The 67,596-nt window shown below is 58.6% G+C and overlaps 2 protein-coding genes across 4 annotated transcripts; both read right to left on the reverse strand.

Annotated features, from left to right (window-relative positions):
• Nucleotides 1-1,568: 1,568 nt before the first annotated feature.
• On the reverse strand, nucleotides 1,569-4,615 carry PIN4 (peptidylprolyl cis/trans isomerase, NIMA-interacting 4). 3 transcript variants are annotated; one of them, XM_054388674.1, is made up of 5 exons: nucleotides 4,572-4,615; nucleotides 4,367-4,437; nucleotides 4,117-4,236; nucleotides 3,390-3,551; nucleotides 1,569-2,254 (listed from the first exon to the last, which is right to left on the reverse strand). In XM_054388674.1, the coding sequence occupies exons 1-4, from the start codon at nucleotides 4,609-4,611 to the stop codon at nucleotides 3,393-3,395; spliced, it is 390 nt and encodes a 129-aa protein (XP_054244649.1). In that variant the 5' UTR covers nucleotides 4,612-4,615; the 3' UTR covers nucleotides 1,569-2,254; nucleotides 3,390-3,392. The 3 variants fall into 3 exon arrangements, with proteins under 3 accessions (XP_054244649.1, XP_054244648.1, XP_054244650.1); XM_054388673.1 differs by lacking the exon at nucleotides 1,569-2,254 and having other exon boundaries at nucleotides 3,307-3,551; XM_054388675.1 differs by lacking the exon at nucleotides 1,569-2,254 and having other exon boundaries at nucleotides 3,307-3,551; nucleotides 4,367-4,421; nucleotides 4,568-4,615.
• A 2,992-nt stretch (nucleotides 4,616-7,607) lies between these two features.
• On the reverse strand, nucleotides 7,608-37,862 carry NHSL2 (NHS like 2). Its single transcript, XM_054388570.1, has 9 exons — nucleotides 37,622-37,862; nucleotides 29,340-29,366; nucleotides 14,473-14,625; nucleotides 13,563-13,699; nucleotides 13,218-13,422; nucleotides 11,971-12,102; nucleotides 9,034-11,226; nucleotides 8,338-8,470; nucleotides 7,608-7,945 (listed from the first exon to the last, which is right to left on the reverse strand). The coding sequence occupies exons 1-9, from the start codon at nucleotides 37,860-37,862 to the stop codon at nucleotides 7,633-7,635; spliced, it is 3,534 nt and encodes a 1,177-aa protein (XP_054244545.1). The 3' UTR covers nucleotides 7,608-7,632.
• Between the last annotated feature and the right edge of the window lie 29,734 nt (nucleotides 37,863-67,596).

The following is a 67,596-nucleotide window of genomic DNA, read 5'->3' on the forward strand; positions in this document are numbered from 1 at the left end:
ATGCATGGGGAAGCAGCAGGGGAACGTGAGGCTGGGAGTGAAAGGGAAGGAACAGACAGAAGAGAGGTGGAGAGTGCTGCATACAGCAGCACAGTCTCACCAGAGGCTTGGCTCACTCATGCACGTGGCTGCTCACTCTGCTGGGGGAAGCTGCCAGGCCACATGGACCCAGGGCAGGCAAAGCTCCTTTACCTGTGACTGAACTTCGTGCTTGGAAGGAAGTGTTAGGAGGTTACAGGGTAAATCCTCAGGCAATGGATAGGATTGCTGAGAGTATAATATCAAAGGGATGCCTTATTAGATAAGTAGGGGAAAACAGATAATGATGACCATGGCCTGGTGAGGAGTTGAGGCCTTGTTAGCATCAGGGCACCTACAGGGAACGTTAGACACCAAATTCCCTCTGGCAGAGCCCTGGTGGGACCCAAATAATCAAAACCAGTGAGAAGCTCTAAGGAGATACCAGAAGTATATACAGGGTCAGGTATACTATGCCTCGAGGCACTGGAACATTTTGAAATCTATGAGACATGCCAAGAGCTTCAGGAGCCTCCCCCAAGTCTTTTTGGAGAGGCTCAAGGCAGCTATTGCCCAGTACAGCAGGCTCGACACGGACCGGCCAGAAAATAGAGCACTGGTGGCATTGAGGTTTATGGAGCAATCAGCACCAGATATCCAGCAGGAATTACTAAAGCTGCAGGGGGAGGATTCTAGGAATCTAAGCAAATTGCTGGAGGTGATGTGGATTGTCTTTAGGAAGCAGGAGAAAGGCCAAAATGAACTCAGAGAGGGATGAGACCTCGGGCTACACTCACTCAGGCCCCAAAGCAGAGGGTGCAGGGGAAAAATGAACTTCAAGAGAAGGGTCAGGCCCCACTGCTCTGAAACAAACCCCTGGCACAGGGCCAGGGCACACTCTGCAAGAAGAAGGGACACTGGAAAAGCTCTGGTCTTCACTTAGCATATAAGATAAACACAGATAAGAGAGGAACTTATGGCTGTAAGCCTGAGAGAGTGGCCTTGGAGGAGGGAGCCAGATGCTCCTCCTCCTGAGGACCCCAGTGACAGCAGTGGCCCTGTCATGCCATTCCTCACCAGGGAGAAGACTTTGAGCTGTGGGTGTACTTGCCACCAGTGCAGGAAGACATCTACAGGAGATGATGAAAACAACAAAGTTACTGACCTCACAGAGGAGGAGCTCACTTCCAAAATGAGCACTCTGACTGTTGATGACTTGGACAAGGAGAAAACCCCACAACACAAGGAGACACTTTATGGTGGGGGCCACAGAGCACTGGAATGGGCTGCCCAGAGAAGTTGTGGAGTCTCCTTCTCTGGAGACTTTCAAAATCTGCCTGGATGCATTCCTGTGTGGCCTGGCCTGGGTGATCCTGCTTTGGAATCAATGTCTAGAGGTCCCTTCCGACACCTAACATTCTGTGGCTCTGAGGAACTGGAACCAGGTGTGTCCAGGATGGACACAGAGCTGATGAACAGCAGAAAGATAGTGAACCAATCCAACATCCAAGAATCTGAGCAAATTCTTTACTCAACCATTACACCATCATCACCTGGCCTTCATCCCCTTGACCAAGAGAATCAGAACCTCCAACAGAAGCATCTGCATTCACAGAGAGCCTGGCTGAGGCAAGCCACAGCCTGCCTGGGCACCACCAGCAGTCCTCTGATGACTCAGGTATGGCTGATGATCCCCAAAGAGATGCAGAAAGGCTTGACCCACAGGCTGCCCTGCAGATGGAGGAAGATGAGAGGCAGAACCTGCTGGAGAAATGCTTGACACAGCAGGAGAGTCCTTCCACCTGGACACCCTGGCCTCTGAGCAGTCTGGAGAAGAAGAGACAGAGTCCTCTCAGGAGGAGTCCACTGGTGCTGCTCAGCTGCAGTCTGGTGAGTAGGTAGATTACCTCATCCAGGAAAGTATCTCTGAGAAGCAGGTTGATCAGGGCTTCATGCAAGCTCTGGACATCACTGGCCATCTTCTGCATGGTCTTTCCTTGCAGCAACAGGGCACTGAATTTTGCTGCTTCCTCCTGCCCTGGGCACGTTTATTGCCCAACAAGTTGCCTCCTTGTATCACAACATGATCCCAAGGGACACTTCCACACCTGGGGGAGGAAACCAGTCTGCTGCATCTGAATCCTTTGTACCAAGGGACGTGACAAACAACAGGCCTGTGGGTACTGGAGATGTGCCAGTGTGCTTCTGCTAGTAGGCAGAACAAAGCTCTGGTAGCCTGGAAACAAGAAGTTTATTAATAGAGCATCCCTTAAACAAGGCCACATCTGCTCTGGTAGTGTGGAAGGGCCTGGCTGCCTTTCCTAACATGATGTTAAGGAGCTAGGTCTTTGCAGTCCTTTGCTTCTGAGCTTACCAAAACAAACACCCCTGAAGGAGAGGGAGGAGAAACACCTGCCCTGCTTTTGGTGTCCCCTCTTCCTTGGGAATCATCTTAGGAAAGGCTGTTTGTTCCTTTGATTGGTGTTTTCTCCTCCTTCCTGAGCCCTCTGACAGCACTCAGGGCCTGTGCTAGAGAACCCTCTGAAACCCTCCTGGTTTCAGCAGGAAGGGGCTGGCTGCAGTGGGGAGTTTGCTGCCAGGAGCCAAGGCTCCAAGAGGCAGGAGATGGGAGGTGCTGTCTCATCCCATCCATCATGCTGCCCTTCAGCACAGCCTGCTGGGGTGCAGCCACACACAGAGCTCTGAGCAGCAGGACACACAGGAGGCCACAGCTGTTGAGAGGCTTTTCTCTCTTTCAGGCCCAAGTTAAACAATTTTTATCTCTCAGCTTCGAGGGGGTAAGCTTCAGGTACCTCTGTATGTAGGATTCCTTCTCCAACTCCCCCTTCCCCACCACTGCCCAGCCTGGTCCCCACAGCCTCACCCTGACCCCCACTCAGGTCTAAAAGCTCAGTCCCTCACCCGCCTTCCAGCAAAGGGACTCTCCTGCCAGCTCCAGGCTGAGCTCTGGAGCACAAACTGTCACTTAGGAATTGTCTTCATCCTCTTGCTGGACAGAGGGATAAAGGTCAAAGCTAGTGAACCCCTCCTTTCCTTGCCAGACCATCACACCTGCAGATAAAAACTTTATTCAGGTGGCCAGAGTAGTGCCTCCACAAGGCAAACCAGGAGGCCAACCTGCTAACAGCAGTGAGAAGCTCATTTCACCTCTTCAGGGGACACTTTACCTCCCTAGGGGACCTTTTACCTCTCCAGGCAGGGCCCTGCTCACTGCCAGCTGTGCTCTGTGTCCTGCCACAACAGCAGGGACAGCTGCTGTCTCCAGGTACACTGCTGGTCAGCACTGACCTGCTCCAAAGCCAAGATGTCCGGGAAGCTCTTGGGATTCAAGCATTCAACAAGTCACTCACACTTTATTTTCTGCCTTCCACCATGATAATGTGGTACCCAAACTTTGTTTTGACAGGAGGGTCTGTGTACACTGGCTTGTCCATGCTGCTCACGGGCAGGGCGAATGCTGCTTCCTGGAAAGGTCCCACCATGGAGCCTCTGGTCATCCAGCCCAAGTCTCCCTGGAAAGAGGCACCATCAGGGTTAAGCTGTGGGAATCTCACTGCAATGAGGCTTCACCAGCAATAGAAGGTGGGCAAGGTGGCTGAGGGACAGCAAACCTGTCCCAGCAGCATCTCACTCTGCTGTGAGGGAGGACAGTGCGGGGAAGAGGCCCTCACACTGGGCTCCCCTCAGCAAGCACTGAGATGAAGCCACACCAACAGTAGGCTCTGCTCTGCCCGAGTGCTGCCCACAGTGGTGTGGGGCTTGTGTGCCTCAACCCTGCAGTACAGAGCTTGGCAGTGCCAAGCTAACTCAATCCTAACCAAAACATTCTGTGATTCTCTGTATTCCTACTGCCACTACTTGTGCCTTTACCCCACAGTTAAGGCTGGCCCCCAACCACTGTTTGCCCGTCTCACACTGTGCCTGAAACCATTGACAGGAGACTTTTTAAAGGCATACTGGAAGGACTCCCTAAGGTCAGTGTCCTTCCAGCGTGGGACCAACTTCTCCTGAAGACCACTGCACCCCCTTGCTCCCCTCCCTGAGAAGACCCCTCGGGGTGGTAGGTGCAGCACGTACCCCTTGCCTGGCTTTGTCCTCGCTGTACTGCGAGGCAACCTCACTGAAGCGCTGGCCGGACTTCAGCTTCTCCATGGCCTCCATAGCCTTGCCGTGCTTTTCGCACAAGATGTGCCGGACCTAGGAGAAGGAAGCGAAGCAGAGCCGTGGCTAACTTGCCGGGCCGGGCCAGGCTGGCCGCTGACTGGCCATGTACCGATGAAAGAACGGGGACTGCCCCCAGGGACCCCTGCCAGCCCCCTGAGCTCACCTTCACAGCGTTGCCACCTCCCTTCGGGCCCTGGGCTTTGCCCTCGCTGCTGCCGCTGTCATCGCCGCCGCCTGTGAACGCAGCGCCCTGAGATCAGCCTAGCCCTCGCCACCCCCAGACCACCCATCCGGGCCGGGCCGGGCCGGGCCGGGCCGGGTCGCCCCAGACCCTGCTGCGCACAACCCTTCCGCCTCTCCCTACTCACTCTTTCCCCCTTTTCCGCCGCCTTTCTTTTTGGGCGCCATCTTGCCGTCGTCAGGCCCCGCCGAGGTTCCCGGGCTGCCCGCGGCGCGCCGGGCTCAAGCTGTCACGGGCGCTGTCTCCACTCCCCCACCCTTCCGCCCGGCACTCTCGTGGACACCCCAATCCCGCCCTCCCGGCTCAGGACCCCGCGGCCCGGAACAGACACCGGCTGCGCCTGCGGACACCTTCCATGGTTCCGTATCGGCTGTGGTCTGCCGCAGCCTGGGCTGGTCTGTCGCCGCAACCTGTCCAGGAGATCCGACCCGGCTGTGCCGAGCGCCCAGTCGGCACACACGGCTGTCCCCAGCGCCCACCATGGGCTGTTCTCGGCACCCTGGGCTGCGCCCGGCATCCATCCCACCTGCCCCCTGGACCACAAATCCAACCACAGCCCCCCCCCACCCCGATGCCACCATGCCGTCCCCAGCACCCACCCTGTCCGTGCGCTCACCCAGAGCCGACGCTATGAGGCCCCAGTTAATGCGGCTGTGGGTTCCCTCGAGCCACCCGGGGGCTGTCAGGGTGTACTCTTCCCCCCCATCCCCATCCTCGCCCCCCAGGGAAGCCGCAAGAAGCAGGACGCGGAGACGGCTTCAGCAGGGAGCAGTTTTTACCAAGCCGGCGAGATCAGCAAGGACAACACTCAGCAGCTCCGCAGGGCCAGGGCTGGCACCGGCCGGGCGCTGCCCAGAGACCGAGAGCTGCTGCCCCACAGCCGCGGGAGCGGTTCTGCATCCACGGCCGGAGGGAGGGAAAAGCAAAGGGTCGGGGTCGAGCTCTCAGCCCGGAAAAAGCGCATTCCTCCGGCCAGGGTCTCCATCCCTCATCTCAACCCCGCCTGGGCAGCCAGGATCCACCCGAACGCCCCAGACATTGCCCATCCGGTGTCCCCACCCCGTGCTTGTCCCCAGTTGCCCACTGGTGCCCACCTCTTCCACCACCACCAGTTTCCTGAGCAGTCATGTGCAAAACGTACCCGTCCCCAGAGCTTGTTCCCAGGCCCTGTCCTGCCCCACCAGCACCCCGCCATCGGGTCCTGGTGCAGCAGGAATGCAATGGGATGGGGGTGAAGCATGGAAATTCCTTAGGGTTTTTGTGTGGTTTGTTTTTTTCCTGAGTTTCTCAACCTGGGTCTTAATTACAGGTTTAAATCTGCAGCCCCGGGAGAGAAAAGGGAGCAATGTGCAAGTAATGGGAGGGAAGAGAGGGGGAACCAGCCGTGGAGCCTCCTTTAGGGGCAAGTCCCCCATGGGTGTGAGGATGGTGGGTGAGCACAGAAAGCTGTGCTCCCTGGGCAAAGCTCCTGGGGGTGCAGGGACCACCTAGTCCAGCTCTGGCCCCTTGGAGAGGCTGCTGTGGTTTCCAGACCCAGCCACATCACTCTGCCCCATGCACAGTAGGGCTGGAGCTCACAGAAATAATATGGAAGTTGTCCTAAACACCACATTTCTTCTTCAGCTGTGGGCTGGCCCCTTCTCTCTAGCTGCAGGCTGGGGCTGGTAGTTCCTCCCAGTCCTGCCCCAGCTCTGCCATGGTCCTGGCAGCTGCCCCTGCCTCACTGCCCCTTGTCATGGCCTCTGTCACCAACATGCCAAGCCAGGAGGAAGCAGCCAGAGGTGAAGGGGACAAATCCCAACCTGCACCTTCCATTGTGCCCCAAAAAAGGCAGGCAGGCATCTGGGGATGTGCAAACCCCCATGTGGCAGGGCTGGGCAAGGCAGTTGTGCCAGCATTTCATCCCCCAGTGCCACTGTGGCACATGCCACCTCCTTGTGGCACCCACCCAGGAAGCCTCATGGGCAGGCACATACCATGGGACACACCTTGGCAGTATGTTCCAGTCCATGAGATGCTCAGGGTAACAGGGACCTTGTGTGTGCCAGGGGGTGGTGGCACTGCCAACAGCACTCTGGCAGCAGTGTGGTGCAGCTTTGCTGATTGTGCTGACACTCATCCTCCTCCACCTCACACAGCTCCCTGGCAGCCAGCAGGCACAGGTGGGTGGTGGGCAACCATGGAGGGACCCTGGGAGTCACCAGGATGTGGCTCAGGTGACACCTCTCTGGGTTTGGCCAACAGCTTGGCAGTAACTCAGGCCTTCCAGTGGGTGACGTGGCAGATGTTGATAGATGCTGTCGCAGGGCACTTGTGCAGAGCTGGGGAAGTGCTGCCCTGAGCACAGCCCTCATCCCACACCCCACGTCACTCACAGTCAACAGCCTGGGGGGCTGCAGAGAGCAGGGGGCTGGTGGACCCCTGTGTGTGGTGCAGCTGGCAGGATGAGGCTCCCTGGGGCTGGCAGTGGAGGTGACCCTGGGTTATGCTTTTGGACTAAGAGCTGAGGAGCTCTGAAATGCAGCATTTTGGGGGCTTTCAAGGGGCCGGGTTTTGGCTTGAGGCCAGGGCACTGGGTGTGGATGCTGGGGTGCCAGCTCCCCACGCAGTGGGAAGGGCGCTTAGGACGATGAGGGGGCACCACTTGTGGCTCTTCCAATTGCAACCTCAATGCCAGCTGACCCCTCATGGTCTTCCCAAAGTGCATCCAGCCAGGCTCAATCCTGGGGGCTCTGCCTGGGCAACTCAAGGTACAAGGTCAGAGGAGAGGGAAGAGAAGAGCATCACCACTGTGCATCAGGAAAGCCGTTTACAGCACCACATGCTGAGGGACCAGACAGGTTCAAGCGAGCGGTGCTGTGGGTGCTGAGCTGGCCGGGAGCTGCGGCCCTGCTCTGCTTCCCCAGCAGGCACCACTGGTCCTGGGAGCCGGCTCAGGACCCCTGGGAGCTGGGGGTGATCCCAGCCAAAGGACCACTCCTCCTATCCCAGGAAGGGCCCAACTCCTACTGCAGGCACGAGGCCTCGGCCTCCAAACGCTGCCTCTCTGCCGGCGTCTCCAAGGAAGAAACAAAAGCAGAAGAAAAGGCCCAGCAGGACACAGGGACCCAGCCAGGACACCCCTTCCGCAGCAGCACTCCCTCCGCAGCCTTCTCCAGCCCTTCACAGCTGGCTGGGACCGTGTGAGGTCAGGGCTGGCTTTTGGGGCTGTTGGCACTGTCCAGCTCGGGGGCGAACTCGGTGATCACCCTCCGAGCCAGGGGGTTTGTGGTCTTGAGCAGTTCGGCGGCAGACGGCCGGGTCCCGGGGCTGGCTTTGCTGCCCTTCTTCTGGAGCAGGGCTTTGAAGTCTTCGTTCCTGCTGGAAGACTTCCCGGCGCTGCCCACCGGTGCCGGGGACTCGCTGGTCGGGGACCCCGAAGTCTTTACAGGTGAGTGGGAGTTGGGTCGGCTGCTAAAGGTGTCACCAGGCTCCTTCCTCCCCAAGACCTTCCTCTTTGACCTGGGCACCAAAGAGATGTGTGGTGAGAGCAGCAGGAGCCTGGACAGGGCAAGATACTACAGCAAGGGGCAGGATGTCAGCCCAGCTGTGGCTGTGCCTGCTATGCCAAGAGCAAGACAACCCAAGCACAGGCCTAGCTACTGGCAAACGCTGTCCTGGCAGCAAGGTCTGGCTTGCCCCACGGCTGATGGAGCTGTGGCCCAATCCCTGCAAGCTGGTGGTGGCCCATCCTGGCTGCAGACCCCAGGGTGCTAAACCCCAAAGTGCTTGAGGAAGCCACAGCAAGGTTGTCCCCAGGTGTGAGCACTGGCCCCAGCGTGGCAATTTCAAGGTGTGGTGGCAGGGAGGACACTGTGCCCAGCCCTATGACCCCTGCTACAGCCCAGCCCTACCTGTGGATCACGGTAAAGAGGTCTTCAGTGGTGCGGGACGTCACAAACACATCATCGTCCTCCTCCGCGATGGAGTCGGCTGTCTTGGCACTGGCGAAACTCTTCTCCTCTGTGCTAGCCTCTGCGGAGCTGCCTGTGGGCGGGGAGGAGAGGGCAGCTGTGAGCCACCCTGTGTGGTGGGCACAGGGGGGACCCCAGTCATAGAATCATAGAATTGTTTTGGTTGGAAAAGATCATTGAGGTAAACTATCAACCCAACATCGCCATTAAAGCGTGTCCCCCAGGTGCCATGGCCACATGTTTCTTGAACACCTTCGGGATGGTGACTCCACCACCACCCTGGGGCAGCCTGTTCCAATGCCTGACCTCTCTTGCAGGAAAGAAATGTTTCCTAATCTTTAACCTGAACCTCCCCTGGTGCAATTTTAGGCCGTTTCCTCTTGTCCTGTCACCTTGATACTAAGGAGAAGAGACAGACCCCCACCTCACTCCAACCTCCTTTCGGGGAGTTGTAGAGAGAAATGAGGTCTTCCCTCAGCTTCCTTTTCTCCAGACTAAAATACCCCAGTCCCTTCAGCTGCTTCTCACCAGACCTACTCTCTAGACCATTCACCAGCTTGGTTGCCCTTCTCTGGACACTACCGCAACTCGATGGCCCCGGGGTAAAGTGCTCTGCAGGGGTGGGGAGACCCTCACCTTGCTCTGAGGTGGGGTCAGCAGCTTGTGTTGTGCCCAGGGCTGCAGGGGATGATGGCTCCTCGGCATCGGGGTCACAGCAGCTGGGGTCGGCATCCAGTGTGATGATAGGGCTGGGAGTGGGTGGCTGATCCCCCAGGCTGGCTCCCAGCTGTGCTGGGGCCAGGGCAAGAGGCAGGTAGAGCACGCTGGGCTTTTTGGGCACCGGTGGTGGCACCTTGGCCTTCCTCCGCTCTCCCCTGCCAGCACCCCTCCGCTCTGTCTGCAGCTCATCCTCCAGGCTGCCCTGAGAGAGCCGACGGTATCCCAGCGGGGCCTGGGGTTCCCCCAGACCTCTCCTCAGCTCCCCTTTCCGCAGCACCACAAAGCCTTCATGTGGTGACCTCTTCTCCTTAGTTGTGGCACCTGTTGGGGACGTGGGGGACAGGGGACCCTCCTCCCTCAGCACTGCGGGCTTGGGCAGGATGCTTGGGGGCCGCTTGGCCAGCGGTGGCTTCTCGGCCACGGGTGGCTTCACTTTCCTCTCTGGCGCCGGGCAGGGAGCTTGCGGTGGTTCCTCGGCGTGCTCTGGGCCATCGGTGTTGTCCTCCGGCTCCGAGCGGCTGATGGAGCGCAGGCGGACAGAGCGCAGGTCAGACTGAGTGACCACTGGCATGAGGGGCGTGATGGGGCTGGCCTTCTGCGCCAGCTTGGTGCCAAAGGTGGAGTCAGAGTGGTGCCGGCTGACCTTGGTCTTCCCCTTCAGGGAGATCTTCAGCCCTGAGAGGTCGAGGTGAGCCGGGGGCGTGAGTGGCAGGTCGAAGGACAGCCTGGACTTGGGGCTCCTCTCCATGGGGGATGTGGGTGGCAGCGAGGACTTCCTCTCGGGGACCAGCGGCCTCACCCGCACCTGGTGCGGTGAGTGCCCAAGGATGGCAGAGGTGGGGACGGTGGGGGTGGGGGTCTCTGACTGACTGGAGTAGCCGCTGGATGGGGACATCAGCCCCGTGGGCCTGCCGGGGGATGAGGTCTTGAGGTCTGCCTCGGTGGAAAGCTGGGAGGGTGTCGTGGTCCTGGAGGTGGAGGGGGATGTGAGGGACTCAGAGCTGCCCCGAGCCTTGGCACACTCGATGGCTGTGGTCCCTGTGGCTGTGCTCGAGCTGGAGAGGGACCGGTAGGGATCGGTGGCCTTCCAGTCTGCCAGGTGCCACTGGTGTGGTGCAGCTGTGCCCTCAGGCTCCCTGGCTACATCGCCCTGCGGGTCAGAGTGCACCAGTCGGTGGCCCTGCAGCTCCGGCGCGATGCACAGGCTCTTGGGGCGCTGATCCTTGGGCAGTACCAAGCTGGGCCCCACGGTGGCATCTGGCCCCTCTTTGATGAGGGAGACGCTGCGTGTGGGCGGCGAGGGCTTCTTCTTCGCCTTCTTAAGGGAGATGCTCTTGGAGCGCCGCCGGCGCTGCCCCTCTGGCTCCAGCCCAAGTGAGATGTTGTCAGTGCTGGTGCTGCCCTCGGAGCTGGCGCTGGGGTAGCCCAGGGCGTAGTTGGCGCTGCCCCGCCGGGTCTCAGCATAGGCGATGTCCATGGAGCAGAGGGACCCCGAGTCAGTGGGCACTGAGAGCGAGCGCTCACGGAACCGGCACCCTGCCCGCTCCACCCCAAGCCGTGATGGCTCTGCCGGCTCTGGCTCCTCTGGGCTTCCCGGCATGAGGCTCCCCTTGGATTCACGGCCCTCGCACCTCTGGCCAAGCCCGGAGCTGGAAGGGGACTCGGGCACCGTGCCCGAGAAGGAGCTGGGCCCATTGCTGCCCCCACGCTCCTCCATAGAGATGAAGAAGGAGGTGGTGGTGGGTGAGCCCGGGCCGGGCGATGGGCTGGAGCCACCTGGGGAGGTGCAGATGGGCCCCTTGCCCTCGCTGGTGGCAGGGCTGGGGGGGCTCACATAGCCCAGAGCGCTCCATGGTGGGGGGAACGGAGTGCCCTGTGGCCCATTGCAGGTGCCAGCGCAGGGGGTGGCTGCGGTGTCCATGGTGGTGGGTGGCTGGCAGCAGCGGGCACCAAGGTCGCTGAAAGTCTTCCTCAGCGGGGCAGAGAGGGGCGGGCGGGAGCTGACCTCCTGGGGAGCCTTCACCCCGCTTGTGGTCTCGGGCACGAAGCTGCAGGAGAGGGACTCAGAGATGGGCGTGTGTGAGGTGACTGTGGGGCCGTTGGCACTGCCTGTGAAGAGAGGCAAAACCTGGTGAGCACCACCCTGCTTCCTCCTCTGCTGGAGGGTCTGTGGCATGGCCCTGCCCCATGTGCCATGGAGCCATTACAGGTCCCAACCCTGTGGCCCATCTCCAGGCCTGCTTCTCTGCCCAGGCATGAAATGTGCCAGGCAGACTGGAGGGGACAAGTTGGCACCCCTTTACCAGATGCTCTCCTACTCCTCCTGTTGGCAGGACTACAACCCAGGTCAGGACAATGTTAACCCTCCAGCCTGGCATCTGTGACTGGGATGTACCATGGGCAACTTAGCAGCCACAGGAGTACTGTCCCCATAGTGACCTTCTACAGGGGATGGCTGCTGCCCCCATGGGGTCCAGCACCGGTCTGTGGCCATGCCAGGAGAGCTGCAGGCACCCCCGGCCCTTGGCATGCTAGCATGGGCCAGCTCACCAGCCCCAGCAAAGATGGGGTCTACCCACAGCCAGGCAGGGTGGGCTCAAGGCTGGGTGACTAGTGTCACTGGGAGAAATATTGGTGGCCTTCACCCCCCATCAGTGTGCCAGGCCCCACCTCAGGGTGAAGGGGCTGTCCCTGTCCACGCTGGCTTGGTGGCTTTGACCTCCCCAGGGAGGAGCTCATCTGTGCCTGGGCTGGCTGCCAGTCTCTGGGGTGGCTCTGCCCACGTTCAGGGGAGCTCTGGCAGGTGGCAGCCCTGCCAGGGCAGGAAAGCAGCTGCATGGTTCTTGCTGTCACCTGGGTCTCGCAGGGCCAAGTTGGGGAAGCCGATCACGGTCCGTCTGCGGCGCAGGGTGGCCTTGGGGTTGATGGCGCTCTCCGTGTTAAAGAGGGAGTGACGGCCACTCGCCAGCCTGGCAAAGTGCTGCCCTGTAGCCAAAACAGACAGGCAGTGCCAGGGGCTGCCTGAGTGGGTGCTCGGTGCCCTCCATCGCTGTATGTCCCTGGGGTGTCCCCTAGCCTGGGATGGTGGCTGAGGGCAGGAGGGTGGTGAGCTGTATGGTGTGAGCCCTGGGGAGATGGGGCCATGGAAATGGACATGCTGGGGATGGAGGTGGAATGGAGGAAAAGCTGTGGAGACCACCCCAGCTCTGTGCCCAGGCTCCAGTCCGTGCTGGGCAAGCCAGGCCCATGCCTCTGGGCTTCATTGTTAACTGCAGACTCATGGAATCATGGAATGGTTTGGGTTGAAGGGACCTTTAAAGCTCATCCAGTTCAACCCCCTTACAGGCAGCAGGGACATCTCAGAGGCCAAACAACCTGACCTGCAATGGTGCCAGGGATGGGGCATCTCCCACCTGTCTGGGCAACCTGGGCAAGGCTCTCACCACCCTCAGTGTCAAATATTTCTTCCTTCTCTCTCTGAATCTTCCTCTTTTGGTGCAAACCATCACCCCTTGTCCTGTCACAACTGGGGCATTAATGGGGCCAGAACTCCTGAGCCACACTGGGGACATGGGCATGAGGATAACCAGGGCAGTAAGAAGGACCAGTGTGGGCCTGATATGTCTCTCCATCTTTGGCCTTCATAAGGTGCCACTGGCACTGGACTCCAATCTGGTGGCAGAGCATGGCACTCCTGTCTGCAAGGGCTGGGTATGACTTGAGAGCTGCAGCCCTGAGAGGGTGGTTGGTTGGATGGATGGATGGATGGATGGATGGAGAGATGGACAGTTGGGACAGGCTGGCCGTGGAGCACAGAGAGAGCCAAGGTGACAACAGAACCACAACCAAAACAAGAGCCCAGATGGCAGTGTGGCTGGTGGGTCAGACACACAAAGCTACAGATGGCAGGAGATGGAGATAGATACCAGCATGGCCCAGCTGTCCCCTGCTCTGCCCCCTCACCCATCTGGCCTCTGGGGACACAGGTTCACTGCCCCAGGTCCCCCAGCCTACCCTGATACTGGGGCACCTCCTCACCCACTCCCTGCACCCTCCCCAGTTCTGGGGCTTCCCCTGGCACCATAGGGGTGCCACCCTACCCGAGACATTGATGGGGACGATGTTGGCTTGGATGGAGCAGGACTGGTGCCACTGCTTCTCTTCCACTGTTGGCAGGGGGAAGGCCCTGGGCCAGGCTGGCTGCTTGTCCGGGCTGGTGGGGAGGCTCAGGGGGGTGTCTGGTGACCCTGGACCCAGCGTTGTCGTGCCTGTGGTCTCCTCTTCGGTGTCTCGCTGGCTCGGGGGCTGTGGGGGAAAAGGTTTGTCACCCACCATGGGGACAAGGCTGGGACACAAACTCCCTCTCCTGGCACTGCTACCTAACCAGCCTCTTCCCTAGGCAATGTGAGGTCTGTGCCACACCACCCTGCCCCCCCAGCACTCACCATAAGCACAAACTCGAGGCGCTTGGCAGGAGGGGGTCGGGGTGATGGCTCGGGGGGGGTGTCTGGGGACGGGTGACCGGTGCCACGGAAGGTCTGCCCGGTGACTCTGCTCTCAGTGTACTGCTCCTCATATTCCTCTGCAAGAGAAACAGAGCTGGAACCCTGCTCCAGCCACACCCAGGAGCAACAGCTCTGCTCCTGGGCAGTAGGAACACCATGGCATAGGTGGCTGTTCCCAAGCTGCTTCACCATCCCTACTCCACACAGGTGGGAGAGCAAACCCCAAGGAGGGAATGCCAGGGCTGGGTGGCAGGGTGGGGTGGGTTGAGGCAGCACTGAGACCTCAGCAACACCTCCTGCTCCCCTATTCCTGGGGACACTTTGGGTTCTGCGGGGACAGACAGGAGGGAACTCAGTGTCTCCCCATCCTGTGATTGTTGAGCTTGTTGGTGCTGTGGCTGTGGCAGAAGTTGGGGGGGACTGGGTCTGATTTAATGAGGTCCCAAGGTGGGGGGGCCAAGCTCGTGATGCCTGCAATGCACCCCAGCCGTGGTCATGCGACCGTCTGGGCCAGAGCCTGCAAGGAAACCACATCCACGACCAGGCCAAGTGGGTTGGATATAACTGCAGCCATGGCCCCATGGCACCTTGTGGGCAGAACTGTGCCAGCGTGGCGCTGGCAGCCAGGCTTGGCCCCTGTTGCTTTGCCGCTTGCAGCAGGGATGGGGAGCAGAGCTAAGAGGGGCTGCTGGAGGCTTGGAACCTCCAGGGACTTGTAGAGCTTGGAGAGGTCTGAGAAGCAGCTTGGCCACGTGCACATGGGAGACAATCTTGCTGCTGCCATGTTGGTCATGTGCCCAGGGCAGCACATACCCCTGCCACCCTCACCCAGCCCCTCCTGCCCTGTTACCTTGCAGTAAGCTCTGGAGGTTGTGCTGAGCCTCCTGGTGCAGTTGCTCCATGCCCGGCGGGCGCCCGGCTGTGAGGAAGACATTCACTGGCTGCTGCCATGACAGCTTGGCATGGGTGGGTTTCTTGCTCTCCAAGTCCAGGTTAGAGGTGGCTGCAAGTGGAGGGAGAAGAGTGAGAGGATGGTGTGGCCAGGGCTGGAATCTTGCTCTTGTACTGGGCACTGGTGAGGCCACACCTTGACTACAGGGTTCAGTTTTGGGCCCCTACTCCATTAAGGACATTGAGGTGCTGGTAGAGGTTGGTCTCTTCTCCCAAGGAATAAGTGACAGGACAAGAGGAAACAGCCTCAAGTTGCCCCAGTGGAAGTTTAGGTTGGACATGAGGAACGATTTCCTTCACTTCAGGGTTGTCCAGGCCTGGCCCAGGCTGCCCAGAGCAGTGGTTGAGTCCCCATCCATAAAGGGGTTTCAAAGCTGTGGAGACATGGTGCTGAGGGACATGGTTTAGTGGTGCCCTGGCAGTGCTGGGTTGATGGTTGGACTTGATGAGCTTAAAGGTCTCCTCCAACCCAAATGTTCTGTGATTCCATGAAGGCAACACAGCTCATATTGAGATCTCTCCAGGAACACAGCGATGGGGATGTGTCAGTGTCCCACTCCAGCAAAGCCACCCAACCCTGAGACTGTCACCACCACCACTGCTGCTCCAGGCACTGCCAGCACAGGATGGGGAGGCAGGGGGTGAAATTGGGGAAGGAAGGAAGCCAGGCAGCCCAGTTGCCCTGGGTGATTGCCCGCAGGAAACGCCCTCACACGCTGGTGAAGAAACCTCCTGCTGCACAAGAGCAGAAGTTGCAACCAAAAAGGAAGGAGTGAAAGGGATGTGAGGCCTTGCTCCACGCTGGTTTCACCTTGCTCAGAGAGGTTAACTTGCCCTACCCTGGCCATGAACACCTCAAAAAAGCTCTCCTGGGAAGGGAAGCCCAGTGGAGTCAGGCCAGGCACTTGCCCAGACCCTCTGAAAGCCTTGGATGGGTGGAAATGTCCCTGGGAGAAGGTTTCGGTCTCTCTAGGGAGCTGGGCATGCTGCAGCTTAGCAGACCCTGCCGTGGCAGCCCACAGCCCCAGCCCCTCGTTCCAAAGCTGTCCTCAGCAGATGTGGTTTGCCACCCAGCATGGCTGTGCCAGAGCCCAGGCAATGCCACTGCCCACACACTGCCCACTGAGCCCCAACCTGGGGGTGAGGGCACAAAGTGGGTTTGGGAGCTTCAAATAGGGGCTCATGGGTGACCCAGTGCTCATTCCTGGGGAGCTGGGGCTAATCTGTCTCCAGATGCCCCATCGTGGGCAGAGAGATGGCTGCTGCCAGCACCAGGCACTGTGCAATGTCCTGTGATACCCACTGGGGTGGGTGTCACTCCTGGGGACCAGGGTGTGACATCCCTGTGCCCTGTCTGGCAGCGGGTCATTCCCACCCATCAGTCAGCACCAGTGCCAGGCACAGCCCCCGCTGGGCCCACGTTCCAGAGGGAAGAGTGGGGAGCAGGAGGCTTCCAGATGGCACTGGGGTGTGGGTAGGCTGTGGGCATGGATGGGACCATCCCTGGTGCTTGTTACCAGCATGACAAACACTTCCCCTGTGCCACCTGCAAAGTGCCCATCCCTGAAGAACACCTCATCTGCCAAAAGGCAGCCACCTGTGCCATGGCATCCTGCTTGGTGCCAGACCCTAACCAGGGGAGCCACTGCCACCCCTTTGCCTGGGTGAGGGGTAGCAGCCCCAAAATGGAGCTGGGCTCCCTGGCACAAGACACGTCTGCCTCTGCCAGTGATGCTTGATGAGCTGTGCCCCGGCTCACCTGGCACTGCAGCCCTAGCATCATCCCTGCTACCCACTGGTGCCATGCTGCCCATGGATGCCATGCTGCCCACCTTCCCCCAGAGCCCACACACCGCCCAGCACCCAGCGCGCGGTGCCAGGTCCCCAGCCTAGTTACTTTTCTGATGTGAGTTGCCATGGCGATGTGCCTCAACGCCAGCCTGCTTTCTGCCTTTGCCTTTCTCCCTTCACTAATTTGCCTGGTTTCCATACCAACCCAGAGGTGTCGGGGCGGGCGTGTGTGTGAACCACGCTGAGGCTTCGCCCGGCTGCCGAGCCCCTGCCCGCGGGCACTGCCAGGCAGCCTGCGGATGGAGCCCTGCCTGCGGTGGGTGAACGCAGCCCCTGTGCCCACCTGGGGACGTGGCTTTTCCTCTTGTCACCTCCCAGCTGGCAATGACTGGGGGTCCTGGCAGAAGGAGCCACATGCCCTGGCCTCTGACTCACCCCATGTGCCCAGTTTCCCCCTGGGCACAGGGGAAGGTTGAGCTATCTTGACCCACAAGAGATAGGGGCATCAGGGGTCCAGGGGTAACATTCACTTCTTCAGCCCCCAGACCCCCAACTTGCTCTTTTTGGTGAGGTGGGTGGCCCACTGCGGCCCCCTCCGCTTCCAAGCACACCACTGCAACCTTCTGCCCACCTGGCACAGACCCAGCCTTCAACCTCACGGTGCCCATGCTCCTTGCTTTCTGCCCACACATTCCCTGGCAGCCACCCCCTGCAGACTCCCCACTGTACCCCTCCAGGACTTTGGGCCCCCTAAAGCAGAGCCCCCCCTCCCACCTCCCCGAGCACAGCTTACCTCCGTGCCTCAGCCGCTGGGGCACCCTCAGGCACCCACCCTGCGGGCTCCAACCACGTGGGCAAACCGCAGCACTGAAAGTGGGGCCGCCCTGGGGTGCGGCGGAAGCTGCCCTGGCAGCGGGTGAGGGGAGCCCAGCACTCTGCCCTGCCTAAGCTGCTGGCAAAGAGAAGAGGGTGGCATGGCTGGGCACACAAGGAAAGGACACTGGGGGGGTCCCTGCCTTACAAGCCTGCAAGCTGGCACCATCCTGAGTGATGCCCGCACTGGTGTGGGCATCGCTGAGGTGCTAGTGGGGCTGGTTTCATCATGCCAGCAGAAGCAGGAGCTGAGGAGGAGATGGGATGGGAAAGGGTGGAGCAACCAAGCACCCCTTTGGCAGCCCAGGTACCCCAAACTGGTGTCCCTTGGGTCTGCACCATGCACACAAGCGCCAGAGTGCCACCAAGGGTTTGGCTATGCAGCTGCTCAGAGGGTTTGGCACAGCCCAGGCAGCTGCTCATGGCCGGGCATCATGAAGCAGCTCTCACCATGGTGAGAGGAGCCAGAGCCTGGCCCATGGCAGGGGTGAGGGGACAGAGCTGCTGCCAGCTGCCCAGGGACAGGCTGTGATGGGAAGCAGCCTCAGATCAGGGGTGGCACAAGGGCAGGTTTGGGATGTCCATGCAAGCCACGGCTGCCATTCACACCCATGGGTCTTGGGATGCCCCAGCAGGATGCAGCAGGAGGGTACAGCAGCCGGAGGAGTGGGGTGAGCAGAACAGAGCCTGCTGCCCTTGGCCCTGACCCTCCGCCATGCTTATCAGGGACAGGCTCAAAATACAGCGTGCCCGTGAGGGGCCCCTGCCCCATGACAAACACTTGAGGGAGGTGGAGGGTGATGGGGGACAGCGGGGCTGGAGGGCTGGCTCCATCCCACACACACCCAAACACAGCCTTGCTGAGGGGAGAAAATTGAGGCACAGCTGTAGGAGGCTCACCCCACACACAGCTGGCAACCAGGAGAGCTGGCAGCAGCCCCAGCTCTGCCTGCAAGCATGAGTATAGGTATCAACAACAGGCCAGGGCTGCTGGAGGCTGCTCCCTTCCTGTGTCTCCCAAGTGCTCTGTACCCTCTCAGAGGTGAAGGCTGGCACAGTGAGCTCTGCTCCTTGCCCTGGGCAGGGTCACAGCAGCAGGATGCCCAGACAGGGGTGGGTGCCAGCACCCTCAGCCACAGCGGGTACTGCTGCCCTGGTGATGGGACTTTGAGGTCTCACTGCCTGCAAGTGAGTGGGCAGCCTCAGAACACCACAGGGTGAGGAGTAGGGCCAGGTTTGCTCCCGAGGGAGCTGAGCTTCCCACTCTCCTGGTGGAAGAGCATCCCTGCAGGACCTCCAGCTGCCCTCTATGGGCATCCCAAAGTGATCCCGCTCCGCGCCAGCACCCCCTGTTACCTCCAGCCCAGGCATTCCGGATCCACAGAGAGAGGTTGGACAGAGCCATTGTGGCTCCTGCCAGCTCAGGCCACAGCTCCGTGGAACGACACCTTGAGCTCCAGCTCACCGTCAAACTTTCTCCTCTCAGGTGAGCGCTGGTGATGCAGACAGTGCCAGCCGGGCCCTCGCTGCCACCACTGCAGAGGTGCCACCGGAGCGATGCAATGGCAGCGGCGGGCGATGCTCCAGCAGCGGAGCAGCCATGGCAACCGGCACAGCGGCAGGCCAGCTGCCAGCCCCGGCACACCGGAGGGCAAGGACAGAGGGCTCAGAGCCAGAGACAGATCACCACCGTGGCCCCACTGCCGCCAGTACGCCGCACTGCCGGTACTGTGCGCGGACGGCTCCGAGCGGTGCCCGGCCTGCTGCCGGCACTGCCACTGCGGCTCGGTGCCGGCCCTGGTGGGACGGAGCCAAGGCGCACGCTGCTCTGTGAGGCGTGGAGAGGAAGAGAGAAGAGCACCCAGCAGGAGCTGGCATGGCCAAGGAACGTGCCTCCTGTCCCAAGCTCACTCCCACTGAGCTCAGGCATGACCGGTCTGGCTGCCCACCGGGACTTGGCATGGTGCCGAATGCCCGGCGGGGTCTGAAGGATGTCCCAGCGTGACGCCAGTGCCATGGGGAGCCTTGCTCAGCGGGCAGAGCTGCCTGTCGTGGCGCAGGCACTCGCTGTGTGCAGGCTTAAGTGTGCCCAAGGTGAAGTCTTGTTGGGACAGACACGCTGTGCCCTGGTGGAATCCAGACCCTCCTAGGGCACCATCCCCTGTGACGTGCCTCGTGGGCACGACTCCAAGTCTTCAGCAAGGCACCACCACCACCTTCAGCCATTTGACCTGCTGGTGGCTGAGCCTGGAGGAGTCTGAGGCTTTTTAGGGGGTGCCCACACCCCCTGAGACCCCAGTGCTGCCCTGCACAGCACAGCAAGTCTGTGTGCTCTCACACAGGTGCCCAGCAGGCCCGTGGGGCACTGCAGAAGAACCTCCCTGCTACACTGAGCCTGCTGGAGGCTCCCAGCTCTCCTCACTCTTCATTTCACACCCAGTCAGCTGACTTTTGTACTGACAGGAGATAAGGGCGCTGCAGAAGCTGCTGGCAAGGGTGGGTTTGCTGTGGCAGCTGTGAGGGTCTTTCAGCTCCTGGGCAGAACCCCTGGGTTATGTGAGAGGCTCCTGTCAAAGCCACCAGCAGCTGGACAGTTGATAGCATCACTGCCCATCAGCAGGGCTCAGAGTCAACCCTGTGCTAGGGAGTCTGCCTGCCTGTCCCTGTGACAGATCCATAAACCAGACAAAATTCCTTTCTCCACCCAGATGCCAAGTGATCCATCAGCCCTGCCTCATGCCTCACACAGGGTAGGGGCAGAGGGCACACGTGTGCTGCCCACAGAGGGTGGCAGCCCAGACCCCACGCAGACAGGCCAGGGGAGCCAAGGACATTTGGCTCTGGCAACACAAGCTGGGACCCTGTCAGGAGCTCTGGCAGGCAGAGCTGGTGCATGTGCCGCAGGGAGGATTTGGCCAGCAAGCCTGGCACAGGAGGAGCCTGGCACAGAGTCCACCTGTGCCACAGGGATGGGAACTGCCTGCAGCCATGCTCACCATGGGGCCTCACCAGGCCAAGATGAACTCAGGCTGCTCCCTGACGAGGGGCTAAGATAAAATGCCCTGGGGATGGGGCATGAGTGTGAGGGTTGGCCCTGGTGCTCCCATTACCCTGCCTCTGCCCTCCTGGCACCTGGCCAGAGCCGGGTCCCTGCAGCCGACAGCCACAGCTGGCAGGATGAGACCCTGAGAGCCCTTGTCCCCAGCAGCTCAGCCTACCCCTCAGGTCACAGCCCTCACTCCCATGCACTTCCCAGCCACAACCTTTCCCCGAAAACCTGAGGAAACCCAGCATGGCATCCTGCCAGCCCCAGTCCCAGCCAGTCCCTAGCACCCTGGCACAACATCACCACACACCACGGCCAAAAGCACTCCTGGGACAAGGTAGTCAAGGCCAGCTGCTTGCCAACCCTGCCCTGGCACTGTCCCCAGCCTAGCCAGGACTGCACAGTGGTGCACGGGCCCCCAGGGCCAGGCTCATGGCTCTCCCTGGCACGTGGGCTGCCCATGGCAGAGGCTGCAGCCCCTCAGTGTGGGCAGGGGTGCTTCCAGGAAGGGGCCATTTCCCCTGTGCCCGGCTGGTTTTACACTCTGTAGAGCTGGGACAATGCAAGGAAGTGGCCTGAGAGGGGAACGCGGCCAGGCCCCGGGACAAAGGGGCCCGAGACGTGAAATCAGCCCCGGCAAGGGCCACGGCTGGCTGCCATGTGTCCCCACTCTTGCCACCACCAGCAAGCTGGGCCTGCCAGAAGGGTACACCATGGGACCAGGCAGGATCTGTCCCATCAGGGCTAAGCAGCAGCCCCAGGAGTGGACAGTGGGACACGTGGATGGGGGTCTCTGCTTTCCTGGCAGTGCAAGGACACTCCAAGGGGCTGGGGAATGGCGGCAAGGATTTGAAGGGATGGGGACACCCCATATCTGGGGACAGGAAGGACAAGACCTTTGCTGCCAGGCAGCACCAACCCTGCAGCTCTTGCACAGCCTTCAGAGACGAGAGCCCATGGCCACGGCTTACCCCAACCCAACGGCTTGCCCTGCAGAGCAAGAACTGCCTGCAGCCCTCTCCACCCTTGCTGCCTGCTGCCAGCCCCTGCCCATGCTGCCCACACTGCCCACCTTACCTCCCCGCTGCCAGGGTGCCAGCAGCCACTCCACCTTGGCCATGGCGACGGGCGCAGGAGCGGGAGCTCACTGTTTGCTTCCAAAGCAGGCGGAGAGCAGAGAGCTCCCAGCTCCAGCCCGCGGGAAGAGGAAGCGACCAGGAACTGGCTGCTGGAGCCAGCGCCACAGCCCATTGTCCAGCCACAGCCCCTCTTCCTTCCCTGCCACCGGCCTGGCGTGCTGCAGGGGTCTGCATGGCCCAACCTCTGCCCGCCCACCCTGCAGGTATTCACCCAGGATCCTGCAAAGGTGACGGGTCCGAGGGGGCTCATCCCTCCCACTGGACTCCCCTCCCTCCAAAAGGGAATGGGGTCCTTGAGGCAAGGGCAGGCTGGGCTGTTCCTGGCTGCCATGGGACCAAAACGTCCCCCAGCCATGGCTGGAGCAGCAACTGGCACCACCTGAACGCCGCAGGTTATACAGGGGGACACCAGCAAGTGGTGGCTTGTCCCTGCCAGCAAGGTGTGGCTGTCCCTGAGTGTCCCAGCTGGAGCAACTGGCGGTGTCCTCACCTGGAAGCCAGTACCCCAGAGCCTGGCACTGCTCCCGGCTGGACCCAGCCACCCCCTCCCCAGCCCCCCAGCACCTATTGGCTAAAAGCAGCTGGAAAGCTCTCTGGGGACTCAGCTGACCGTGCCCTGGGAGCCGCAAGAGCTCCCAGAGCCTCGTCCCGAAGGAAGCCAGAACTCCAGGCTGTGTTCCCATCTCTGTTGTTGTCAGCTCCCAGGAGCCTCCATCCTCTGGGAGAAGCAGCTCAGCTCTACAAAACCCCGGGGCACTGGGAAAGTGGTCCCTGAGGAGCTACTGCTGGTGGCTTTTGGAAGGGGCCAAAGCGGGAGGTGAGCCACATGCCTCACCAGGGCTGGTACCATCCACCCCCGTGCCAGGCACCCAGCACCACCACAGACCAACAGAATGGGATGGGAAAGGCTGGCAGACACCAGCAGAGCTCATCTGCCCAGGCAGCACTTGCAGGTGGGGACAAGTAGACCTGTCCCAAAGGACAGAGACAAGGAGACCTTTCCCGTTTGCTTCTTCTGGGACCCCATCCTGTGCTTCCAGCCCTGACACAGTAACTGAGGAGCTGCTGCCCAGCCCCACCAGAGCACTGGGCACAGAGACCTGAGAACTCATCTCGTCAGTTCCAGCAGCCTGTGAGCACGCTTCCTTCTCCAGCAAGACCCTCTGTGAAGCCACCACACACACAAGGTCCTGTCCTGGGCTTTGGGAGTGGCCTGCTCAGCAATTCTGACGCATGAGGATGGCATGCGGGGGTCTCCAAGCACCCATGAGCCTCAGAGGACCACCAAAGCTGCTGTTGGCTGAGTGGGCAGAGCTAAGGTTCACCTCCCCCCAGACTCACACAGCTGTGTGACTTTCCAGCTGTGGGGACACATGGAAGGCTGGAGTTTACCCATCAGAGATGTCACATAAAGACCCCTCCACGTGCTGCCTGTGCCTGGGGCAGAACGATCCTGGCTGAGATGAGTAGACACCTGGTACTGCAGATCCCTGCTCTCCTCTCCCAGCCCCACCAGCGGCCCAGCCCCACCGCAGGGCTGCTGCTTATCAAGTTTCAGCTCCCTCCCCTCGCAGATAAGCTCCAGCCTGGACCTGCCGGAGCCTCTCCACAAGAACGCCTGCATGTGGCTGCTCAGGAATGCCTGAGCCACTGAGGTCCCAGCAGCTCCAAGGCCAAACAGCCTGGGAGCACCCAAATGCTTGCCCCAGCTTTGTGCCCAAGATGAGCTTGGGGCTGTCTAGTGCCAGACCTCGCTCCTGCCCAATCCCAGCTGCCAGGTGCAGCACTGTGTCTCCCTGGAGGAGGCCAGGCACTAGCAGATCTGCTGGAGATCTCCAGTGCTCCAGGACAGAGAGGAACCAGAGGACAGAGCTGAACCAGTCCTTTCCAGCAGTGCCAGGGAGGTGACCTGCAGCTCCCTTTGGCGACGCAGAATAATGATGAGCTCCTGTCCCTCTGTGAGCTGCACCAGACACAGCTTCAGGGGTGGACGAGGCAGGCAGGAGCAGGCCAACATCCCATAGCCACCTTGGAGTACAGACACTGCCACCTCCAGTGCCCCACGAGACAGAAGCAAAGGGCAATGCACTGGGTACTGACCAGCACAGCATCCTGCATATCACAGACTGATTTGGGTTGAAAGGGACCTTCAAGACCATCTAGTTCCAACCCCCCTGCCATGGGCAGGGGCACCTTCCACTAGAGCAGGTTGCTTAAGGCCCTATCCATCCTGGCCTTGAACACCCTCAGAGAGAGAAAATCTATCCCTCTGGATCCACCAGAGCTGTGTCCTCCCTGATTCCTGAGCACCCCAAAGCTCCTCTGCCCCATCGCAGTGGTCGCTGTGGTGGAGGCAGCACAATTCACAGCGACAGGCTGTACCCCCACCCCCTCTGCCTGCTTACTGCTGAGCTCTGACAGTCACTTGGGCTGTGACAATCACTCCCCATTTTCGTGCAGCTTCCAAGTGCTTTTCCTGAGGTCTCTCTCAGGGCTGGCAGCTCCTGTTGCTGCCCTGGGTCCAGGAGCAGAGCTGAAGCCCTGGGTGTCTGGAAAAGGGTTGCTGAACTGCCCAGGCCAGACAGGGGACAAAGGAGTGACCAGACAGGTCCTGCTTGTTCCACTTGGTCTTTTCAGAGGGCACCTGCCCTGGGCTGTCCACTCCCAGCTCAGAGCGAGCCCTCTATCTGTCCTGCTGCCCACAAATGTCCTGTGGGTCTGCAGGGCTGCCTGCCTGCCCTGGGTCACTCGAGGTATAAGGGCCCTCAGACACCCACCACCCTCCCCACAGGTGGGAGAAGGGAGCTGGGGGTCTGCAGGCACACAGGTCCCTGCCAAGGCAGGACCTGCTGCAGGCCAGCCAGTGCCAGGGTTGTCCAAGGATGGCATCCCATGGTTGGAGCTGGCTCCCCACAGCCCAGGACTGGCTCCCCATGGTTTGAGCTTGATCTCCACACCTTAGAACTGGCTCCCCACTACCTGGAGATGACTCCCTATGGCTGGAACTGTCTCTACACACTTTGAGCCTGGTTCTTCATGGTTGAAGCTGGCTCTCTACAGCCGAGGACTGGCTCCCCATGTTTGGTGCTGGCTCCCCAGAGCTCAGAGCTGCCTCCCCACACTATGAGGCAGGCTCCCCACTGCCTGGAGCTGGTTCCCCATACCAGAATCTCGTCCCCCATAGCAGAATCTGGTCCCCCCCCAGCTTGCAGCTGGCTCCCCACAGCCAGGGGGTGGCTCCCCATGGCCAAGGCAGGCTCCCCACGGTGGGAGCTGGCCCCCCGCAGTCCAGGTGGGGGTCAGCACCCATCCCACGCACCAGAGGATCGCGCCGGCCCCCATCGCCAGCCCCATTCCCGTCCGTCCCCGCCAAGCCCCTGCCGGAGGTGACCTCTTCCAGTGTCCTCCAAGCGACCCAACGGGGCCGGGTAGCCCGGGGGATGGGGAGGAGGGGAACCGCGGCAGAGCCTCGGCGGGGGCGGTGCAGGGGAAGCGCCGGGAGCGGGTCCGGTCCCGTCCCGCCCCGTCCCGGTGCCCGGTACCTGTTGCTGAGCGCATCCTGCCCCGCCGCTGGCTGCGCGGCCCCTTCCGCTGCGCGTTGCCCATCCTCCGCCGCTCGCCCGGCCCCGGTGGTCACCGCGCCGCCGCCCCCGGGCCGCTCCCCGCCGGCTCCATCCCGGCCCCGCCACCGGGCCCGCCGCGCCGAGCCGGGAGGAGGAGGAGTCGCCGGGCCGGGCCGGGCCGAGCCCAGCCGGGCCGCATCGCATCGCACCGCACCGGGCGGCCCCCGCCCCGCCGCACCGGCCCCCGACCGCCCCCTCGGAGCCGCCCGCCTGCCGCGCCGGAGCCAACGAGCCTGAGCCCAATGGCGGCGGCGGGGAGGGAACCGGGCTGGGGGCGGCGAGGGGCTGGGCAATCCCTGGGGCCGGGGGTGGATGGAGGGTACCGGGAATGGAGGTGGATGTGGGGGCACTGGGACTGGATGGGGGGAACCGGGAATGAATGAGGGGATATCGGGAATGGGAATGGATGGCGGGGCACCGTGACCGGGGGTGGATGAGGGGGCTTTGGGACTGGGCAGCCACCCAGGGCATTGGGGCTGGATGGGGGGCTCTGGGGCTGGAGGTGAATGTGGGAGCACTGAAACTGGGCAGCACTCATGGGGTGATGGGGCCGGGACTGTGTTGGAAGTCCTGGGGCCGTGGGTGGGTGGATGGAGGGGGACATTGAGACTGGGATGTTCCAGGGTGATGGAGATGGGTGGGGTGCATTGGGGCTGGAGGTCCATGAGGGGGACACTGGGAATGAGTGATGGGGTGGGAGGCACCAGGACTGGGCAGCCCCAGTGGTGTGGGGATGGATGCAGGGGTCCTGGGGCTGGCACCCCCCATAGAGTGATGGGGCTGCAGGGCACCAAGACTAAGCAGCATCCTGAGGTTGGAAATGGGTGCTGGGGGGCTCCTGGGTGGGCCCTGTGGAGTAGGAGGGTGGGCAGGGGATGGATGGAGGAAGGGAGCAAGGAGCAGCTGGGAGACAAGAGGTGCAGGGTTAGCTCTTGGGGCTGGCATCCCATTGGGGAAGCCTGTGTGACAGCCATGAGACACTGCAGGAGCCAAGCCTGGGGGTGTTGGGGTCTCTGGCAGGACAAAGAGGGGAGGTTTCTAGCTGCCAGCATCTCCAGATCCCATCCCTGGCACTGTGCATCTTGGACAGTACCACATCCACACAAAGCTGAGTACACTGGGTGCTACTACCCCCACATACCTGGGTCAACCACCACCCTTGGGGAAGGAACCACTTGAAGGTTGGGGGAAAGTGGGCTCAGCGTGTCCTGGGCTGCAGTGAGCAAGCAGCCCCCTGCCCCCTGTGCCAGCTGTGCCCAGCAGCACTCAGCCCGGCCTGAGCCAGCCCTGCCAGGCCAGAGCAGATCCAGGCAGCCACAGAAAGGCCCAGAAAGCGCCGGGAGGTTGTTATGGAAACAGCCACAAATTGGATCAGTACTGGGAGCGGGTGTGTGACTGATGTGGCAGTGGGTGGGTGTGACAGCCGCAGCGCTGCGGGGGCACCATGCTGGCACCCCCGGCTCCATGCCGTGCCCCCGTGCTGTGCCCCCGTGCTGGGCAGGGCTGCAGCGGTGCCCGGGCTCATGGAGACAGCCTGTGCCAGGGCTGTGGGCAGCGTGGGTGTGCGCTCACCTCGCCCCGGGCTCCACATGTTCTCAGGGAAGATGAAGGATGGAGGCGAGCCTGGGGGGTTCCGCAGGAACACCACGGAGACAATGCTGCCTCCAAAGCACCCCCAGCCAAGCCAAGGCACGAACCATGGAACCACAGAACATGTGGGTTGTAAGAGACCTTCACATCCTGGAGTCCAACTGTTACCCCAGCACTGCCAGGGCACCACCAAACCACAGCCCTCAGCACCACATCTCCACAGCTTTGAAAGCCCCCCAGGGATGGGGACCTCACCACTGCCCTGGGAAGCCTGGGCCAGGCCTGGACAACCCTAAAGGGGAAGAAGTTGTTCCTCATGTCCAACCTAAACCTCCCCTGGGGAACTTGAGGCCATTTCCTCTTGTCCTGTCATTTGTTCCTTGGCAGAAAAGACCAACCTCCACCTGACTCCAACCTCCTTTCAGGGAGTTGTAGAGATCCAGAGGGTCTCCCCTCCTTCTCTCCAGGCTGAACAACCCCAGTTCCCTCAGCTGCTCCTCACCAGCCCTGTTCTCCAGACCTTTCCCCAGCTTTGCTGCCCTTCTCTGGACCCTCTCCAGCCTCTCAATGTCCTTGGAGTGCGTTGCCCAAAATTGAACTAAGGATTCAAGGTGTGGCCTCACCACTGCTGAATACAGGGGAACAATCCCTGCTCTGGTCCTGCTGGCCACACTACCACCTGTCCGAGCCAGGATGCTGGTGGCCTTCTTGGCCATCTGGGCATGCTCTGGCTCATCTTCAGCTGCTGTTTACCTATACCCCCAGGTCCTTTTCAACCAGGCACAGTGGCACCTCTGCCAACAGCCCCTCTGTGGGTTGTGGGGTCCACAGTTCAACACCATGGTTCCTTTCCACACCTTATCTCAGGAAGCTCAGTGAGCTACTCATCACCCCAAGCTCTTCACCCCAAGCAGCAGGGTCCACACTGATGGAGCTTGGTAAGGCAGGAGCACACGAGTGGCCAGAAGCACCCCAAAATGTCTTGGCCATCCACTGCTAGCATAGAGCTGGGGAGAAGCCTGTGCTGGTGGCCCTGACTGGCTGTAAGCATGGGGGCAGCTCAGCTCCCCCTTCCCAGAGGAGCAGAGAAGGCAGCAGCTCCTTTGGAGCACCACAAGCACTCGCTGCAGGGACCAGCTGGTTACTTTCTGGCCAAGAGACCACGTTCCACAGCACAGCGAGGCTGATGAGCTCACTGGAGAACAACGGCCTGGGCTGGGCCAAGGCTGGGGAGGGGGGCCGGGGCTGTCAGCCTCACACAGGCACTGCTCAGAGCCAGCAGCACCCCATCCCTCCCAGGGGTGCCACGTCCCGGCCAGGGGGTCTCTTGTCTTGACCAGCGAGTCCCACGTCCCTGTGAGGAAGTGCCAGATGGGGCACAACCATGGGCATGGTCCCAGATGAGCTGGAAGACTCTCAAACTCTGTGCCTGGCAGCCCCCCTGATGGCCCACTGAAAGTGACCTCCTGCCCCACCGAGCTGCCCCAGCGAGGCCCTGGCAGGGGAGCTGCCAGCAGCCCCTGAAGGGCTGGGCTGGAGCTGCCAAAGCTGGGCTGGAGCTGCCATGCCACCTCGCGTCCCCTCCGGGTTCTGCATTCCTGGGATTCCTCCAGCGCAGCAACATATTTCCTTGGCCCGTGTGCAGGGAGTGCCAGCGGGGTGACCCGTGCTCTTCAGGACAGGGTATCGCCCGCAGCGCCCCCCGTGCTCTGGGTGTGCCCACGGCTGCAGGGACCAGCAGCCTGGCACCCGCCGAGCAGCCATGTCCCAGCAGCTTTGGGGTGGGCATACTGGGGGAGCAAGCCCTGCAAGGGGCTGCATCAGTATGCCCAAGTCCCAGAGCTCAGCATCATGGTGCCCAGCATCATAGTGCCCAGCATCATAGTGCCCAGCTGGCTTACGGCTGTGCCACAGCCAGGCTCTTTCCCAGTCTCAAGAGGGCTGTTCTGGCCTCCCCAGCTCCTCAGGGGAGGGAACACGGGAGGGTGGGCTCAGCCATGGGGTCCTCTGATGGCCACAATGCCACCAACAGAAGCCAATCTGTGAGACCTCTGATGCCCATGCAGAGATTGAGCCCGAGGGGACATGGGGATCCTGTCCATGGTCACCCCAACAACCTGCACCCCCAGCTACCTGAGAGCTTCCCCTGGCTCAGGAAAGCTGACTGCACCCCAAAACGTCTGTACCAACAGGTGGTGTGATACCATCACCAGTTTGTGTCATTAAAGAGCCCCCCACGTGAGACATGGGGTGCCAGGCATGGCATCACCCCCTACGTGGCCACCAGGTCCTCAGCACCTCTGCCCACCCTGCTGGGCTCCCTGGGGCTGCCTCCTGTCCCAGCCTGAGCCGTGGGAAGAGAAGGGACACATCCAGCCCTAGAGCTGGGCATGGGCACTGCCCAGGGAACAGAGGGCACCGCATGCCCCCGTGGGGCTCTAACCGCTGCCACCATCGATAAGCCCTCAGATGGCATATGACAAGGTGCCCAGCCAGCCCCATCCCACCACCCCCATCGCCCAGCACAGGAGGAGCTGAGCTTGTGGCTTGGCCAGCCCTGGCTGTGTGGGCACCCACACCCAGCACCCACCCTCTTTGGAGACAGTTGCCCGTCCCATGCCGTGCACCCATCAAGCTCCCTGCCCATACCCTAGAGCAGGGCTGGTAGTCCGTCAGGGACGAGAAGGATAAAACTTCTACATACCCAGCTCTGCCTCCTCCTCTTCCTGCTCTGGCCGGGACCGGGGGTTGCCCCGTGCCCAGCAGTCTCTCCAAGCCCCCACGGGCAGCCATGGGGAGAGCTAGCAGGCGGCAGCAGGGAAACGGCCGCGGCGCCAACTCTGCTGCTGGCCGCCGCTAACTGGCTCCAGGTTTGCTGGAGAAGGGCTGGATGGAAACGCTTCTCCCACCCAGCCCAGGCCCTTCTTAAAGTCGCAGCTACACGGACGGGCCCTCTGCGAGCCACACAGAGCAGCGTCCTGCCAGCCCGCCCGCAGGGCACGGCTGCCAGCTGCCTGCAGCTCCTCTGACAGTGTGACCCCCGGAGAGGAGATGTCACCCTGCCACCCTTGCTGCTGGGCCCATGCCACGGGCAGTACCAGCCTCCCCTCTCCTGCTACAGCCAGGGGTTGGGCAGCAGGGTGAAGGGCATTGCTCTGGACTCCAATCTGGAGCAGCCCTCTATGCCCATCTGTGGGGAGAGGGCAGCCCCACAGCGCTCCCCACACTGGCAGCAAGAGCACCAGGCTCAGGCATGGGCACGGTGGGGAGGGCCTTTAGGAGATCATCACCAAGGCAGAGATGGGCAGCTGAGCTCAGCCTGCCCCTTCCTGCCTGCTCCAGCCCATGGAGGCCCCCGAGGTAGCAGCTGAAGTGTCCTGCCCCCCGGCCCATACCTCCTGCCACCCTGCCCGTATCTCCTGCTATGGGGTGTGCAGAGCCCCGGGGCCAGCAGGCAGATGCCACCACAGCCAGCTCTTGTCCCCAGGCACCCACTGCCAGCTCATGTGTGCATTGGCCCCGCTTGGTTCCTGCTCTGCTTGCTGCAGCAGAAAATCCCCGCCAGCCTTTTCCTGCCGCTTCATGAGATGCTCTGGCAGCTCCTGCCCATCTGCCAACTCTGCCAAACAATTCCTGGGCACGCAGCCCCGTCGCTTGGGCAGCGAGCTGGGCACGTTTGGGAAGGCTGTGTGTGCTCACGAGGCATGAGCAGATCTGCTGTGCCCAGGATGCTGCCCAGCTGCCTGTGAGGCAGCAGAGGGTGAAGGTGCCCGGTGGCAAGCCTGCCACAGCGAGACACGTGGCAGCCCTGGGTGAAAGAGTTGACGTGCTCCCACCAACTGCCCCTCTGTGGAGCTCTGTGTGGCATGAGGTGCAGCTGCCACCCCCAGCCCTGTTGGTGCATGAGGGTCTGGAGGACTTTAGGGAGCGAAGGCAGCTCTGTCCCACCAGCATCACTCAACTTCCTGCAGCCAGACATTATCCTCTCTGACCCTAACCCTCCAAGAAGCTCCCCAGATGAACACAACCCATCAACCTCTTCCCATCAGCGACATCCCAGCTGCTTCAGAGGAGCTCCCCTCTACCCGAGCCCAACTGGGTACCCACCAATCAGCTCAGCTTGTGGCCTCATCCCACTGCTGCCCACAGCCAGCAGATTTCTCTCCTAGCAATGAAATGAGCTGGAGCATCTCCAAAGAAGGAGATTCAATGGGATGAACTGCAGTGAGTCCAGAGAAGAGCAAGGAAATTGGTGAAGGGTCTAGAGAGCAGGGCTGGTGAGGAGCAGCTGAGGGGACTGGGGTTGTTCAGCCTGGTGAAAAGGAGGCTGAGGAGAGACATCCTGGCTACCTCCACTTCCCTGGAAGGTGGTTGGAACCAGGTTGGAGTCAGTCTCTGCTCCCAAGGAACAAGTAACAGGACAAAAGGAAATGGCCTCAAGTTGCCCCAGGTGAGGTTTAGGTTGGACATGAGGAACAACTTCTTCCCCTTCAGGGTTGTCCAGGCCTGGCCCAGGCTTCCCAGAGCAGTGGTGAGGTCCCCATCCCTAGAGGGCTTTCAAAGCTGTGGAGATGTGGTGCTGAGGGCCATGGTTTTGTAGTGACCTGGCAGTGCTGGGTTAAGGGTTAGACTTCAGATCTGAAAGGTCTCTTACAACCCACATGTTCTGTGGTTCCATGATCCCCACCTCCCAGCAGCCCTTTCCCAAAGCCATCAGCCCCAGGCTTGCAGCCACTCAGCCCCCTAGAACCCAGGTGCACTCCTTGGCCTTGGGGGACACAGCCATCCAGACCCACCTTGCCTTGGCTTGGTCCCATGCAGGCAGCCCCTCACAGGCAGCCCCAGCAGCCCACGCACTGCCGGAGACAGCCGAGACCACCCAGGAGGCTGCTGGCTGCCAGCTGCAGCTGTGGGAGGGGGAACACCCTGAGAAGCCTCCCCAGCACCAGCCCAGGGTGCACCCAGGACCTCAATCTGGACAGGGAGACCTTCTCCCTCTGCCTGGCTATGTGGGAACCCCTGGGGTGGCAATGGGCAAGCCCGGCCCAGGGAGATGAGCAGGAACCCCCTCCCTTTGGGATTTCAGACCATGGGAGCCATGGACCAGCTGAGGGTCCTCAGAGCAGCCAGTGTGGGGCACTGGTGACACAGATTCCAGTACCCATCACGTGCCCAGGAGCCCCTTGTCTGCAACAGGACCAAGTGTGGACACAGTCAGGGAATCCCAGACTGGTTTGGGCTGAAGGGACCTTCAAAGGTCATCCAGTCCAACCCTCTGCAGTCAGCAGGGACATGCAACTGAAGCAGGTTGCTCAGAGCCACAAACAACCTGGCCTGCAATGGTGCCAGGGATGGGGCATCTCCCACCTCTCTGGGCAGCTTGGGTCAGGCTCTCACCACCCTCAATGTCAAATATTTCTCCCTTCTCTCCAGTCTGAATCTCCCTCTTTGAGTTCAAAACATCACCCCTTGTCCTGTCACAACTTCCCTGCTCAAAGGCCTGTCCCCAGCTTTCTGATCAGCCCCTTGAAGTCCTTAAAGGTGGTCACCAGAAGGTCTCCCTGGGGCCTTTTCTTTTCCAGGCTGGACAACCCCAACTCTCCCAGCCTGGTCTCACAGCAGGGGTATTCCAGCTCTCAGACCCTCTGGCTGGCATTCATCCCTCACATAGCATGCATGTGAGGATGGTGTGGGCCCTGTGCCAGGGGCACAAGGTGTCATGCTGCCCCCATCCTCCTGCCTGGCCATGGGGACACTGAGGCAGGACCCAAGCTGGAGATGGCAAATTTTGACCACCAGCCGTTGCTGGGAAGCAGCTCCTTCCCCTGGCTTCTCTGAACTGCTGTCATTAACTCAAGGACCTAGTGACCTGCTCCTGCTCCCTGCACTGCCCACCATACTCAGCCTCTGCCCACTGCCTCCACTGAGGCTGCCAGACCTGTGCCCACCTGCCAGCCATGACACTATGCCAGGCTGCCACGCTGGGATGCACCACTCCACCATGCCACTGGGTACTCACCCAGAGCCCCATGCATGCCACTGCCAGCACCCAAAGCACCAGCCTGCTCCCCTGCCAGTGGCATCTTCCTGGGCAGCTGTCTTCACTGCCAGACATGAGTGCAGGAGGAGGGTGGCAGAGCTGGTGGCATGGGAAGCAGAAGAGCTGATTCTCTCCACCAGTGCACTCTGTCCATTCAGCACCATGCCATCTCTCGCTCAATCCAGGCTTTATGCTGCCAGCAAACAGCCCCCAGTGTGTTGCCCAGCCCCATGCCAGTGGCTGTGGGGTGCTGGGCACTGGGTACCCGGGGAGCACAGACCATGGATATGATAAGGGACTGCTGGACTCCTAAGCAGTTGGGAGAGGTCTCTGGTGGGTCCCAGTGTACCCTCAGTACCTATCAGGAGCAAAGCAGCAGGTGCCCAGCATGCACAAGGCTGGCACAGGAGGCCTTTGTGGCCACCTTCTCTTGGGCCTCTGTGCATTCTCACTGGGTGATGGGAGTCCTGAGGACCTGTTGTGCCCAGGTACCTGCTGTCCCAAGAGACCTGCTGCCCTGAGGGACCTGCTGTCCAAAGGACCACAGCCCAGCTCCCAAGGAAAGTCTCAGCTCTCGCACAAATCTTTCCCAAAAGTGACCCAAGGATGGAAACCCTTCCAACCAGAAGCAGGATTTGGGTCCATCTCAGCAGGAATCCCAACCCTAGCAAAACCCCGGCAAGGAGGGAGGGGTCGTGACAACAAACTGGAGATCCCACCCTCAACACCAGCTCCCAAGCTGTCCCCATCATGTCCCCCTGAGCAGGGCCAGGCACCACAGGAACCCATGGGCAGAGTGTGCCAGGGGGCACTGCCATCATGCAGGGTGGCAAGATCCCAGACGGGGCTGACGTTTGCTTGCAGCAGCTTCAGCAGCACAGGGACGCTGCTGCAAGGTGGGGACGGTGTCTCGGAGAGCAGCTCTTGGCCGCCACCGCCGCCGGCCAGCGGCCAAAGCGCATCGCCGCCACCCACCGGCGCTCCTGCAGCCGGAGCCCGTTAAGAGCGCGGGTGCGGCTGCCGCTCCCCCTCCTCTGGCCCTGGAGACAGACAGCCTTGGTTGGCTTCCCGCTTCCCGCCTGCTTCCCGGGGCTTTCGGGGAGCTCGGCCTCCCTCCCACGCTGAGGTCACTGCTGGCAGGAGAAAACAGCAGAGAAAGAACCTCGGAGATCTGGGAGGTTTCTGGGAGGCTGCTCAGCCTGACAACCCACCACATTGTTGGGTTTGCAGGGTGGGCACCTCCACAAACTGCTTCAGTGTTGCCACGGGGGCAAGCAGCCTTCACCCCACGCTGGCCACAGCCTGTCCTGATGGCCAAGCTGCCCTGTGACAAGTGTCCCTTCCTGCCAGGCAAGGAGCAAAGCTTCATCTCCCTCCAAATGGATCCTTCTCCTCTCCTGGGTTTGGGGCATCTCCTTCCCCATGGCTCTGGCTCCTGGCATCTCTGCCCTCACATGAAGAACCCTCACCCCATGGAGAGAAGGTGGTGAGGGTGGCTGCAGGGCCAGAGGAAGCAGGGTCCCCAGAATGAAGCCATGGGATGCAGGAGGCTCACATGGGTACAGTCCTAGGGAAGCCATGACTGGGAGAGGTGATTTCAGCCTGGAGCCGAGGGTCAGCCCAGCCACTCCAGCCTGGCAGGACACTTGAGCAAGCCAGCAAGAGCTTTGTTCTTTCTTTGCAACCAGTGACAGGATTGGGGAGAAACTCCTGTGCCAGCCCTTACCCAGCCATGAGGAGAGAGCCCAGTGAGGGGCACAGGGACACAGCTCAGGGCTGGCTGATTCCATCTCATAGCCTGTTTCAGAGACAAGGCTGAAGGTCAGAGCCTGCTAATCATGAAAGCAGCCAACAGTTACTCCTGCCAGCAGAGCTCAGAGTTCCTTCCAGAGCTCCAGCCCCATGGCTCTTTGGGGATGAGCTGAAATAGCTCCCGGCGCCAGGCACCATCCTCCTCTTCCTTGCTGGGATTTATTTCCAGAGCTGCTGGGTCCCAGTGGGACCAGGATGAGCTGGGAGCGCTGGCTCTTGTCACCCAGCTGGTGACCATGGAGCTATGCCCTGGTTCAGCATGACATTCAGGGAACACTAGGGGCTTTCCTGGGCTGCAAAAGGACCCCAAGCACTGGCAGGAGAGAGGGGTTCAGTGCCACCCCAGGTCCCCTTGTCTCTATGCCCCAGGATGTGCCCAGATCCCTGCTCTCACACAAGGGCCGATGAATAAGAGCAGAGGAATCTGCCAGCTCTGGCTCTGCTTTCATGCTGGGAACAGCCACACAGCCACTCCTGGCCCCTTGCTGTAATGGTCCTCTGGCTGCAGCCACACTGGTAGCCAGAGTCAGAGAATCAGTTGTGGAATCACGGAATCAATCACAGAATCAGTTATGGGCTCAGTCATGGAATCACAGAATCCCAGGTTGGAACAAACCTCAAGGCTCATCTGGTCCAACCTTTCTTGGCAGAAGCACAGTCTAGTTAGGATGGCTCAGCACCAGCATCTCCTCCTCCTGATGAGGAAAACAAGGAAGCTCCCACCAGCCTCCAGACAGAGGGATGGACACATCCTGCTGCACAGCAGTGACCTGAGCTCGCCAGCCACGGGGCTTCCCTCACTGGCGGGGACACCCACGCTTTGGACCCTGTTCAACCAAAGCCAGGCACTGGCTCCTGACCCAGCTGGGGGCACCAAAACCTGGGAGCTGAAGCAGCATGAGGACCATCCTTGGGAAGAGCTCCCACTTGATGGAAAAGCCCCAAGAAGTCTCTGGTGCCCATCATGAGGTGTCAGCAGGGAAGGGACTAGCCTGGCCCAGCAGAGATTGCAGTGAGCAGAGCTGGTGCTGACCCCAGGAGGTCCCCTGCTGGCTCCAGGTCGGATCCATCACTGTCCCTACAAGCTGCTTGGGTCAGCTGCAACACAGCACCCAGCTGTGTGACGGCTACACCAGAGCCTCTCTGGCCCTGGGTGACTTTCCCCTGCATCTCCCAGGGACAAGACATTGGGGTTTAATTCCAGTTTAAAAGAAGCAAAGTGCTTTTTACCACTGGATCCTCTTCAAGAAATGGAAATGAAGAGAAAACCCCAGCCTCTGAGTAGGGTGTTGCTGATCACTTGCTCCTAACCCCTGAGACCCTGCAGCTTGGTGCCAAGCCCCACACCTCTGACCCCTGGCCAGCTCAGAGCCACCCCCAACATCTGCATGCATGCACATCCATGGGGCTCTAAGGAGGGGTTGAGGATGGTTTGCCCACTGCATGTCACACATCCCTTGCAGCCAGCTGAGATGTTGCTCCAGGACAAACCCCAGGCACATGGCACTGACCTGCAGCCTGAAACAACCCAGGGGCTGACAACTCCACCTGTCTGCAGATGCAGCTGCCTCCCCACCATGCCATCATCCCTGCCATCCCCTCCTTCCCCACACTGCCATCACCCGTGTCTTCCCACCCTCCCCACGCTGCCATCGTCCCAGCCGTCCCCATGCCATCTCCCTGCCTCCAGTAGCCATCACGGCCACCGAGAGCATTGCCAGCCTGCCGGCCAGGGACCATCTGGTCACCGTGACAGCCAGCTCCTCCTGCAGGAGACACAAGTCCAGCACGTACGGTGTTGAATGACACTGAATGGCTTTGGCACTGCCGCTGGTGCTGTGTGCGGGTCAGCCTGAGCGACCCTGGCACCTCCTTGTTCCCTCCACCCTCCACTGGCCGATGCAGGGGACAGCAGGAGGCTTTCCCTACACTGATTTACGGCAGCAGCATGCGCAGAGCAGGGGGTCTGGAGACGGAGGCTGAGTGCCCGGCTCCGGGAATCCGGCTGCGAGGCCCCGGCAGGGCTTTCCCACGGCTCCCGCAGCCGGGACAGGGCTGGCAGGGGCTGTGCAGCCAGCACAGGACCCAGCGTTTTGCCAGGGCCTGGGAAACGCTGTAGGGGAACGTGTGCACCACCAGCACCCCCTCCTGCCCCGTCAGGCCTTCACACAAACTGCCACAAACAATTCCCAGACCAGCTTGTTATGACCTCCTCCAGAACAGGCTGCCCGCTGCTGATCCGGCACAGGACCCCGCGCCAAACCGAAATGCTGGAACCATCCTGGCAAAACCAAACAGCTCTGGCTGCAAGGAGAGTCAGGGAGCGCAATGCCCAGGTGGCCGCTGCTGCTGCTGCTGGCCCCAACCACACAAACCCGGGGGAAGCTGCTCCACGCTGACCTGCAGCGACCAGCGAGGGGATGGCCACCTCGGTCCCTGCCCCGGCACAGGGTGAAGCACCCACGGAGTGGAGCCAAGGAGCCAGCCTGGCATTCCCGGGGAGCCTGGAATGGAACAGCCCCGGTAAGTGGGGATGCAGGTTGGGCCCTGTGCTTGGCTGGCAGCCTGGGAAGTGTGGCTGTGTGCCAGAGAGGGCGGGCAGGACAGGGCACCAGTGGCTGCTGAGCTGTCCCTGGGTCACCCCGATGCCACAGCCAGTACATGCTGCCATGGCTACTGTGACCAAGAGGGCATCATGGTGGCATCATCACCCGTTCCCTGAATGTCATGATGGCATCACCACCTGTTCCCTGGGCATCCTACTGATATTGTTGCCCATTCTCTGGGTATCGTGTTGGCATCACCACCTGTTCCTCAGGTGTAGTGGTGCCACCACCCACTCCCTGGGCATCCCAGTGGCATCACCACCCATTCTCACCACCCAGTGGCATTGCTGCCTGTTCCGTGTCCGTGCCAGACTCCCAAGCAGACACCTCAGTCCAACTGTGGGTCACCCATCCCAGCAAGGGGATATGGGGCACCCAGGCAGGACCACGGTGAGGGACCAGCGGCAGAGTCCTTCCTGAGCCGGGACCCTCGGAGAGGGTGCAGCCCGGCTCACCCCGGGGCCGGGGGTCGCGGGACCCTCCGGGGCAGGTCCGGACTTCCCTTACCTGTCCCGGCGACGGCCCCACGCAGCGGTCGTCCCCGTAGCAGGGCCTGGAGCCGGGCGGCCCGGCGGTGTAGCCGCCCGGTGCGGCGGCCAAGGGCCACGACGTGACACTCGATGTCTCCCAGGAGGGCGAGCGAATGTCCGCAGAGGTCGGCGAGCTGCCGGAGGAGGGTGAGGGCCGCCCGGCTGCAGACGTCCCGCAGCTCGGACAGGGGCACCGCCGAGCCCCGCCGCGCCTCCACGCTCCTCTTGTAGAACGGCATGGATCGGGACGGCACCGCTCAGCTGGGTCCGGCTGGGCTCGGCACGGATCGACTGGGCTTGGCTGGGCTTGTCCCGGCTCGTCTGAGTTCGGCTGGGCTCGGCTTGTCCCGGTTCGGCTCGTCCCGGCTCGGCTCGGTTCGGCTGGGCTCGGCTCGTCCAGACCCGGCTCGGCTGGGCTGGGCTCGGGTTCGGCCCGGCTCGGCTTCCCCGGCCAGCCCCGCGGCGGCTCGGGTTCTGCTGTGGCCGCGGGGGCTCGGGGCGGCCGGTGGGAGGAGAAGGAGGAAGGGGAGGGAGGGGCGGCCCTCCTCGGGGGCGCTCGGGCCGGGGCCGTGTCTCGGCAGCGGGGAGGGACAGACCGGAGCCGGCGCGGTGCGCGGGGAGCAGCCGCGGGAACATCCCGGGATGACCTCGTCGGGACTCCCGTCCAGAAGGCACTGCCATGCCGCGCCGCCCGCTCTGTACTCCCAGTGCCCATTCGTGAGAGCACGGTTATTCCCCGGTGCCAGCTCTGCATTCCCGGTGCCCATTCGTGAGAGCACGGGCAGCCGCCGGTGCCAGCTCTGCATTCCCGGTGCTCATTCGGGAGAGCATGGGCATCCAGCTTTTCCCTCCCGGTGCCCATTCAGTCGGGCACGGCTGGGGCAGTGTCCAGCAGAGGTGTGTGGCTGCCAGGTGGGCACCCTCTTCCCTCAGGTCCCCGGCTCCCTAAGCCCTTTAGGGGCCAGTGGGTCCATGCGTGCCCCTGGGGCCGCACTGCTATGGACACATGCCCCTGCTGTGTGCCCCTGGCTGTGTCCAGCCCAAGGGATGAACCTGGCAAGGGTCAGGGTGCCAGGCATAGGGCAATGAGAGGGCTTCCCAGTCCTTTGGCTGGGCTGATGAGCCCCACTTGAGCACAGGCACTGGGTATCCTGGGCAAGAGCAGCATGAGGGCAGGGGTGAAGCAGGGTCCCCACCAGCCTTTTGCCTGTCCCTAGCTGGGCTAAATTTAACATCTTCTGCTTTGATCTGTTCTTTCCTCCTCTGCAAGAAAAAATGTGCACTGGTGGCAATTTCCTGTGGCCATGGGGGTAGGAGGGACAGGGGAGCCCTCAGAGCCCATAGAGAGGATGGTTTGGACTGAAGAGGCACCAACCTATTCCTCACAACCAATGTACACAGGGGCCATGGGCAGGCAAAGCTGGGGGACAAGGCTGGGCTAGGTTGAGCAGGGCACAGGGTCGTCATCCCAGATGTTTGGGATGAGCAGAGCAGCTGCCAGAGAGGTGGAGAGGAGAGGGTTGGCTGTGTCCTGCATGGACCTGGGCTGTCACACGGGAGCTCTCCCAGCATGAGGGGTTGAGCTGGAGAGGGCAAATTCACTGCATCCTTGTTGAAGTCACAAGACTGAACTGGTTTAGCCCCAGGCAGATGAGAGTATCTCCATCACCCCTCAGGACAGACCACCTTCTCGGTGCCACCCATGACACCACACAGCGCTTGGTGAGACATCTCCACTGCTAGACCTGCATGTGGCAGGTGGGGAAACTGAGGCACGGGTGATATCCCACCTAGAGGTGAGGAGGGGGAATGCAGCCTGATTGTCCTGGTCAGCCCCTGCTCAGGGATCGTGTTATGGGTCATGGGAACATCTGGAGCCCACCTGCATCCATGGTGCAGGTCTGATGGGGAAGAACAGCTCTGTTCTGTTTCTCTGGCTTCCCAGCACTGACCACTCCCACTGCCAGAAGAACGAACATGGACAATGGGCCTATTTTTGTGGCTTGTCCCACCAAGATCTGCTTATTTCAAGATTTCCTTGGAGAACAGAACTCAAGAGCCAGGTGTAGACTGGAGCCTGGTTGGCACTGTCCCTCCTAACCACTGCAGGGCACTGCCAAGCACCATCCTGCCAGTTCTCAGGAATCCCAGCCCAACAGGAGTTCATCTCATTTTCTTCTGGTTCCTCTGTGTTTGCCTTCTGCTTTGCCTTGTGACAACAGCCATGGTGAGATGCTGGGTGTTTGCCCCACTCCCAGGTCCTGGACCTGGTTTAGTGACTCCAGAAAGTGGCTTTTTCTTCCACTTTCTTTGTGCTTTTGTGCCCCATTTTCAAGCCTTTCTCAGCAATGGGAAAGCTCTGAGCACCTCTCTTTGGGTGCAAGCAGAGATCCTCGGGTGACCACCCAACTCCAGGAGCCAGGAGATTCATGAACCCATCACCCAGTGCAAGAGCCTCAATAAATCACAAACGGGCTGCTTACAAACTGTTGGTTTCTTTTTTCCCTTTCTAAAGGAGGGTGTTTCCTTGAAGCTTTCTCCAAATATTTAGCATGAGAAAACCAAACCTACCCTGTAGCTGTTAAGTGAGCCATCATGAGGTCACCGTGTTATGATGATGATCAATGCATTAAGAGCAGGGCTGGCCAGGGCAGGAAGCTGGGAATGTGCAGCCATAGCTCTGGATCTGCTGGACAAGTGCCTTGGGAACAACCCCATGGGATAGCAGCGTGGGAGCAGCGTGGCCCCGTGCCCGTGCTCGGTTATATCCCCTTGGCGCAGGGTCTCAGCTCTGTGCCAGGTCTGGAGCCCTCGGTGCGGACAGATCGGGGAGCCAGGGATGCTCCAGGGATACTCCAGGGATGCATCCAGGGATGCATCTCGCTGGAAGGGACGTGCAGAACCCCGGCACAGGGAGCGATGAGCGCGGGATCCCGTGGGAAACAGCTCCCTTGGCTGCTGGCCGGGCAGGAGCGTCGCCAGTTCTGCAAACAGTGATTGCAACCAGATGCTGCAGGAGATGATTCTTCTGCCCGGGCTTCGCTCCGCCCCGCAGCAGGCGTCGCCTCGGAGGCAGGGGACATGGCGCGTCCTGGAGGTCGTGTTTTGGGTGGCTCGGTGCTGGCTGAGCCTTTACTTGCTGGTGAGGGCGCAGCGACGGGGATGGCAGGATGCTTGGTGGGGGTTAGCAGAGGACCTTCCTCCTTCTCCCCTGCTTCTCCCCCCTCCGCCTCCCACCGCAGCGAGCGCTGGGCAGCAGCACTCAGCTCTGAAACCCTTGCAGGGGCTGGGTCAGTGCTGGCCTGGCCCCCGCTTCGCTCCCAGCCGAGGGGATCAGCGGGGAGGGAGCAGGAGCCAAATCCAGGAGTCCAGCCCCGAGCTGACGTAACGCCGAGCTGGAGGGAGTGGGACACGTTTGGCAGATGTCTCCTACATCCCTGGTTGGGATTTCCTCTGCTCTTGGGCTTGCTGGGCACTCCTGCAAGCTGCTGTACAGCCACCCAGCTCTGGATCCTGCTGCAGACCCTGCGGGGCTGGGGACATTGGGGTGCCTGCTCCTGCCCTGGCATGGCCAACCCCCTCAGAAGCTCATGGGGATGACTGCCAGGGCTTGACAGTAAGTGATGCACATGCTGCAAGGGCAGGGCAGTAGGTGATGGAATCACAGAATCCCAGACTGGTTTGGGCTGGGAGGGACCTTCAAAGGTCATCCAGTCCAGTCCCACTGCAGAGAGCAGGGATATCTGCAACGAGAGCCTTGCTCAGAGCCTTTGCCTTGTGTCTTCTCACCGCATCTGGTGATCTGAGTAATGATCCAGCAGCTCTGTACAGAGTTGCCCACCTCAGATGCCTTCTCTGAAGCTGTAAAGCCAGAGCAGTGGCACCAGCTGGGACCAGTGGCACCAGCTGGGACCAGTGCCTGGGAGTTCACCATCCAACAGCATCCAAATTTGTCGATGGGCTCACCAGCCAAACTCGGGGTTTTCACAGAGACCTCCTACTACACCAAACCTCCATCCTGACTACTCACCTGGAGCCCCTGGCCATGGGGGTGACTCAAACCTGTGCTCCCCATGGACATCAAGATGTGTTTGGTGCAGGAGCTGCTGTGCTCCAGCTGCTCTCAAGACCCCCTACTCCAGGTCCCTGCCATGCTGGGATCCCTCCTGTGTGCATCCAGCAGCAGGCACAGAGCTCCCACTGCCCTCCCAGTGCCCACTGGAGGGTGCTCTTTGCCAAGCTTTGTGCTGTAGAAGCTCCTGGGCAGCCCTTGGTGCTGCAGCTGGGCAGGCCAAACACGGCTGGAGGGTTCTACTGGGGTCTGCAGGTAAAGTCCCTTCCTTCCCAGTGAGGAGGTGGTGCTGGACCCACTGGACACAGGGCAGGACCCCATTGGAACTGCAGTCCCCAGAGCGAGCTCCTGCCCTGTGTTTGCCCCTTCCCCACCACCCCATGTTGATTTGCCCCCCCAGCCTGTTTCTGTGTGGCTGGTTTCATGGATCATGGCTACTCCATGTGCCCAAGCTGTGGGCAAAGGCTGTCAGCCCATGCTGCATGGCTGTGCTGCTCACCATGGCCCTGGGGCACCAGGCCATCTCTTGCAGTTCCCAAGTCCTGCTCCAAAATCCAGCATTTTCTGCATCCTCTTCCTCACCCTGCACCTCCTCCCAGCTCTCTCCAAGCACCCCATGGAATTTATGGAGCAGTCCCAGCACAGGCACACGGTCTGCAGGAACCATGAGTCTGGTCGGACATGGTCCCACAGCCCAGGACACAGAACAGCACCTGGAGTCAGACTTTTCCTCCATGCAGTCTCCTTTGCTTATGTGCAAGGTCTGCAGAACATCAGAGCAGCATGAAACATCCCAGCTCAGGCAGAGGGGCCACTCCTCCTGGCCCTGGAGGGGTAACTGGCAAGCCAGATACTCCAGAAACATCTCCTGCAACCAGATCTTCTCATTGATGCTATTCACTTCCAAACCTGGATGCAGCATCCCCTTGCTCACACATGGTCTTTGTCATTGCAGGAAGATCCATGGTCCCAGTTGTTCCAGCAGCTCCTTTTCCCCTTGGATGAGCTCACCCTTCCCTGCAGGACTGACCGTGGTGCGCTCACGGAAGCGGATGGTCAGCTGCAAACCCACCACCCACTTCCCTGGCTTGGGTTTCTCAGAGGTGCTTTTGGGTTTTTCTGGATTCAATTAACTTCCCCCTGTGTCATCCATGAGCTGTTTCTGCTTCCCAGCCCTGTCTCCTTTCCAGATCACTGCAGAAAGCATTAATGGATGCAGCCATTCCGTGTGGAAGTGTGCAGCAGAAACTGGAGATTCTGTCCCCTTAGCTTTCTGTCTGAGCTGTTTTCCTTCCACAACAACATCTTCCTCCTGGCCTCCTCCTTGCCCTAACTACTGCACCTTACCCATCCAGTGGGCTGGCCTGGGTGAGCCAAGCCTCCCACTGGAAGCAGGAGCAGCAGCAAGGATGTTTTGGAGGGACTGACACATTTTCCTTCATGGGATCCATCTCATCTCATCTGTGCTCCATTAGTCTATTTTTAATCCAAGTTTAAGGCCATTTTCCAGGAACAAACAGAACACTCAACCCCTGTCATCCCCTTCAGCCCCTGGGGGGGCTCTGGGGCCAGGTACAGGATTTGCTGCCAGGTGGAGCAGGGCTGCCTTCAGGGCTGGGGATTTTTGAAAGCAGCTCAGCAACCAAAATCTCTCCTTTTTTCTCCCTCAGTGACACCTGCTTGAGTCACTGTTACCACCTAATCAGTGTTCTTGAAGTAGAGGCTGGTGATATCCCTAACTCCAGTTCCTGCAGACACCCTCACGTGTGTGCACACCTGGCATCGTGTCAAGGTCGAGCTCAGTCTCTGGCTGGACTCAGTGGTCTTGGAGATGTTTTCCAGCCTTCATGACTGCATGATTCTCTGATGTTCTGTCCTTCCTGCCTGGCTGGGGTGAAGGGCTGTGCTTCAGCAAAGGATTTACGTGGGTTGCAAAGGCTGTTCTGAGTGCAGCTTGAACTGCAGCTCCAGGCCTCCTTCAACGCTGGGGCCCTGAGGCTGCCAGCCTCTGAGCAAGGGCACAGCAGAGCACTGGCTGTACCCAGGTGTGAAGCAAGGGCAGTGCTTCAAACCCTTCTTCATGTTGGGGCCACTCTCTTGAGGCAGAGGAGGCCATCTCCCCCTGTGCTGGGCTGGTCTGTACCTGTTGCACAGCCCTGGGGTTTCCAGCTTCTCCTGTTTCCACCAGGAATGGGATATTATGTGGCTCCAATGCGAGGAATTTCTCATGGATCTTAACAAGGAGGCATGAAGTTGCCCTTAAGAGTGAAAATCACCCTGTGCCACCAGCTGTGCCTGGGAAATGTCCCATTCTGCTTGTCAAGATGTTAATGAGAACCTCTCCAGACATGGCTTTATTTCCTCTCCTGCCCCTCGTGTGGCTCTGTGAGGCCCAGGGACACAGACCTCATGGTCTGATGAACAAGAACTTAAACAAACCAGCACAAAACAACAACCCTCTGGCAAACTCCAGCAGAACTCAGCCTGTGGGTGAAGGAATGAGCTCCAAGCCTGGAGCCCTCTGTCTTGAAGGACTGCTGGTGGTGGTCATCCTGCTGCATCCCCTGGAAGGGAGGCACAGGGAGAACAGAGGCATGTTGGGTGCCAGCCTCTTGTCAATAGGAGACACTCGGTGCCTCAGCAGAAAGGCAGCCAGAGGGTGGCTTTTCATTCCTAGTCACAGTCATGGGGTCACAAGAATCATTTTGGGTGGAGACGACCTTTAAGATCATCAAGTCTGGAAGTGAAGAAATTGAAAAGAGCAGCACCAGGAAGATTAAAAAGGAATTTAAGGCCCTTGGGAAATCGATTGACAGGGCAGGAGCTCAAGTGGTGTTCTGCTCAGTTCCCTCAGCAGCTGTGGTGTACACTGAGAGGAACAGGAAAACCCACACCATCAACAGTTGGCTTAGGAGATGGTGCCAGCAGCGGAATTTTGGCTTCTTTGATCACGGGGCAACTCTTACTGCACCCGACCTGCTGGACCAAGTTGGGTTGAATTTATCTAGAAAGGGTAAGAGGGTGCTGGCACTGGGGTTGGCAGGACTCATTGGGAGGGCTTTAAACTAGGTCTGAAGGGGGTGGGTGTGGAAACCAGTCTCCCTGGAGAGGAGGGAGGACCACACAAACTGGTGAAATCAGCAGCCCAGCTGAAGTGCATGTACACCAATGCACGCAGTATGGGCAACAAACAAGAGGAACTGGAACTCTTGGTTCACCAGGAGAACTATGATGTAGTTGCCATCACAGAAACGTGGTGGGACGATTCTCACAATTGGAGTACTGCACTGGGGGGTTATAAGCTCTTTAGGAGAGACAGGCAAGGGAGAAGAGGAGGAGGGGTGGCCCTGTATATTAGGGAATCCTTTGATGCCTCAGAACTTGAGGTTGCAGAAGAAAGGGTTGAATGCTTGTGGGTTAAAATCAGAGGGAGGCCGCACAAAACTGACATCCTGGTTGGAGTCTGTTGTAGACCACCCAACCAGGACGAGGAGGCCGATGAGATATTCTATAAGCAGCTGGAAGCTGTCTCAAGATCATCAGACCTTGTCCTTGTGGGGGACTTTAACCTACCAGACATCTGCTGGGAACTTAATTCAGCAGAGAGGAGACAGTCCAGAAGGTTCCTAGAGTGCATGGATGACAACTTCCTGATGCAGCTCTTAGGTGAACCTACCAGGGGCAAGGCTCTGCTTGATCTGCTGTTCTCAAATAGAGAAGGGCTGGTGGGAGATGTGATGGTTGGAGGCTGTCTAGGGTGCAGCGACCATGAGATAGTGGAGTTTTCAACATGCAGGGAGATAGGGAGGAGCAGTAACAGAACCCTCACTTTGGACTTCAGGAGGGCAAACTTCAGGTTGTTCAGGCAACTTATTCAGAAAGTTCCCTGGGTAACAGCCCTTAAGAAGAAAGGGGTCCAGGATGGTTGGACCTACTTCAAACAGGAGCTCCTAAAGGCACAGGAACTGGCAGTTCCCACATGCCGTAAGACGAGCCGGCGGGGAAGACGACCGGCCTGGATGAGCAAGCAGCTCCTGAAGGATTTAAGGGAAAAAAAGAGGGTTTATTGCCTTTGGAAAGGGGGGGAGGCAACTAGTGATATGTTTAAGGATGTTGTTAGATCATGTAGAAGAAAAATTAGAGAGGCAAAAGCACAGTTAGAAATTAAACTGGCCGCTTCCGTGAAGGACAACAAAAAGCATTTTTATAAATATATTAATGCTAAAAAGAGGGGCAAGAGGAGCCTCCACTCTTTATTGGACGTGGAGGGTAACATTGTGACTAAGGATGAGGAGAAGGCTGAGATTCTAAATACCTTCTTTGCCTCCATTTTCAACAGTAAGGCAGGAGGACTTCAGGATAACTGGCCTCCTGAGCTGGTCGATGGGGTCAAGGAGCAGTGTTGTACTCCTGAAATCCATGTGGAATTAGTTCGAGACTTGTTGAGTCACTTGGATATTCACAAGTCCATGGGACCTGATGGGATCCATCCTAGGGTGCTGAAAGAGCTGGCAGATGAGCTGGCCAAGCCTCTCTCCATCATTTTCCACCAGTCCTGGCTCACTGGAGAGGTCCCAGAAGACTGGAAACTGGCCAATGTGACACCCATCCACAAGAAGGGATGGACAGAAGAACCTGGGAACTACAGGCCTGTCAGCCTGACCTCAGTGCCAGGGAAAATCATGGAGCAGATTGTCTTGGGGGCAATCACTGCATACCTGAAGGATAGCCAAGGAATCAGGCCCAGCCAACATGGATTTAGGAAGGGCAGGTCCTGCCTCACCAACCTGATCTCCTTCTATGATCAGGTGACAGCCTGGTGGACGTGGGAAAGGCTGTGGATGTAGTCTACCTGGACTTCAGCAAGGCCTTTGACACTGTCCCCCACAGCAAACTCCTGGCCAAGCTGTCAGCCTGTGGCTTGGACAGCAGCACTCTGCGCTGGGTTAGGAACTGGCTGGAGGGCCGAGCCCAGAGAGTGGTGGTGAATGGTGCCACATCCAGCTGGCAGCCTGTCACTAGTGGTGTCCCCCAGGGATCAGTGCTGGGCCCCATCCTGTTCAATATCTTTATTGATGATCTGGATGAGGGGATTGAGTCCATCATCAGTAAATTTGCAGATGACACCAAGCTGGGAGCAGGTGTTGATCTGTTAGAAGGTAGAAGGGCTCTGCAGAGGGACCTTGACAGGCTGGACAGATGGGCAGAGTCCAACAGGATGGCATTCAACAAATCCAAGTGCCAGGTGCTGCACTTTGGCCACAACAACCCCATGCAGAGCTACAGGCTGGGGTCAGAGTGGCTGGAGAGCAGCCAGGTGGAAAGGGACCTGGGGGTACTGGTTGACAGCAGCTGAACATGAGCCAGCAGTGTGCCCAGGTGGCCAAGAGAGCCAATGGCATCCTGGCCTGCATCAGGCATAGTGTGGCCAGCAGGAGCAGGGAGGTCATTGTACCCCTGTACACAGCACTGGTTAGGCCACACCTTGAGTGCTGTGTCCAGTTCTGGGCCCCTCAGTTTAGGAAAGATGTTGAATTGCTGGAGCATGTCCAGAGAAGGGCAACGAGGCTGGGGAGAGGCCTTGAGCACAAGCCCTATGAGGAGAGGCTGAGGGAGCTGGGACTGTTTAGCCTGGAGAAGAGGAGGCTCAGGGGAGACCTCATTGCTGTCTACAACTACCTGAAGGGAGGTTGTAGCCAGGAGGGGTTTGGTCTCTTCTCCCAGGCAACCAGCACCAGAACAAGAGGACACAGTCTCAAGCTGCGCCAGGGGAGGTTTAGGCTGGAGGTGAGGAGAAAGTTCTTCACAGAGAGAGTGGTTGGCCATTGGAATGTGCTGCCCAGGGAGGTGGTGGAGTCACCATCCCTGGAGGTGTTCAAGAGGGGATTGGACGTGGCACTTGGTGCCATGGTTTAGGTAGTCATGAGGTTTAGGGTGACAGGTTGGACTCGATGATCTTTGAGGTCTCTTCCAGCCTTCTTGATTCTATGATTCTATGATTCTATGAAGTCCAACCATTATCTAACTCAGTTCTGTGGCTTTTGTCCTCTCTTAACCCAGCTCCTAAGGGTGTCTGTGGCTGAGCACTGGGACGGTGCAGGAATAGCTCCAATGAAACGGGGGCTGGTTTGTATCTCTGAAGGACACAGGAAACTACCAACATATTTATCCCTGGCTGTACATAAACATTGATGATGGGACCTGGGGCTTCCCATCTGATGATGGGACTTCCCCTCCTGGAGGTGAATTCTGCTCCTTTCCCATGCTGAAATCCACATTTCTAGAGCAGAAATGAATTATTTATTATCCTCCTGCGAGATGTGTCCAGCATCAAAGCAAGCTGCAGGCAGGGAGCCTTCTCTGGGTGGCTCTGCAGAGCTCTGGTGTATGTTCCCATGGTGGTGTCTGGGTGGGATGGTGACATCTGTCGGGTCCTGTCCTCTGGGTGTCACTGTGCAACCGCTCCAGAAAGGCTGAGCATCGCTGCTTAGGAAGGAGAATGTTTCTCGTGGCCCGCAAAGCCCCCAGCGCTGCTGCTGGCCAAGCTCGTTGCTTTCTGCTGGGCTCTTCCCCATGCCCCTGCTCCTCCTGCCCGAATCCTGGGCTCCTCGTGCGCTGCTCTCTTCTTCCAGCTCAGACTCCCACCCGGTGCACTTCCCAGGGATGCTGCTCCCACAGAAGCCCTGGAGTCCCCTCCAGTGATCAGGATGGTTGGTGCCCCACAGATGCTGCTCTGTGGGCAGAGGTCCCAGAGCTGGGAAGCCCACGAGTGCTCTGCAGATGGAAATGTCCTCCCCAGCTCTGGCTGCCCCCCCTCTCCTCAGTGCCAAGGCAAGGACAGCACGGCCTGGGCAGCCTCAGGACTTGTGTGTGGGCAGCTCTGGAGAGCTTTCTGCAGCGAGCATGGAGATTTCCACTGCAGAGCCAATTACAGTGACAGTGAGATGAGCAGAGCCCCCGAGGTGTCCTCTCACCAGCTCTGCATCCTGCCACAGCCACCCTGCCCTCTCCTCAGCACACAGGTCAGCAGCGATAGGATCTAATGAGGTTCTCCTGGGGAGGGAGGAGGGGACTGGCTGAGTGGCACAGCTCCAGCAGCAGATGACAGTCGTGGCAGGTGGAGATGCCTGCTTATATTAAGCCTGTTAGTTTGGTTACACATCAGCACTGAGATCCCTGGGGAGCATTCTTAGCTCTGGGGAGTGAGGACATGGGGGCTGCTGGACCCTTTGGCCAGCCATGGGGTGAGAGGTAGGTGCTGCTGGACAGCCCAGGCTGTGCACACCAGGAGCTCAGCCACAAAGAGTGGGGAGAAGATCCCATTCCCAAACCAGGGCAGGGAGCAAGAACTTGTGCTTGGTGCAACCTTCAGCTTCTTCTGCTCTTGGTGAAGTGCTCCTGGCATATTTGTGCAGGGAATTGCCCTTCCCTGGCACATCCCAGCCCATCCTGATTGGTCTGTGCCAGGTGAGGAGAACTGGGGACACTGGGACACAGGATGATGACCTTGGGGTGGAGAGAGCAGAAGCTTTGGTCCCATTGTGATGGAGATGGTTCTGCTGCTCTTTGTGCTGGGGCTTCTCCTGAAAAGTTTGATCTTCTGTTGGTGATGTTGGCTGGACACACAAGTAGCACTGAGGTGGGAGGGGAAAGGGAATTGGGCTCTGATAGCTCATTAAGGATGGAGGGGACAGCAGGTGACAAAACCTCCAGAACAGCCTCCTGGCTCCAGAGGAGTTTTCTCTTTAGCAGAGAGGTCAATGAGATCAGTGCAGGAGCCTGGGGGCTTCCCTGTCTGGGGGAGCTGGCTGCAGAGTGGGAGCTGATGGCTTGCTGGTGTGAAGGTCCCGGTCAAAGGCTGTGGATGCCTCCTTGTTCTTGGCACTCATGGTTGGTCCAAACCCTCTGAGCAGTGCCTACTTGTGTGTGGTGGTTGTGATGAGCTTGGAGGGGAGCACAGGTCCTGTTCCTTCACCTTCCTGTGCCTCTCCCCTAACACATTGTCCTCTGGAGAAAAGGAGCAGCTGGAGGAGAAGAAACCAGTCCAGGAGCTGCTCTGATAGAAGGTGCTTACAGCATTGTCCTGGCAATGCCTGGCTGGTGCCCCAGGTACCTCCCTCCTGGAGAAACAGCTTCTGCCCAGCACCTTCCCTGCGACACTGGGCTGTGAGGAGCTGGGGTTTCCATCAAGGAACTCCATGGCAGAGAGCATGTGGGGTGGGATGGGGTGAGGGGGGCAAGAGGCCACAAGGACAGGCCTTGGAGGGGCTCTCAGGAGCTGCTGGAACTCCTAAAGGTCACAGAGGTGGGGTGGGAAGCAGAAGTGGAAGCCAGGACCTGCTGAGAGGGCATAGGGCAGGGGCAGGTCTATTTCTGGCTACTTTTCATTTTCATTCTGACTCTCAGCTGCTTCTGAGCTTCACCAACCTTCAAAGGCAGCTTGTTCCAGTTTCAGTTCAGGTAAAATCTCACTTCTGGCTTCAGAGCTCTTTTTGGAGGCTCATTCTATAGAGGACATCAGGAAACCCACCTTGAACCTCTCACTGCTCGGGGCACAACCCCCTGACCCTACACCTGGCACACCCTGGCACCTGCCCACTCCCCTCTCTCTGCCCATGTCCATTTTTACCCTGAAATCAGCAGCTCCTTGCTCTGTAGCAGTGATGAGGGTGGTGGGCACTGTGGGCTCCTGGCATCATGGATTTGTGGTGCAGTCAACCCTTCTGTGGAGTCCCTTACCCTCATGGTCGTGCAGAGAAGGTTTTAAATGTAATGTGGGTTAAGTGACCCAGAAAATGTTTGCTGGAGTTTGAGCATTCATGGAGAAGGAGTTGCTCTGTGCAAGCAGTGGCTGACCCTGTAGATGTCCCAGGACAGTGGTGAAGAGAGAAGATGTGCTGAGTGTTGGCCCCAGGATGCCCTTCACAGCTGTGGGATTGGGTGCCCACAGCACCCTTTGTCATGAAAGACCCTGACACATCCCTGAGGTTTCCCTGCCAGCTGGCACAGGTCCCTTTGGAACCTCTGAAAGGTGGTCATGTTCCTGGTTGAGCAGCATCCATCTTTGGAGAGCAGGGACCAGGGGCTGGGAGAGCAGTGAGACATCCCTGGTGAGCAGAGCTACCATCCACTGCCTCCCACATGGCAGGGTGTGGGGATGGGCAAGTTCCCACCCTTCCTCTCTCTGAACTGCCCTGGTGAGGGTTTCTCAGGGCTTTCTGCTTGGAACCTCTTGGCTCTGGGGAGAGGAAGAGCCAAGATGGCAGAAAACTGTCAAGAACTACTTTCCTCACCCTGGTGTAAACTGAGCTTGGCAGGACACATCCCTTGAGCAGATTCCCAGTGTTCCTATCACACTTTCCAAAGATCTCCTGGTCTGGAGTTTGTGCTGGCTCCAGACCTCATCACGAGCTGGCAGCACAGTGCTCTGAAGCTCTGGTTTGTGTCTGGCACCATCAGTGATCAGAGAAAGGCAGTGCAGATGGTGTGTGTGGAGGAGAACCTGGAATGAGCCTGGAGCTGCTCCATCCAGAGCTGCAGATCTCAGAGGCAAGTCAGCCCAGGTGTGGCTGCTCCATGTAGGACAGGAACTACAGAGCCATGGAGAGAGATCAGAGAAGCTTTGGACTCCCAAGGGAAGCAACAGGGATGGTGGGAGGGAAAGAGGGGAGGACCTTGCAGATTGTCACTGCTGAGTTGCTGTGCTAGCTGCCAGCCCTACCTCCCAGCTGGCCATCTGGGCCAGAGGAGCCTGCTCACAGCCATGGGCAGCTTCCTGACCTTCATGCTGTGCTGGGTTGCTTCTCCTACTGCTAGCAGACAGGCAGCAGCACTTCCACCTTCACTTATGGATCAATGCTCCCAGGAGAGCTCCAAGACCTCATTATGGGGCCTGAGGCTGGAGAAGCTGGGCATGGACAGTGTCAGCCCTTCATTTCTGCAGTAACAGGTCCTGCAGGAGGAGCATGCTGTGTTGCTCAGACAGTACTCTGCATGTGTCAGACCCTCCAAAGCCCCCCTCTGCTTCCACAGTGGGGTGGGAATGGGCAGGAGATGCTCCCATGGAGCCCAGGGCTGTCAGCAGCAGCTCCTGAAGGGAGGGAGCATCAGAGGCCAGCGAGGGCTGAAGGCAACAGCAGGGAATGGATGGAGCTGGGGTTCATTTTGCCAAGAAATGAGTCCATCAGCAGCTCTCATGCTCTTCCTGGCATCTCATCCCGCTGAGAAATCCAGCAGGGAGTTGGGCAGGGAGGGAGATGGTGGCTCTGCAGCCAGACACCAACACAGCTTGGCTTGCTGAAGTCAGAAAACACCTGAAAATAGCAATGGGGTGTCTTGCCCTGACCCCACTGGCCAGCTTTCTCCCCAGCACTGTTGGTGAGACCAGCCTGGACTCCAGCTGAAGGTCTGCTCTTACCCAGTGGCACCATGAGGAAGGAGGGATGAAGGAAGCCCTTGGGCAGAGATGTTGGCAGAGGTGCTTGGCTTTCCACGTGAGCAGGTTCTTCTGGCAGCACCAGCCCCTGGGAGACCTGACCTAGAGCCTGACTTGGGGAACTTGAGCTTATGAGCCCAAGCCAGGGCCATGGCTCTTCATCATGAGCAGGATTTGATGGGCTGGAGACCCTAATGGCATCTCCTGCTTTTCTTTCCCTGTTGTCTCACATGTTGAGTCCCAGCTCCAGCTAGGGCACGTGGGGACTGCCCAGGGTGGCTCAGCAAGCAGCAGAAGCGTCATCAAGAGCATGCTCCCCATGGTTAGCACAAAGCCAAGCAGCAGAGAAAAGGCTCCTTGTCCTTCTCCCTGTCAGGCTTTGTGTTCCTCAGCGTGGGGCAGCAATTATCCACCTCTGGCGCTGGTGTGTGCGGAGGCTCCCCCTGCCTCTCGGAGCGTGCCCAAGCACCTTCTCTGCAGAGTTAATCAGCACACACAAAGGACTTCTTCTGGCTGTCCCCAGGCTCTGACAGGGCTCAGTCTTGGGGCCTTTTGTCCTTTCTTTCTTTCGTTTTGTGATGCCCTCTTAATTAACCAAAGAGAGGCAGTTTTGCCTGTAGGGAAGGGACCTGCGTGCCTCCAGCCTTCTGTCTGCTGTGTCCCAGGAGTGTGAAGGATGCAGACACAACCCCATCTCCTAGGGAAGCCCAGTTGGTGTCCTCTCAAGAGCACCAAGGGCTCCACAGAGGCCACACGAACCCTTGCACCGATGTCTGAGAGGTGCTTGGACAACCCTGATGGTCTCAGCTCATCCTTGAGCTCTCAGGCACATCTCCTGCCTACTGGCTACAACTAATCCTGAAGGTGTTATTGAAATAATGCCACTGATGTCCCCTCCTGAAGGTCAGGCTGGTAATGAAGCCATCTGAGGGCTGTTTGTGCTAATATTAACATTAATTACCTGCCATCTTAGTGCCTATTAATGATCTGTTTGTGATGCTCTTTTCCAGCACAGCGGAGGGGCTGGGATGCATCTGCTCTTCAGGGCTGCAAGAAAGAAGAAAGCTCTGCAAGGCCTTTGTTCACCAGCAACACCCTCAGGTCCTGCTCCCAGGGTGGGAACCAGGCTGTTTGTGGATGTCACACCCACCATGACCAGCTCCAGCACCATCTGCAGCAGGTGGCTGGGGTGGGAGGAGATCTCCAGGCACGTTGCCCATGGCACATCCCCGTGGGCGAGGAGCTCACCTCCCCCTGGGCATCTCAGTCAGAGAGAGGCTCAGAAAGCTCCTGGATTGTCCCTCCTAAGTGCCACACATGGCTGTGTCAGGTCCTCCTGGCACAGCAGCAATTAGGGTGTCCACTGTGGTGGCTTGCTGCTCAGTCTCAAGCTGTGCCAGGGGAAGTTTAGGCTTGAGATGAGGAGAAAGTTCTTCATGGAGAGAGTTGTTAGAGGTTGGAATGTGCTGCCCAGGGAGGTGGTGGAGTCACCATCCCTGAAGGTGTTCAAGAGGGGACTGGACGTGGCACTTGGTGCCATGGTTTAGTAGTCATGAGGTCTTGGGTGACAGGTTGGACTTTGCTGATCCTTGAGGTCTTTTCCAACCTTGGTGATTCTCCCTGTGGTGTGTGGGTGAGGAGCACAGCGTGGGTGTCTGAGGTTCTGGGGTGGCACCAGCTGCTGTGGGCATGAGAAACACTGCTGGATCAGTGTGGGCCCCTCACTTCTTTGCACTTCAGATATCACAGGGCAACCCTCTCCTGAGGCTGGATTTGGAGCTGGTTTGACTTTTGAGATACAGATCTTTCTGACTTGCAGATGTTTGGCTTGTTAAAGGTGACAGGGACCTCACCCCCAGCTGTGCCCACCTGCTCTGCACACCCATCCTTGCAAACCCTGGGGCTGCCAGGTGCCCTCACCTCTTGGATTCAGAAGCTGCTGCCTCAGAGCAAGAACTTGCCAAGCTGGGTTTCTGCTGATGCACTCCCAGCCCCAGGTCTCCCTGGTGACCACCAGCCCATGCTGGGGTCTGAGACATCTCACAGGCTCCATATCCAAGGGGGACATTTAAATGCAATGGATTTGTCTGTGAGAACTTCCCCTGGCTCCGGGCAGGGATGGCATCTCCAGCTCACAGAGTGAGTGTCACTGGCCATTTGGGGCTGTGCAGATGTGTCACTTTGTGGGTCTCATTCCTGCAGATGACAGTGGAGCACTTGGACTGCACAGTTATCTGACGGGCAGTGGCATCAGCACAGTTCAGCCTCTTCCTTCTGGCTTCTCCTCCAGCCTCCTGGCCTTCTCCTGCAGAGCCTGGAGACATCACTGCTATTTCTTGTGCTCTGATGACAGGCTGCTCATTTGCTCTTGGGGCTGCTTCCTGTGGTCCCCAGTAAGAGGAGGACACTGCTCAGCTCTCACCCAGCTGGTTTTGTCTCTCTGGTAGCCCATCTGGTGGTGTTCCTAGTTGGCCATTGCAACTGGGACGTATTTCCAGCCTGCCTGCTGGGGACACTGGTGGAGCTGAGTGAGCAGGACTCCACTATGGTCTGCAAAGGCAGCACCTCCAAGTGCTGTGAATCTGTGGGATCCACCTCCATCCACTCCTTACTCACTGCTCCCCCTGTACATGGCCCATGGTGTCTTCTGATAAGCCTGTGGGGTCTGTCCCACCATCTCTTGGTTCCTTTTATCCAAGCTGGTGGTTTTTTTAAGGCTGATGTTTCCTCAGCCTCCTGCAATGAGGTGTGCAGGTGAAGGACAGAGATGCTGGCAGCCTTGTCCTGTTTTCCTGAGGCTGTTTTCATTTGGCATTGGCTGTTGAGTGCTGGACTGCAGCTCAGTTTGGCTTGTTTAGGGTCTCTGGAAACCCAGCTGGCCCACCCCAAGCCTGCCAGGGATGGAAGTCACCAGGCTGAGCTTAACCAAGCTCTGGGTAAGGCAAGAAGCAAAGATGCTGCTGGGACATTATGGGACCAGTTTCACATGGGACAAGGTTGTTCCTCTTGGTTAAGTCCAGAATCATTGCAGGCCACCAAGGAGGAGGAGGTGTGGAGCTGCTCCATGCCTCCTGCTCTTCTGGAGGCATCTCTGGAGCTTCTCCTTGTCACAGCTGTTGGGAAGCAGAAGATGATCATCTGCAGGAGCAAGAGCTCAGTTGCCTCTATCTTGAAGGAAACAAAGGATCAGAAGGGGCTTCAGCAAAACTGCTCCTCAGCAGGCTGAGACCCTGGAAGAAGCAAAGGCTTCTCCTGGAACTGCAGTTTTGGGTAGGTTTAGCCACTTGTTACTTCAGGGCATTTGTCCAGCCCAGCAGGAACCTGTGATTTATTCTGGAGACAAGCTTGTGTCTGCCATGTTAAAGCCTGCAGGAATGTCTCACCTGCCTCCCACTTCCCTGGAAGATGTGACCTGTCCCCTCTGTGCTGTGAAACCTAGAGGCAGCAGCAGCCATTGTCAGGCACCTCTTTGTGTCACCCAGGTCACTTCACCCGAGGAGTCCTGCTGTTGGCAGCAGCAGTTAGTTGCCCCTCAGGCAGTGCCCAGGCACTGTGGGCAGGCTGGGGCCATGGGACTGCTGAGTGCCCCTGCCATGGCTGATGGGCAGTCAGAGCAGATGGCTGGAGAAGCAGGAGATGAGCTGTGGAGGCTTGCTCATGACCTGCCTCCTGGAGGCCAGGGTGCCACAGAGTTCCCAGAGCAGGAGCAATCTTCTCTGGCACCCCTCGGGGTGCCTGGCAGATGGCAGAGGGGGGGAGTGGCGAGGGCTTGGCAGCGGCAGGGCTGGCAGCAGGAGGATGTTGTCACGTCTGTCAGGAGCAGGAGGAGCTCTGCCTTGGCTCCCAGCCCCGCAGTGTTTACCAGCAAACAGGCAGCCCTCTCTTCTTCTGTGCAAACATGGGGTGGTGGTGTTGGAGAGACACTGGGCTGGGAACCAGCCCTTTGGAAGGCAGATGGGACAGTGTCACAGTCACAGAAGTGTCACAGAATCAGCCAGCTTGGAAAAGACCTCAGAGATCATCAAGTCCAACCTAATACCTAACACCTCCTGACGACTAAACCATGGCTCCAAGTGCCACATCCAAGCTTTTTTTGAACACCTCCAGGGATGGTGACTCCACCACCTCCCTGGGCAGCACATTCCAATGGCCATTACTCTTTCTGTGAAGAACTTTCTCCTCACCTCGAGCCTAAGCTTCCCCTGGCACAGCTTGAGACTGTGTCCTCTTGTTCTGGTGCTGGTTGCCTGGGAGAATGTGACCTCCTGCTGCAGAAGGGCTCCTACCACAGGCTCACAGGATGTTAGGGGTTGGCGAGGACCTTCAAAAATCCTCAAATCCAACCCCCCTGCCAGAGCAGGACCATAGAATCCAGCACAGGTCACACAGGAACACATCCAGATAGGGCTTGGAAGTCTCCAGAGAGACTCCAGAATGTCTCCATCTGAAAGGTGGATACCCCAATTGTTAGAAGGAAAGAAAAGCCCTGAAGAGGGAGGGAGGGAGGAATGGATAGATGGATGGATGGATGGATGGATGAAAGAGGTGTGGAGGAGAGCATTGGAACAGGCTGCCAAGGGAGGTGGTGGAGTCACAATCCCTGGAAGTGTTCACGAAATGTGTGGACATGACACCCTGGGACATGGTTTGATGGGGCAATGGATATAAACTGCAGCACAGGAGGTTCCACCTCAACATGAGGAGGAACTTCTTCACTGTGAGGGTCCCAGAGCACTGGAACAGGCTGCCCAGAGAGGTTGTGGAGTCTCCTTCTCTGGAGACTTCCAAGACCCATCTGGATGTGTTCCTGTGTGACCTGTGCTGGATTCCATGATCCTGCTCTGGCAGGGGGCTTGGACTTGAAGATCTTCAGAGGTCTCTTCCAACCCCTAACATCCTGTGAGCCTGTGATCCATGGTGGTGTTGGGTAGGTGGTTGGACCTGATGATCGTGAAGATCTGTTCCAACCAAAACAATTCTGTGATTCTATGACAACTTAAAGCACCAGAGCCCAGCTTTGGAGAGGCCTGGACCAGGAATCCAGTGCAGCTGCCTGAGGGCACATTGCCTTGTGTCTCCCTCTTGTCACCACCAGGCAGCAGCCTCCAGCAGAACCATCCCTTGATCCCTTGCTCTGTGCTCCCAGGAACTGAGCAGCTCTCAAGGTCTGTGTGTGAGGGTCTCTCGTTGCTGGCTTCTCCCTTGGTGGCTAAGTGATGGCAAATGAGGTCATGTGAAGCTAAATTGAGCATGAACTGCTCTCCCCTCAGAGCTTCTGCTGCAGCCTCTCCGGGGAAATGAGGGCTCCTTGGGAATGTGTGTCTGGATCAGGTCCCCTCCAGCACTGGAACCTCTGAGCTTTCCAGAGATGAGTGGCTGGCAGAAAGCTCCTGGCAAAGAGCAGAGCTCTGGGGAGGTGTAAGGACAGCCAAGGGCAGGTGAGGCTGGCAGAGTCTCCAACCTGCACATTGCTTCCCACCATGCAGCTCCACTGCTGCACCTGCTGCCAGCTCCCTGTGTGCCTGCTGCTGCCTCCTCACACAGAACCACGCCAGAAATGACTGTTCCAGACCTTCAGAGTCAGGATAACTCGGGGGCAAGAGGCTGAGCATCACTCAGATTCTCCTCCCACTATGACCTGCCTGCTCCAGGGAGGACATGCGGAGTCCCCAGCACCACTGGTCTGGTCCTGAGTCACCTTTGTCCCTCCTGCCTCTCCTGCTGCCCATCTGAGATGATGGGTGAGGGCCTGGGGGGACTTGGGGCAGGGTTTCACCCCCACATCAGCATCCCTGTCTGAGCTGACTCCCTGGGCTGCCCTTTGTTCCCTGGAGAAGAAGTCCTCTCCTGGGGCTTCAGCTGTCCCAGCTTGGCCTCCAAATACATGTCGCTGAATTGGTCCTTGACAGCAGCTAAAGGGATGCAAAAGGTGGTAGGATCAATCCTCTTCATCCTCTCTTACAGCCCAGCTCCCTCCCAGCTGGGGCCTGGAGAAAGCTGCTGAGATGCTGGAGCAAGGTGAGTGCTCCAGAGACTCTCCTGCCCCTCTGACACTCAGCCCTTTGCTTAGACCTCCATCCATGCTCACCACACCTCCAGCAGCTCAGCTCTTCTCTTCCTGCAGCAGGAGCACCACAGGGCTCTCCAAGCCCTGCTCTGACCTCAAGCCTGGGGCACCTTGCCCCTCTGTGTCATACAGGACTGCCCCAGAGATGCCCACAGGCACTCCTGCCCCATGGCAGCCCAAAGGCCTTCCCAGGCAGGAGCAAGAGCTGTGGCCAAGAGCTGCTCCTCATCATAGAATCAGTCAGGGTTGGAAAGGACCTCAAGGATCATCCAGTTCCAACCCCCCTGCCATGGGCAGGGACACCTCACACTAGATCAGGCTGGCCAGAGCCTCATCCAGCCTGGCTGCAAACACCTCCAGGGATGGGGCCTCAACCACCTCCCTGCACAACCCATTCCAGGCTCTCACCACTCTCATGGGGAAGAACTTCTTCCTCACGTCCAGTCTGCCTTCAGAAGACTTCTTGCAGATGAAGAAGAGCCTGTCTTCTGGCAGGAACCTGGCACTGGCAGGCAGGAGGAGAAGCATCTGCTCAATCCAGCCAGAGCTTTCCATGTGCCAAAGATCCTGGCCAAGGCTGAGTGCAAACACACCAAGGTCCAAAGGCAGCTGGCTGCTGTGTCATGGAGCAGTGAGGAACACGTCCTCTTCACTTTGAAGGCACCTGGGCTGGGGCTGCTGCAGCCTCCTGTCTCTCCTGGACACCCAGACTATCTGGCCAAGCCTGAGAACGTTGAGGTCAGTATTTCCTAGGCATGGCTCAAGCAATGATGGGTAAAAGGTGGCAAAAAACTTCTCCCTAGGACCTGAGAAGCTGCTGTGAGACAAGGTGAGAAGCTTGGTACTGCACCAAACTATCACAGGAGCAATGGGGTGAAGCCTGGCACAGGCTGAGTGCCAGGGCACAGCTCCAGACAGGTCAGATTGGGTAGGATGGAGTCTTGGATGCAGATGGCAGAGTCACTCTCTGGGCTTTTGTTTCCTTCCCACTCCTTTCCCAAGCTGCCCTCCCAACAGGCCTGTCCTCACATGCAGCTTCCATGGCTACCTTCCAGGGTGGTTAACACAACCTGAGGGCTGCTCCTGGCTGCTCCCACACCCTTCTGTAAGGTGGTGGCAAACCCACTGGGGTCAGCTCAGCTGGAACCACAGAATTGGTTAGGTTGGAAAAGACCTTTGAGACCATCAAGTCCAGGCTGGGTACAGGCTGCTCATCCCCTGGGCAAAGTGTCCATCCCCAGACCCACACCACAGAGGTACCTTGCTCTGAGGTGAGGGAGGGAATGACCTTTGGAGGGCAAGAAGGGCCACACTCAAGGCATTTACAGGGCTGGGAGACTTCTCTGAAGGGCTCTGCTCTTTGGCCAGGGAGCTGCAGGCTCTGTGTCCCGAGAGCACTTCTCTCTTTTAGATGCTGTGTCCCCCCTTTTACTGCTTTGTGTCCCCTTTCCCTCTGCCCAGACCAAGCTAGCCTGGCTCCTCATGCTCTGATCCATTCCCAGTTTCATGCTGGGCTTCACTCAGGCCATGGAGGTTTCAGGGCTCCTACAAATCCTACATAAGAGTTTCCAGCCCTGCACCCACTGCAGCAACAACCAAAGGACCAAGGGTGGCTGTCAGGACATGCTCCAAGCCCTCCCTCCCCTCAGCTCAGCTCAGCACTGCCCAGGATGGGCTGGGCCACCAAACACCAGTGGGGCCCCAGCTCACCCTCCCTGGGCAGCCCCTCCTGCATGCCCCTGCTATGGGCAGGTCACTGCCCTGGGGTCTGCTGCTGGGGGAATCATGTTCCTGCTGTCCCACCTGAACCTTCCCTGGTGCAACTTGAGACCATTTCCTCTTGTCCTGTCATTTGCTACCCAGGAAAAGAAACCAAGCTCCACCTGGCTCCAGCCTCCCTTCAGGCAGTTGTAGAGGGCCAGAAGGTTTCCCCTCAGCCTCTTTTCCTCCAGGCTGAACAACCCCAGGTCCCTCAGCTGCTCCTCACCAGCCCTGTTCTCCAGACCCTTCACACCAGCTTTGTTGCTCTTCTCTGGACCTGCTCCAGGCTCTCAATATCCTTCTTGTAGTGAGGGACCTGAAACTGAATCCAGTACTCAAGGTCCAGCCTCGAAAAGGGATCATTCCTGTCCAGGAAATGGTGCTGAATCCTTTGGGGTCAGGCAAAGCTGGACAGGAGCTGCTCTGCCCATGTATGGAGCAGGCAGAGACATGACCTTGGGCTTTCCCATGTGGTTGGACCTGAGAACCTCCCTGGCTGTGGCTCCACAGTTCAGGAATCCACAACCCAGGGAGGGCAGCCCAGGGTTTTTTTCCTCCCCACGGCTTAGCCTCCTGTGACCAGCTCACCTCCAGCAGCATCCAGAGAACACCAAGAGCCAACCCAGCACCACCTCACCCTGCTACCAGCTCCTCTAGGACCTGGAGTCCCACACCAGGCTAATCCCAGCTCTGCAGTGAGACTTAAGCTCTGCATTAGCTTCTTTCTTCTAGTGCTTTTCCCACCTCATTTGTAGTGTGAAAAGGTGGGCGTGCTGCAGCAAAAAGATGTGGGGTTTTGATGGGACACTTCAAACATTCTCTTCTCAGCTTCCTGGTGCTTCCTTGGTGACAAGTGGAGGCTGCTCAATCCTGTGCAGGAGGTTGGAGAGGGTTGGAAAGCTCGATGTGCCTGTGAGGGACAGCAAACAGTGACTCCCTCCAGCCAGCACACCTGCCAGGGCTCCTGCCGTGCTCCCAGACCCCAGGTTCTGCCCCAGAGGAGCCTTCCAGTGTCACAGCACTGATGGTCACAGCATGTGGGGTTGGCCATTGTGTGCAGCTCCTGCCTCAGCACCCACAACAACAGTGCTGAGCCCAGGACCCCATCCTGCACCTTCACCCTGGGAAGGGGAGCTGGCAGCATGACCTGGGCTCAGCAGCTCCAGTGTGTAGGATAAGAGTTCAGCTGGGGTCTATGCCAAGAGGTGGCTGAGCAGAAGGCTGGACCCATGCAAGGTGCAGCAGATGGAAGAGCCCACAGGCAGGGGAACCTTAGGAAGTGTCCATCTGATGTAGATTTTGTGTTGCCTGAGCTGAGGAGCAGAGTCAGGCTGTGTATCAGAGAACTCCACATGCTTGAGGGACCAGAGGAGCTTGGCCCACTTGGTCAGCCCGTGGGGACCTCTGAGCAGATCCTGGAAACCACTTAGATTTGGCTCCTGCACTCACAAGCTGTTTGCCGGCAGCCAAGAAACCACCTGTGCCAATCACACCCAGAGGACTTCTGTTCTGCACAGAGGAGAAGACCCTGAGAAAGGGGTTTAGGTACCTCAGGAAGCAGATGCTACCCTCTAAACCAAGCCTGCATTCCTCCCTGATGCTCTTCACCTGATCCTTCCCTCTTCCCTTTTAACTGCCATGCTCAGGCACTCTTCAGAGCAACAGCAGCCATCAGCTCTTGCTACTCCTTTGGTGGGAATCTGCTCAGGACATGCAAGCCCTGGCCTGGTGGCAAGGTTGGTGTCTCATGGTGGTGTCTGGTTGGTTTCTGGGAAGGTTGGAGGCAGGGGAGAGATAGTTCAGGGCTTTGACCTTCCAGGTTGGGCTGAGCTGCCTTGGGCTCACAGGTGAAATCATCCTGCACCCCCCTGGGCTCAAGACAATTCCTCTCCTGCCACTTGACACCAGCAGGAACCTGCTGGGACTTCTCCCTATCCCCAGAGCTCTTCCTTCCTTGGGGAGATCATGGCAGAGGAACCCAGCAGCTGAAGAGGGGGCCAATGAGAATGCCCCAAGCCTGGAGCCTGGGCAGCAGTGTGGGACCTCTTCTTGCCCCTGGAGTGCCTCTAAGTCCAGTGAGGCTGTTGGATTGTCCCAGGACACTCAGCCCAGCAGCTCCAGCTGCTGAGCAGTGGGATGTGGGGTGAGTAGAGAGGTCTCTGTCTCCTCATCCTGAAAGCAGATGGTTGTCAGTAGCTTGGGGGTACTGCTGGACACGAGTGACCTTTTGACAAAGTACCCACAGCCCCTAACCTGTGAGTCTCCTGCCCAAGGCTGGGCTGGGCTTTGATGAGCCTGGAGCCTGAATGAAGCTGCTTTGAGCAGCTCATTGGCTGCGCTCAGCTACGCAGAGGGAAGGAGCTGCCAAGTTTCTGCCAGGAACAAATGTTTGTTTGCACAGATGGAGAAGGTTACCTGGTTTGGCTCCATCTGAGGCGGGTTATTTACCATAAATATGTTTGCACTGGAGCTGTGACAATTAAGGGCTGCTGATTGAAACCCTCGCAGCAGATGTTGTCTCCACAGCCCCCAGGAAGCTGTCACCATCGTCTTGTCTTCATGTGGCAGTGACACTTGCTTCAGAAACACTTTGGGAAGGGAACCTTCCACTAAGGAGGGGGTTTGTGTGGTGCTGCCAGAGGAACATCAGGTCCCTGCTTGATGCACTGAGCAGTGTGTACAAATTCAATCAAACCACATCCATTCTGCAGGATGGAGGGGAAGCCTCAGCGGCTCCTGCCACTCAGCAACCACCTTGGAAGTGGCTGAGAGAGGTGGGGGAGGACCCTGCCTGGCAGAAAACCTTGGGAACAGGAGGGCAGCCAGTGACCTTGCTGACCTCAGGGAGGACTCGGGGTGGGACTGCACCTGAGGTCCCCCAGCCGAAGCATGGAGCTTGGGTGAGGGGTTGTGGGCAGCTGAGGGATTGGGATGCACTTGGGAGCTTTGGCTGTTGGGGTCCCTTCTTCACACAAAGTGGGAAGCCTGTGCTTTCCTGCCCTGTGCTGGCTGGTGCTGCTGGGGCAGGAGCTCTCTCTGCATTCAGCTCCTGCACTGGTGGGTGCAGCGTGGACGTGGCAAATAAATGGCTCTGCAGGTAACTCCTTTGTGCTGAGAATCAGAATCGTGTTGGTTGGAAAAGACCTTTCAGATCATCAAGTCCAAGTGCTAACCCAGCACTGCTAGGTCACCACCAAACCATGTGCCTCAGCAACACATCCTCACAGCTTTGAAGCCCCTCCAGGGATTGGGACTCCAGCAGTGCCCTGGGCAGCCTGGGCCAGTCCTTGGCAACCCTGCAAAGGATGGGACATGCTGTTGGGAGTCACATTTCTCTTACTGTGAGCAGCCAAGCCAGCTGGAGAAAACGTGGGCAGGTTTTTATGGGAAGGGTAAAAGCCTTCAGTGCAGATGGGAGCTGTTTATGGAGCAAATAAAGGGACCAGGCTTGCTCTTTGTGGGGGAGCATAAATCCTGCCAGGTTAAAACTGAATGCAGTTCAGATGGCTCCAAGGTAGAACTTGAGAAGGGGATGGAGTAGCCCAGATGCTCCTGTCCTGCATCCCAGTGTGAGGGCACCCAGGGGATGTTGGTTCCCCACTTCATGGGATGGTGCCATCATCTCAGCCAGCCCTCTCTGTGGTCACCTCTCTGCTCCTGGCCTGGGGGCATGCTTTGGGCTGGCAGCAAGAGCCATGAGTGGAGAGGATGGGGCTGGGGTCAGCAGTGCCTATAAATCAGGTCACACTGGGGACAAGGCAAGGGGGGTACAAAGGGGGGAAAAAAATCTCCTTTTTAATTGATTTATTAATTAGTTTTAATTATTTATTTAGTTATTCCCAGCAGTAAAAATGACATGGTGATAAAATAAAAAAAAAATTAAAAAAATATCAATGTACCAACCACCACCATGAAAGCAAAAACCCAAAATAACCTCCCCCCAACCACTCCCAAACCCAAGAAGAAGAAAGAAATGAAAGGAGAAAAGCTGGTGGGAGGAAAATGGATCTGGAGCTCAGGCTCCTTGTGTTCTGAGGGAAAATGATTGCAAAACCTGGCAGGAGCCTGTCAGACAGACTGGGGAAGGACGGGCTGGCCTGGTGGGAGTTCCATCAGGAGCTCCATCAGGAGCTGCTGGAGCAAAGGCTGAACCCTCCTGGGAGAGGAGCTGGGTGCAGTGCTGCTCAGAAATGAGCTGTTCCTGGAAAGCTGTGCTTGGAGTGAAGGTGTTCAGACATCCCAGGTAAGCTGACAAGTGTGAGTGGTCAGGGGAAAGCTGGAATGCTCAGATTGGAGATTTCTGGAGCAACTGATCCCATTTTTTGCTTTCCATTTAAAGTTCTGAGAGGCAGTGTGGGGTGGGTTTAGTGTAGGGTGTTTCTTCAGACTAAAGTGAAGCAAAACACCTCCAAAAGAAAGGGAGAAAGGGGTTTGGTTCAATAAGAAACTGGCAACAGTATCCTTTTGAAGAAATGCAGAGCAGCTTTTATTGATCTTCTTGGTTCAATGCCAGCCTGAGGAATAAGTACCAGGTGAGGCCATGTGTGCTCTGCAAGCACAGCAGGGGTCACCTGGGGCTTGCTGTGGAGACCTTCTCCTGCTGAAAAGGAGGGAAAGGTGGAGACAGATGTCCAGAAATGGATGAGAGCTGGGTTGACACCAACACTAGCCAATGGTCAGGATTCCATCACTCTTGTGTCCTTCCAGCTCTGGCTGCAGCTGGCCAGGTTCTTGTGGATGGTGGAGGTGAGCTGCTCTTTGTAAGTCATCCTGAATTTAAACACTTGGAAGGTTTGGGGAAAGGCAATAACTCATTTAAAGCTACTGCAAGTCATCTGAAAATGTGATTTCTGCCAAGCTCTTGCCAGAGAACTTGTTGCACCTCATGTGCTCAGGTGGGATGTCCACTGAGGATGTATGGATGAGGCTCTTCGGCCCCAACAGCTGGTGAAACGAGGTGAGTGCAGTGAGGATGTCTGTCTGTCTGTCTGTCTGACAGCAGCTGCTGTGGATGGAAGAGAGCCCTGTGAGTGTCTGTCCTGGGCTGTGCAGCCACATCCTGGAGAAACTTGGCTTGCCCAGGTGGGCTCCAACTGCTCGGTGAGCTGGAGGGGCACTGGGGAGGAGGTGATGTCCCAGTGAGTTGTTTGTGTGGATGGAGCGAGCCAGGAGCACAGGAGATGGGGAAGTTTCTGACCATCAGAGCACAGCAGAAGGATGGGGGAGCAGGAAGGTGAAACCTCTGCTGTCAGAGGAGGTTTGGTTAGAAGGTGTTTGTGGTGGTGAGGCTCTGGAGTCAGCCTTGCTGAGGGTAGTGCTGGGTCCACTCCTCGGATGTTCTTCTCTGTTCCTTTCCACGTTTTGCCTCAGACCCGAGCTGCCATCCGAGTGAGCTGTGCTGCCCACCGCTGGCTGGCTGCTGGGCTTGCTGCTCTCTGCAGCTGCATGGCAACGGGCACGGCTCTCCTTGCCTTGCATTTGAAGCCCCTGCCCCTCTCCGTGGGTGCCCCCTGCCTGAGAGACCCAGCAAACCAGACCAGCAGGGAGCTGTTCTCCCGGGCAGCATCTTCCAGCTGCAGCCTGTCCTCCGTGCACCACTCACAGCTTCACAGACAGCCCAGAGGTGAAGGTTTCAGAAGCTGCTGCTGGTGTGCAGTGGTGGAGAACAGTTCTGTGCAGTGGCTTGCTCATGTCTCCATGGATGAGAGCTCCTGCAGGCTGGCAAAACACTCACCTTAAGCCATGGTGGGGGAGTCAGGGAACACGCAAACCTTCACAGCAAATGCCACGTGCTGGCTCCCAGTCCTTTTTCAGTGTATTGGAGTTTGCCCTGACTTTCAGTGAGGCCTTCAAATGGGTGTCTTGGATAGATGGTCCTTCCAGAGCCCCTCACCCTCTGCAGACACCTGTGGTGGGAGCTGGGTGCCAGAACACACAGATCTGATGTGCTTGACGTGATCTGGAGTGTCCTGTTTGGCATCCACTGCCTCTCCAGGAGCTCTCCCACAGAGCCCATGGAAATGTGTAGGATATCCCAAGAACTCCACAATGGTCAGGACACCTTCAGTTTGGTACTTTGTGTTTTCCTGGGAGTAAGGTGGGACCCACAGAATTCATTTGGGGGTGTTGGTTCCTTGAGGATTTGCCATGCAGGAGTGATTGGTGCTGAGTGGCCCTGTTTTGGAAGCAGAAGTAACACAGCTTTTTGCAGCCACTTTGCTCTTTATCCTTCTCTGGAGAGCTTCCAAACCCATCTGGACATTGTGATCCTGGGCAAGCTGCTGTGGGTGCCCCTGCTTGAGCAGGGGGTTGGACTGGATGATCTCCAAAGGTCCCCTCCAGTCCCCACCATGCTGGGATTCAGGAATTCCATGACTGTCAGGAGAATATTCCCACAGCACATCAGACATGAGCTCCCAGCAGCTGAAGCTGTCCCAGTTGGCAGCTCTGTGCTGCTGGTGCCTAACAAACTGGCAGCCTGTCAGTAATTAACTAATTAACCTCAGCCTGTGGAGGCAGTGCCGGGGAAGGGACAAGGGACACAGGACACCTCCCTCCTGTGCTGTGAAGACTCACTGTGTGTCCTGATGGGTTTTGGCAAACAGGAGGAGAAACACCCTCCTGCTGGATGTGGTGGCAGCTGGTGCTCCCTGGGAGCTGCTGGGACACTCAGGGATGTGGCTCCCAGCCCAGCTCCAGCACCAAACCCGAGCCCATGCCAAGAGCCAGGCATTGTGGTTGCTGTGTTGTACCTGGGTCAGAGAATCACAGACTGGTTTGGTTGGAGGGGACCTTTAAAGGCCTCCAGTCCAACCCCCTGCAGTCAGCAGGGACATCTGCAACCAGAGCAGGTTGCTCAGAGCCCTAAACAACCTGACCTGCAAAGGTGCCAGGGATGCTGCATGTTTGACACTGCCTGTGCTCCCTGGACAACCCACCAGGGTTTCACTTAGAAGAAGCAAAGGACACTCAGGGAGCAGGAACACCTTGCAGCTGCTGCTGCTGTGTTTGGGATGCCCATGGCATGGTCTCATGGGCTGCTAACCCCCAAACCATGGTGGTTCAGGAGGAGCCCAGCAAGAAGGTTCCCTTGTCTCCAGGAGTCACCAGTGAACTTCTCTTTCAGGCCACTTGCTGGATGCAGCCAGGCTTAAGGGAAGTGAATGGATCCAGATGTTGCAGCAGTGTCACCTGCTTTGGGTCACGGTGGTGCAGCTCAGCAGTGGGCAGCAAGCTTCAAAGTGAGTGCCAAGGGGCTTGGAGTGACCATGCCCTTAGAATGGGGGCTGTGAGGCAGGAGAACTGGGGGCAAAGCACCGTGTTGGAGGGACCAGCTGGGAAAGCAGTGAGGGGATGGAGATGGAGCAGCAGCTGTAGGGCATGGGCAGTGCTCCTGTCTGTCCCTTTGGAGGCGTCTCAGAGCTTTCCTGGCCTGTGGTCTGGCTGTCCTGGGACATAGAATCTTTTAGGTGGGAGAGAAGCCCTTCAAGATCATCAGGTCTGTGGTGGGGTTATTATTTTTTCCCCCCCACTGATCAGAAGTCCCTTTCATTATCTCCTGATTTATTTAATTACAGACCAACCACCTTTGAAGACATGTCCTGTTGGGTGACTAAACACTGCAGCCAAGCCACCTGT

Source organism: Indicator indicator, chromosome 17 (assembly GCF_027791375.1).
Source record: "Indicator indicator isolate 239-I01 chromosome 17, UM_Iind_1.1, whole genome shotgun sequence".
In the NCBI taxonomy this organism is placed as follows: Eukaryota; Metazoa; Chordata; class Aves; order Piciformes; family Indicatoridae; genus Indicator; species Indicator indicator.

What these genes read in the sequence shown, in the direction of transcription:
- PIN4 (XM_054388674.1), bottom strand. Translation starts at nt 4,611, where the DNA reads ATGGCGCCCAAAAAGAAAGGCGGCGGAAAAGGGGGAAAGA. An exon ending in CGGCGGAAAAGGGGGAAAGA is followed by an intron (nt 4,438 to 4,571) that starts GTGAGTAGGGAG and finishes CTGCGTTCACAG; the next exon opens with GCGGCGGCGATGACAGCGGC. An exon ending in AGGACAAAGCCAGGCAAGGG is followed by an intron (nt 3,552 to 4,116) that starts GTACGTGCTGCA and finishes GCCTCTTTCCAG; the next exon opens with GGAGACTTGGGCTGGATGAC.
- NHSL2 (XM_054388570.1), bottom strand. Translation starts at nt 37,862, where the DNA reads ATGCCGTTCTACAAGAGGAGCGTGGAGGCGCGGCGGGGCTCGGCGGTG. An exon ending in AGAGGAGGAGGCAGAGCTGG is followed by an intron (nt 14,626 to 29,339) that starts GTATGTAGAAGT and finishes CTCCACTTGCAG; the next exon opens with CCACCTCTAACCTGGACTTG. An exon ending in GCCTCGAGTTTGTGCTTATG is followed by an intron (nt 13,423 to 13,562) that starts GTGAGTGCTGGG and finishes TTTCCCCCACAG; the next exon opens with CCCCCGAGCCAGCGAGACAC.